Source organism: Podarcis cretensis (genome assembly GCF_951804945.1).
Source record: "Podarcis cretensis genome assembly, chromosome: 2".
NCBI lineage: Eukaryota > Metazoa > Chordata > Lepidosauria > Squamata > Lacertidae > Podarcis > Podarcis cretensis.
In genome coordinates this window covers 64158870-64230812 of record NC_137171.1, presented here as the reverse complement: position 1 = coordinate 64230812, position 71943 = coordinate 64158870, and the positions used below count along the sequence as shown (strand labels likewise).

General features: G+C 44.9%; 2 protein-coding genes across 6 annotated transcripts in view; one reads left to right on the top strand and one right to left on the bottom strand.

Moving 5' to 3' along the window:
* The window catches only part of LOC307211577 (melatonin receptor type 1A-like), a 10224-nt gene extending 4848 nt beyond the window's left edge, over positions 1–5376 (top strand). For all 3 annotated transcript variants that reach the window (XM_079968311.1, XM_079968310.1, XM_079968309.1), the window contains one exon: positions 2664–5376. In XM_079968311.1, the coding sequence (XP_079824437.1) occupies positions 2664–3442 (779 nt within the window). In that variant the 3' untranslated portion in view covers positions 3443–5376. The remainder of the gene's footprint in view (positions 1–2663) is intronic.
* A 12880-nt stretch (positions 5377–18256) lies between these two features.
* Positions 18257–69234, bottom strand: LOC307211563 (proton-coupled amino acid transporter 1-like). Of its 3 annotated transcripts, none has more exons than XM_079968263.1 (11): positions 69091–69234; positions 59673–59820; positions 57700–57790; positions 54298–54386; positions 53293–53388; positions 52116–52200; positions 47544–47762; positions 46278–46376; positions 43655–43821; positions 33615–33784; positions 18257–20097 (listed from the first exon to the last, which is right to left on the bottom strand). In XM_079968263.1, exons 2-11 carry the CDS (start codon positions 59813–59815, stop codon positions 19835–19837), a joined length of 1422 nt encoding a protein of 473 aa, XP_079824389.1. In that variant the 5' UTR covers positions 59816–59820; positions 69091–69234; the 3' UTR covers positions 18257–19834. The 3 variants fall into 3 exon arrangements, with proteins under 3 accessions (XP_079824389.1, XP_079824390.1, XP_079824391.1); XM_079968264.1 differs by lacking the exon at positions 69091–69234 and adding an exon at positions 68456–68555; XM_079968265.1 differs by lacking the exon at positions 69091–69234 and adding an exon at positions 67180–67239.
* Between the last annotated feature and the right edge of the window lie 2709 nt (positions 69235–71943).

The following is a 71943-nucleotide window of genomic DNA, read 5'->3' as shown; positions in this document are numbered from 1 at the left end:
CCTCCTGCGGAGGCTTGGGAAGGAAGCTGCATGCCAGTCAGCCATATGGTTGACGGGGCGCAGCTGGCGGGCGTGCAGGGAAAGAGGAGGCCGCCGGCAAAGCCGTGCAGTTCCCCCACTTGCTGGGGCGCCCCTGAGAGGCCGGCGCCCTGGCACAATGCACCACTAAGCCCTATGGGAAAGACGGCTCTGATCCTGGCTCGGGGTATCCAACAATATCTGGCCATAGGCTTCCCTGTCCCTGATTCAAAATTATCTGAAGTTGCCTCCAAAACACAGAGACTCGGAATCAGCTACATGAAGGTGGGTAAAGTGCAGGGTGTTTTAGTACAGCTTTGCATAATTTAATTTTACTCAATAATGTATATACCGCTTAACTGCACACATCTCTAAGCAGTATACAAGGGATACAATACAGAAAAGATTAAAACTATAAAACCAGACTTCAATTAACATGTCTGCTGGAATTTTTAAAAGACCATAGTAGGTGCTAGACGTTCAACAGGAAGGTGTCCTGTCTGACCTCAGTGGGAAGGGAGGTTGACAGAATTCCCATAATACTGAATTTGTGGTTGTGGGGCATGGTGGACTCAGTGGTGCATGAAGCAAGCACTGAAGGAATTTAAGGAGATAAGCTACGAGCAGTACCAGAGTAAGCCTCTCGGGCACCTGGGGCGGTTTGCGTTGCGCAGCATGGCACCCATAGGGACAGAGCCCGCCACGCGGTGCTCGTAGGGATGGGCAGAGGCGGAGCTAGCGACGGCAGCACGGAGCGTCCCGGGGGGGTGCCGCCTGTGGCGATGTCACACCCCCGCTCAGAGATGACACCTGGGATGGGCCGCACCCACCTTGCTCCATAGTTTACTTGATAATTTCTGGGCAGCTTCACCTATGTAGCTGTTGCCTGATATATAAACATCACTAATCCCTGTTAATGCAAGATAACAGACCAGCCTGGTGTCCCTCCCCCCTCCTCAGATGCTGTGGACTACAACTCCCATCATTCCTGATCACTGACTATTCTGAATGGGGCTGTTGCAAATCCAAAACATCTAGAGGTCATCAGTTTGGAGAAGGCTGAACTAGATAAAATGGGACGGCCGCTGGTCTCACCACCTGGCTCGGAATGGCTGTCCTTTTTGTGCTTACATGAAAACCCCGTTGAGCAATAATATCTCAAGCACACTTCTGCACAAGTAGTTTGAATTCATTGCATGTTATCTTCAAGTAGAAAAGACGGCTGAAGCATTTGAGCCTGAGGATATGGCTGGCTCTGCCGTGTCCACTTGCATTCTCTGCTTAGTTTTGCTTGTGCCTGACCCAGGGTGTCTGGAACAAACAGCCTTTCAGTCTATTGAAATTTTGCTGTGAGCAGCTTCAGCAAACAGCAGCTGCACTTCTGTTTGGGGATAAACATGTAGGGCTCTCTTGCTGGTTTTGTCCATCTGTAGACACTGCAAACAGCTTGCGTGCTTGCAGTGTTTCTAATATAAAGTAGCAAAAATAATGACACACTTCTTATAAATGCTTTGTAGACAAGGGGTGGTGGGAAAAACACAGAATTATAAGCTCTGGGGTTACTGCTGAGATCCATATCTGGAATAATAAATACACCGCTGTCCTTGGGTCAATTAAACAGCAGGGGCTTTCTAGCCATAAACAATAGTGAAACAGAACCAGGCGCTCACAATTATTAGCATGGGTGACCACACTTCTGTTTCACTTTCCACTTATACCAGAGGCCCATGATCTCCGTATTCAAAGTAAGTTGTGAAATGGCAGGAACTCAAGTATACATCATCTAAAAAAATTGATTAAGGGCTATTTCATTTAACCTGTAATTAAAATAAAACAGGCAAACCTGTTTAGGGAAGTTTTTAATGTGTGATGTTTTATTGTGTTTTTAATATTCTGTTGGGAGCCGCCCAGAGTGGCTGGGGAAACCCAGCCAGATGGGCGGGATATAAATTTAAAAAGTATTATTATTATAAATAAAATTCGAGAACATCAAGTGCACAAATGCCTTCCTCTTGTTTTTGTGCTGAGTGACAAGGACACAGGTGAAAGCAGGCCATTTTTTACTGAGTGGGTGGGCTGTTTACCCTCTGAGAGTCTGTAGAGCATGAGACTCTAATCTCACGGCCGTGGGTTCGAGCCTAACATTGGGCAAAATATTCCTGCATCGCAACAGCTTGGACTAGATGATCCTCGTGATCCCTTCCAACTCTACAATCCTAGGAGCCAGCTTTCTGTTCATGCATGACTCCTGCTGTCATGAAATTTAGTCCCTTTTTCTGTAGCGGAATGAAAACTCAAGCTACAGTCGTGACTTGGATCTCAAACACCTTGGCTCCTGAACAAATCGGCTCCCGAACAATCAAAACCCGGAAGTGAGTGTTCCAGTTTTCAAACATTCTTTTGGAAGCCGAATGTCCAATCAGAAGCCATGCTTTGGTTTCCAAACATTTTGGAAGTCAAACAGACTTACGGAACGGATTCCGTTCGACTTCCACGGTACGACTGTATTTCAAATATAGACAAGAAGCTTAAGGGTACAAGTATGCAGGCACCGGTAGTTTTGATTTTAAAAAGGACATTGCTAATTGTTTATTAACAATGGTTACTTTTCAAGTGCCTTTAACTGTTCAACTTTTGAATTCTAGGGAATGCCTTTGTGGTCAGCCTGGCTTTTGCAGACTTGCTGGTGGCTCTGTACCCCTACCCGCTGGCCCTAATCGCCATTTTCCACGACGAGTGGGTCATGGGCTACCTCCACTGCCAGGTCAGCGGGTTCCTGATGGGGATGAGTGTCATTGGCTCCATCTTCAACATCACCGGCATCGCCCTGAACCGCTACTGCTACATTTGCCACAGCCTGAAGTACGACAAGGTCTTCTCCCTCGGCAACACACTGGGCTACGTGGGGGTCGTCTGGGCCCTCACCTTGCTGGCCATTATGCCAAATCTCTTTGTGGACTCCCTCAGGTACGACCCGCGGGTGTACTCTTGCACTTTTGCCCAGTCCGTCAGCTCCCTTTACACCATTGCGGTGGTGGTGGTCCATTTCTTCCTGCCCATCGCCATCGTCAGCTTCTGCTACCTGAGAATCTGGGCCTTGGTGCTCCAGGTGCGGCGGCGAGTCAAGCCTGATGTCCGGCCCAAAATGAAGCCACACGACTTCCGGAACTTCCTCACCATGTTTATGGTCTTTGTGCTTTTTGCCATTTGTTGGGCGCCGTTGAACTTCATTGGTTTTGTTGTGGCTCTGAAGCCAGCACTGGAGCCTTCCATCCCTAAATGGCTCTTCACGGGCAGTTACTTCATGGCATACTTTAACAGCTGCTTAAACGCCGTGATTTATGGAGCCCTGAATCACAATTTCCGAAAGGAGTACAAGAAAATCATACTAACCCTTTGCCAGCTGGTTTGCAGAACTGACTGAAATAAATCCACTGAAGCTCAAATGGGTTGGAGAGGTTGGGTCTCGGATAGCAAAGTAATCTGCAAAAGAGTTGTTTGTTACTTGCCTGCAACAGGATACTCGATGGCGGCTTACCGTGGCTTGTTCAATGAGGTTTGAGAGTAGCACTTGAGACCTGTGTTGGCATAGCAAACATCAACTTCCTTAGATCCTTCTCCCACCCACAACCTGCCCTGTTTTTCTTATCAGTAAAATCACTGTGGTGGCTGATAAGAGCTGAGCCAAATAATTCTTAGCAAATAATGCTTGTAATAATTTTGACCTGCTCTCCATACGGAACACCTCGCTGGTTTCTCTACTTGATTCTTAAAATCCCACAGCATTTGAGATGGTTTTTGAGAAGCTATCCAATATCTCCAAAATGGGCTTTGTTGAACAAAGTTAAAGGACCTTGACTAGGAAAGAATTATGACTGGTGCTTTCTTTCTTGGTAGATTTCTTTCTTCGGTAGATTCTGAGAATGCAATCTGCAAAGAGCTGTAGGTTTTTGTACATGGGTCATCAACTGTGCTGAGTACACAAAAATGGCTTGGGGTTGAGAGAGAGAAATGGACTGCTGAAATTGAAACAATCCTGGTATGAACAATTTTTTATCACAGTTCAAAAATCTATGCTCAGGCAAGCATTGAGGACCCCAAAAAGTGTGCTCAGATTTTTCTCTTGTAGTTTCTTTGATGAAAGGTGAGATGATTTGGAAAATATCTGCGTAATTCACTTTGGCTACCATCTTTTTTTGGTGGAGGAATGCAAAACTGAGTGCAAGCTAGGAAAAAGGGACAGGAGAAGGCTAGCTTTCAGGAAGACCGCTGCAAAACCTCAGGCTGAACTTTTGGAAAGTCCCATATTGTGAGCTAGAGGAGTCAGTGTGCCTGCTCCAAAATGCTGTGGTTTTTTCCCCAAAATGAAAAATAAGCAATTACAGGGATCTAATCCCTGAGGCTATTCCTTGACTACCTGAAGAAGTGTCTCCCTTGGCTCTTCTTGTTTGGAGTGAAGGTGAGAATGAGGCCATGTCCTTCCAGGCAATGCAGAAATCGGCTTTCCATCCTTCCATTGTTCATACTTGTCCCAGAGCAGATTTGAACTCAGCAAGGCAGGGGATGGAGTCAAGTAGGGGTAGGATAGTCAGGCCTTACCAGGTCAGTGCACAGTCCAGCAGGATAATCTTTCCAGTTTTCTACTGCCCACATTTTGCTCATTTGTGCCAAGCACAACCAAGCATATGGAAGAAGGCCAGGTCCCTGTCTTTCTATCTGCCTGGTACAAAGACACCCAGCACATCTCCAGGAAGGGTAAGAGAACCAGAGAGGTCTATGTAGGGCCTTAGCTTGGTGGTAGAGCATTTGCTGTGAATGCTGAAGATCCCATTTTCAGTCTCCAGCATCTCTGGGTAAAGCTGAGGGTCTAAAATGCTAGAGAGCTGCTGCCAATCAGTGTAGACCCTACTGAGCTAGAGAGGCCAATGGTCTGATTCAGCAGAAGACGTATTTCTGCAAACTTTCAAAAGAAGTTGATGGTCAAATGTGAATACTAATGAGATGGATGCTCAAGGATAATGGAAAGCCCTTTTATGAACAATGAAGGTAGTCACTCTGCAACGCAGCCCATCATTACGACTCATTTGGGTTAGATGAAATTCCACAGAAAACAATCACCAACCTTTCCAGGTTGATAGAAGAGCAGCAGGCCCCAAAAATCGAGTCAAGTTTCTGTGTGGAATCTTCAGCAATCCTGGTGCAACAGGCTTTAAGAACATTTGCTGCTGAAACAACTCACATGGATATGGATCAGAATGCAAGAAATCATTTAAAAATAAATAAATAGAGGGTGACCTATCCAACAAGCTGAAAGACTGATGGTGAGAGGAGATGGTTATGGAACTGTTTGAAGCCTTCTCTTGCAGCCTGCACTGGGCATTTCTATAAACACAAGAAATTTTGCTCTGAATGCTTTGAGTAGCCACACCTCTGATGTCGCAGGTGCAAACTAGTCCCAGCTCCCTGGTGTTCACACTTACAACACAAACATCTGCAAGGATGAAGCCTTGGTGTGCATAGCTACATGTAGTCCCCAGGGGGTGGGGCTAATTGACACATGTGACATGGAGACTGTGGAGGCTCTGGTCCCATCTCTGTACATTGGAAAAATGGGAGAGTAAGACTTGGATTGGGTTAAGTCTTCTTGTGAATCTGCTTCCTCTTCTGGAAAAGCAAACAGCTGCATTTCCTCCCACCGTACAAGGGGCTTTGTCATTTTTCAAAGAGTGTCAGTGTTCTGTGGAAATAGGGTTCGATTCAGTCCAGGGCTTACATAATTCACACTTTATGGAACAATACAGAAACCAAAACACTGCCATCTTTCAAAATTCACATTCTCTGAATTTTGCAGTGCAGTTCTCCTGCCAAGCAATGTGCACAAAACTGCATATACTAGGGTAAAGTGTGCACAGAAATGCACAGATTAGTGAATATAACATACAAAAATGTGTTTTATTAGGGAAAATTGCACAGAAATAGATTACATTAGGGAATATTGCATTCAAACATTCATATTAGGAGAAATGCGGGTGAAGGATTCTTAAGGGAAAAAATCACAAAGGGATGCAAAAATATGGATAATTTAAAATTGGAAAAATTAGAAACTGAAACTGTCCTTCTGTGTGTGGAGAGAGCACTGCCTTCCCTTCCAGTACTAAGAGCCTGGAAGTTTCGCTGCCTTTATCTGTTACACATATCCCCATACGTCACTAAAGAATAACAGAGAAAAGCTTCTCTTGGCCCCCGTCTTCCCTGCCTTCTCTTTAACTTGGTTTCCTGGGACGCTTGCACTATTTTTTAAAATGTAACATTTTCATCCCACCTTTTTATAAAAAACAAAACACCCTCAATGTGGCCAGCAGCAAGTTAGAAACTGTTAGCTGGCATGCAGGGTCCCTGCAACAACTGAAACTTTAAAAAGTGATGACACATGGGACAGGGTCTGGGGATGGGTCCTGGGTTAGGAATGAGAGCCCAGCCAATCACAATTCTAAAGAAACATGCAGGATGAAACTGTCTTAAACGTTGAGAGGTGGCACATCTTGCAGGAGCATTGAAACAGGTATGGATTTAACACACCTGCAAACAAACATGTGTCATACAGATTCCCTGTCAAAAGGGGTGTGTGGGTGTGGGTGGGTGGATGGATGGAGACAGATAGAGATGATGGAGAGGGAGATAGTAGCAGCTATGGAAGTCACAGTATACAACATGTTTTCCATGATTAAAACTGGAAAATTTGGGTTCTCCCCATTAAAGCAAGAGTGGGTAACCTGTGGCTTTCCAGATGATGTATGACAGCTTCTATCATCCCTGGTTATTGACTACACTGGGGAAAGGGCTGCTGATGGAAATCAGAGCCCAGCAACATCTGGGGGGGGGCATGGGTTGCTTATCCCTACAGGAAAGTGGCCAGATGAAGATGGAGAGAACTTCTGTGCATTTAACCGTAATGCAAAAGATGGCACTTGGGAAGCTACAGGACCCGTGCGTAGGGGGGAGGAAAACGTAACCTCTCCACCTTCAAATGAAACACATCTCATTACTATGTCAGCCAAGTTTTTTCTCACTGTTTAAAAATACAAACCAAGCCCCTCTATTCTCACAGCCACCTCAAAACCGCAGAATAGAATTCGGCAATACAAATATTTTCAGTACAAGGACATGAGGAGAAATTTGGCACTGGAACATGGAAGCTTTGATCAGCAGTGATGTAGAAAATTGCTCTCTAAATATCTGGTGAAGTCCAAAAGAATTGGGGGGAGGGTGTGCTTATCAGGATTTGAAAACCATGGCACTAATTTACATTTCCCAGAATCTACAAGTAATGTTCAACTTATGTTGAGTTTCAGGGCATGAAGAGTTCAAATCTTTATGAAAAGCCAGGGACTTAAATCATCCCATTAAAAATCGGAAGCAGCCAATCAATGGCTTTAGATTTTTAATGGAATAATTTATGGATTGACTAAGACTGCAATCTTTTGTGCACTTATATGTGAGTAAACTCCATTGAACTCAATGGGTCTTATGCCTCCCTGTTCTTAGGACTCTATGTTTGCTGGAGGGAAGGATTCTGTTTGCAGTTTGGCTGCTGGGAAAACAACCAAAATAGAAGAAATTATGGGAAGATGCTTCAAGTCCCCTTCAACAAATGATTGACAGATTGTGTATTTTCACACTGTACACTGATTGCCTGGGGAGACCAACTTGGACGGCTGTGTTATTTCTGGCACAGTTGTCAATTGTAAAGGTGCCAATGGCACATTCAAAACCAAGTGAAGTGCCCTCTGGTGGACAGAAAGCACACAGATTATTGCTAATGGCACAAGATTTTTCCAGAGGCCAATGTGAGAACATCATACTTCTGATGCTTCTTCCTTAGGATGCCAAGATCAGCTTCCCGCTTCCCAGGCATACAATAACTGGACAATGGAATCTGGCTCAGACTTCAGCTGAACTCATTTCAGCTGAACCCTATTAAAAATTCCAACCAAAAATCAATTTGAGGTTCTCAGGCCCTAGGAGTGATTTAACAATAACAATAAAAATCTACCACAAACTCCAGTTTTTCTGCTTCCCTGCTCCTATCACATTTGTGTCCTAAGTCTGCTTTCCCCCCTAAAATGAGTTTTGACTTCTGTCCTGAAGTCCTGCCTTGGTAGCACCACAGGGAGGGAGGGAGGTGAGGATTTGCAGTTTTGCCTGCAGCCACCACTGCCCACCCTGTTCCAGAAGTTTGCCCAGAGAAGAACATGGACTGCAGAGGAGGAAAGAGGAATTGGTGAGAACAAGCCTCCCCATGACCCATTCCTCCTCCAGGAGTGTCCCCTCTTAACAGAGCAAAATTCCATCCTCCAGGAACTCTAGCTTCAAATTTCAATCCAATACTATGCTATAGTATACAGAAGAGGTGAAGAACCTCCTTCCTGCCCTATCAGGTGTGTAAAGTCACAGCTGGGGCAAAAAAGAGGTTGCACCCTCAGAACCCTTTGAAAGGCACTTTGAAGCCCCAACTATCAGCTGATTGTTGGGGCTTCAAAGTGCAGCACAGGGGTCTCTGCAAGCATCAAGGATCAGCTGGTTGTTAGGGCTTGCCAAAGCTTCAACAATCCAGTGGAATAGCTGCAATACTTTATCATAACCTCTCTCTATTGGCTGCAATACTTTATATCATAATATCTCTCTCTCTCTCTCTCTCTCTATCACACACACACACACACACACACACAAAGATGCCAAACATATGTTGCCAACAAATGTTCCTAAAGTAATGTTATGAGTTGTGAGTGCCAGATTCCCCTAAATTCCTGGGACTGGTAGGTGCTAGAACTTAATTGATGCCTGGAGTGTTAAAATTGGCTGCCAGACACTGGATTTGGCAAAGCGTTAAAATAACAGGCCATACCAACTTCCTGTGTGCAGGAAATGACCTGGGAGATCAGCCATTAACCAAAAGCATAGGGAAGGTAATAGGCCACCAGGAAAGCCAGAGAGAGGGGACTCTGTGGCAGATGGAACTTGGGACAGGCCCCTCCCTCAGCTCTGAGTTAGTTTGAAGACAAGATCAGAATTTTAGAGTTGATGGGCTTTTGGCAGTGATGTTGCAGGCAGCAAGCTGAGAAGAAAGTCAGAGCCACATGTTTGATTTCTGTTTGAATCCAAGGTTGGAGCTATGGGAGAAGCAAGACCCTTTTGGGGTATCAATGCTGCGAGCACCTTCTTCTTCTTCTTCTTCTTCTTCTTCTTCTTCTTCTTCTTCTTCTTCTTCGGTGATCTGGTGATCACTCATAGCCGAGTAGGATTGTCTTCCATGAACACGGTCATAACAGTGAGTCCGTAAGTGACTGTGGAGGCCAATTCTGGATCCACACGTCCTTCCACAGTGGGGACATTGGTTTCCAGGCGGGAGTTGTTCACGGTAAGGGTTTGCCAAGTGTGCCTTCCTCTTAGCACGTTTCTCCCTTGCGTCCTGAGTTCGAGTGTCTTCAAAGCCCATGACACATTTGGTAAAGGCTGTTCTCCAACTGGAGAGCTCATAGGCCAGTGTTTCCCACTTGCCATGTTTATGCCGCATTTTTTTAGATTTGCCATGCAAGAGTCTTTAAACCTCTTTTGTGTAAATAAACGTTATATCACAAGGACACCATAGTCTTTGCTGTGCCTCAAAAGGAAACATAGACCTCTGGTAAATGCCTAGAAGCTCTAGATTATTGCATCACTCGGAGAGTGCGGTGACGTGCAACAATAGTCTTTTGAAATGATAGACTAAGATGTCGTTATGCCTCATACTTGGAGTATATGAAAGAATCTTGCAACTGGGTCACAGAGAAGGACATGTGGTCCAGTCCAGTCCCGTCCTGCCCCCCGCCCCAAACTGGTCCCCAACATCTGAGGACAAGACTAGGCATTCCTGTGTAAATAATCAACCCATGGAAAGTATGATGTGATGATTGCTAATTCCTCGGGGATGTTTTTGAAGTCATTTTGGGAACTGTAGAAACATAACCAAAAAAATACATTTTGTCAGAAGAGTAAGCCACACATTTGACATACAGAACTGGCAAAGTCCCATGTGTCAGACTCGTTTCTTGTTTGCCATTGCAAAAGGCCACTTGACACATTCATGGACACCACTCAGTTATCCGGCATTTTGTGACTTGCAGCAATGTGAACTGCCTCCACTAAGGTTTCCCATGTAGGGAGCTCCAGTTTTTTGATGCATAACATTTACATACTGGTTTATCTGAGGTTTGATACTTGGTATGGGTATTTTTACTTAGGTTCACAGTTTTATAGGATTGGGGTTGGGTATCCTCACAGTCCCCCTCTAGGATTCTAGATCCTAAAAGTGCCAAACTGGAGATAGTTTTAGGATACAGTCACTATTTTGCAGGTGGGATGAATGCACATGTCAGAAAAATAGTTTTGCATAATGAAAGTGGGTTAAACAATTGTTGTCTTAGCTCAAAAAATCCATTATAAAAAAAAACCCATTTAGTAAAGAGGCTGTAAAATGTATTGAAAAGTTTCAGATGAACAATTAATCAGAAGATGTATTAACAACCCACTAGCAAAGTGGGATGAATACTCCTTGTCATCTAAACCCTCTACAAACAAGTTGGGATGCATGCTTAGAAAGACTAGCCTAACCTTCACATATGCTTTATGCAAGCAAATCAGGATGCTCAGTAAACAGGCTGCTGGAGTCATTAACAGAATAGTCAGGTATGTTTCCTTTGCTAGGGAGATTGCTCACCACCCACTGGACTCTTTTGCAAGGAGAACTTTTGGAATCAGGGCTTCATCTCCTCCCTCACAGCAACGGCCCATGCAAACCAGTGTCTGCATAAAGGCAAGCAGCTTGTAGCTGCAGCTGAAATCTGTGAGTTGCTTCAGACTAAGTCACACCCAGAGCACAATCACTGTAATCAATGGACACGAGTAATGTTAAATCCATTTATTTCAGTGGCTATATTCTGAGGATAGGTAAAGGTAAAGTAAAGGTAAAGGATCCCTGGACGATTAAGTACAGTCAAAGGCAACTCATCTCACTTTCAGGCCGAGGGAGCTGGCGTTTGTCCACAGCCAGCTTTCCAGCTCTTGTGGCCAGCATGACTAAACTGCTTCTGGCGCAACAGGTCACCATACAGAAACCAAAGCGCACGGAAACACCATTTACCTTCCCGATGCAGCAGTACCTATTTATCTACTTGCATTAGTTTGCTTTTGAACTGCTGGGTTGGCAGAAGCTGGGACAGATCAACAGGAGCTCAACCCGTTGCACAGATCTGAACCACCGACCTTCCAATCGGCAAGTCCCAGAGGCTCAGTGGTTTAGACCACAGCGCCACCAGCGTCCCTACATTCTGAATATAGTTTTATACAGCCCACTATAAGGCAAGGTCAGTGCTGGGTATTTCTTTGGCACTCTGAAGGGGTCCCCAATCCCCAAAATATGATAGGGAACAGTGTTTTGTGGTGTGATTTGAGCACAAGTGGCAGTTCACAGCTTAAAACTGCATATTTGTAAATAAAAGCAAATCTTTGAGAATGCCGTAAGCCTTGTGTGGTCCTTTTAAAAATGAAGTGAAGCTGCATACATACAGGAATCCTTGGAATTTTTCACCTCTCAGATCATTGGTGCAAGCATAATGACGTTTTAGTTGTTGCCCATCATCTACTCAGTCCCCAGGAGGGAAAAAAATCACTTGTTTGAATGTCTGACATGGCCAAGATGTACAGAGACACAGAAACCCTGTTTGCTGATTTCTCTTCCCACACCTCCGAAGTACGATTTCCATTTTTCACTTCAGAGCTTAAATGTGCCAATCTCAAAATTGGGTTTCCAATTTTCAGTACTAAAACATTCTAATTTCACAGACTATTAGCCAGTGGTGCCATGTTCTGAATTCTAAATGAGAGATCATAATGAAAAATGAGAGAGATCAATGGCAGCCTTAAGTTGTTGCAGTCCTACTCTCCAGAGTTTGTGAAGTGCATAAGAAAAAAACAATTAAGAGACACTGGATCGTGGCAATTATGCTATGATATAACTTACATTATATTTCACAGAGCTAAATTTTGTGATAAAGCACTGCTTTTATAGGTGATGTCACATTTTAGAAAATAAACTGAAATCAGGGATCAAAGTTAGCCTCATGAGTAATTCTCTAGTTGCACTTTAAATGTATATTATTCTTCTGATGCAAATGCACCCTAATAATTAAAAAAAAAAAACCAAGCTGGGATAAAACCAACTTTAAAAGCTTTAATTCTGCTGCCACCTTCAATTTACTTCACACAAACAAATCACCAATGTGTTGGGAGACTGTGAAGACTCCCTTTGCACACAGGATCCACACACTGGGAAGAAGCACTTGCAAAGAATCAAGAGTGACATTGGGATCAGTAATCAGGGCATCAGTAATCAGGGATGCATGAAAGCAAGCTGGTGAAGGAAGAGAAATATTGGATGTACTCTGGTCATCTCTGGACATTGATTCAAAAAGCACAGGAGATGAACAGGAGATGCTTCTTCAAGCTACCAATTGCAGACTTGTTTTAAACTCAAACAGAATCTTGCCTCGTTTCATTGGGCAGAAGAGAGCCAGTGTGGTGTAGTGGTTAAGAGCGGTAGACTCGTAATCTGGGGAACCGGGTTCGCGTCCCCATTCTTCCACATGCAGCTGCTGGGTGACCTTGGGCTAGTCACACTTCTCTGAAGTCTCTCAGCCCCACTCACCTCACAGAGTGTTTGTTGTGGGGGAGGAAGGGAAAGGAGAATGTTAGCCACTTCGAGACTCCTTCGGGTAGTGATAAAGCGGGATATCAAATCCAAACTCTTCTTCTCTTCTTCTCCAGAAGAAACACATATAGTCATGCATTGAAACATCATGTTCATGAGTAGTTTAAAAGGCAACAACTATGCTGTCTGGGCAAACAGAGCCTCAAAGAACACACAGATGCTCAGATGTTGGAGTGTTTCCAAAAACTTCAGATTGACGCTCAAGTGTCAACATTCCCAAGTCCTCCCAAGCTATCCCAGTCTGGGAATCTAGGACTTCAAGAGCCCAGGTGTTGGGATTTTGTTTTATATATTGAAGTGTCATTCACTGGGAAGACTAGTTTACAACCACTGATGTCATTTCCAATTTCATATTGATTGGCAAGCCAGACAGATGGGTGTTATAGTCTGTTAACTATTAAGTCTGGGCTTAAAAGGTTTGTCCTGAAGAGGACACAGTAGTTGAGAAGAGAGATGAGAGGAGGTGGAGGGGAAATGACTGGGTGTTATGAATAATAAAGATCTCATTAGAAATTAGTCAAATCTATTTCTTATGGATAACAGGGAAGATATAAAAATGAGTTTTTATGATTATTATTTTTATTTCACTCTCAGTAAACCAACACCTGCAGTGCACCAGGAAGTCATTATTCAGACTCAAACAAATAGACACATTGGTTTCCCTGTCACACTACAGGGGTTGGTTTACTCAACCATTCTAAGATTGCATTATCACCAACTCCTGCAGTTGTGAAAAGCACTGTGCTTATTTTGCATGAATTGAAGTCCCAATTGCATTGCCACTAGAATAATAATATAATAATTTATTATTTATATCCACTCTGGGCGGCTCCCAATCAAATATTAAAAACACAATACAGTATTAAACATTAAAAACTTCCCTAAATGGCATTAATAAAATGCTGTCCCATACAAAGAAAACAAAAAAACAAAACCCAACCCAAAAAGTAAGATAAGGAGAAAGTTCCCAGCTTAGTTTTCTTCTTGAGAAGCTAGGTTACCATGTATCTAAATTTTCCTTCCTTCAAAGTGGGCAATATCCCATCACGAGCTCCCAACTTGCAGTCAGGTTCAATCCAGATACAGTACAGCTCTTAACCACATTGTCTGTGGGAACAAGGCCTCAGAGCAGGGAGGAAGTTAGGGTTAGCCACAGCCAATATGGCCAATGGTCAAGGATGATGGGACTTGTAGTTCAACAACATCAGGGCCAAGGGATTGTACAGGTTGTCCGTTCCTGCAACAGTGGGTTACCTTGGGATGGCTTTAGGACAGCCCATAGAAATACGGTGTCTAAAGTACTTCTGTAAATTGATCAGCAAAAGAAACCTACATTCTGAGAGAGGAAAACCAATATATTTTTTCGAATCTGAGAACTGTTTGCCTGAAAACAGTGCTCTCACAAAACAGTGCATCAAAGGTTGATGGTAAACATATCATTAAGGCATAATAAAGGAGGACTAAACAGTTTTGAGTTTATTTTTCTTCATTAGAACCATGTTTCTTATCAAGATCTCATATTCAGAAATCATCATATCATTATTATTGTTGTTATTATTATTATGTTATACACAAAATTTCCAGGGCTATTTACATAAAGAAAAACACAGTGACAATTAACATCCAGGTAAAACAAATCAGAACATACAATACTCTGTGCGACATCTCACCAAGTTTCCGGTTAAAAAAGCAACCCAGTTCTTTGTGTGGCTACCCAGTCCTCACCCACAGAGGCTTAAAAACTAAAATTAGTAATCTGCTGAAGTTAGATATTAGGAGACGTATACAAACAATCCAAAAACATTCCAAACAAAGTCATTGTTGAATACTTATAAAGTAAAAAACAGACTTTATTGAATAATATATCCAGTAAAGAACATGATTCAGGTACAGCACCATTATACACACATACACAACTGAGCATTTCCATTTGATATGCACAGTAGCAGCAAACAAAATATTTGCTTGCAACAGACAAATTTAGGCACAAATAAATACATAATGAATGACTCGATACACACACACACACACACACACACACCCCTTTGCCCATCTTCAAAGCTACCTCTTCTTTCACAGCCATTTTGCGGATAAGCCTATATATTTCTTTCTGTTTGGTGATTTTTGAGAAACATCAACATATTCCCCAATTTAACTTGCCCTAAAAACTGGTTTGTTTGAATCTGCCCTATATTATATATAAAAAAAATATGAGACAACATAGGAAGGTCCTTCAAAGGAGCACAAACATTCCCATATTCTCCTCTAGGCAAACGCAGAATAACCTCATGGGATTTCAAAGTAATCCCGGAGGCTGGATCTGCACAGGCAACAAGGCCCTCCCATAGTGTTCTATAACGAGGTAGATAAATGTTGTGCTTCAATCTGGCAACCATGTTGTCTGTGTCATTGTGCAGATCGAAACATTACCAGTTTGGAGCTTCTGCTGTGAGTTTATGAAGGTCACAGCCAGCAATTCTCCTCCCATAGAAATTTAATGGAAGACCTGAGTTGCGTTTGGATCTTGTAAGCATCTTTCCCACAACTCTGATCACCATGGTACTATTAAAACAACAACAATAATAAAAATAAATGAAGCATACATTTGGTTTGAGACTGAAATGCCCTTTCTATCCTTTTTCAAAGTCAACATAGAAATAACAATACAGATGACTTTCATGGACAGAGTATGTGAAAGGTCAGATTATTGTCTCAACTAGACCAAGAGACTATTTTGAAACTTCACTAGATATCAACTGTCCATAAACTGGGACATGGAAACCCTTCTCTGGATTCAATTGCAAGGTGCTGGAAATGTTTAACAGGGCAAAAATATTCAGTTCAGTGCCTCTGGAAAATCTCCTATTGTCTGCGTTCTGTACAAAGCACAACTAGGCCTCGGTTCACCTGCATGGTACTTTGAACAGCAAGTAAAATGGGTACTTCATAAACCATAGATCTCCAAAGACCACCATATACCTGGTAACAGTAACAAGGCTTCACAGATAAGAGCCAAACAATGCATGTTATATTTAGCAATAATCCAGATATCAATCTGTGGTGTCCCCCCACAATCTCCAGTTAAAGATTCATGGCTGTTAAAGCAGTTTATTTATCTAGGACAGTGTTTCCCAACCTTGGGCCTCCAGCTGTTTTTGGACTACAACTCCCATCATCCCTAGCTAGCAAGACCAGTGGTCAAGGATGATGGGAATTGTAGTTCAAAAACAGCTGGAGGCCCAAGGTTGGGAAACACTTATCTAGGAGTCAGGTATCTAGGAGTCAGGAGTTAGTGTATTTTTGGTTTTTATGGAAGCCGCCCAGAGTGGCTGGGGAAACCCAGCCAGATGGGCGGAGTACAAATAATAAATTATTATAAATTATTATTATAGAACCATTATTCCCACTGAAAGGAGCACTTCAACTAATATTTAAATAGACTAGAAATTATTATGGTACCATTACAGTAACAGATTAAGACAGATTAAAATGTTTCTAAATGCAGTGGTATTGAATGTTTAATTCAATGTTTATCCATGCTGGACATTATGGGAGTGATGAAAGTCAAGGAGGACACCTCATAATACAAAGAGAAAGGAAGAGGGCAGCATTCTGACCCGGAGAATGCAAAAACCATCTTCTTCCAGCAAGCTATTTTAAGAGGACATGCAAAATAGTTTAAATGGCACTCAACTGAGAAGCTGGATGAGCTCCAAGGCTAAACGAAGGCAACTCAGGTTCTTGGATGATTGCTTCATTGCCCCTTTAAAGTTCCCTTGTTCTCTTTACCCTACAACAAACAGCTGCTAGTCTTTAGACACTAATCAGACACTAAAATTTAAGATACAACAGTAGAAGTGAAAGTCCTTACGAGTTGTAAGCCTAATGATTCTAGTAAACTAATACACAACAATCAGAAACAGTCTTGAAGGAATGGACTGCCTAAATGCCAGCTCATAAAAAAGGAGCCCCTACTGTGAAATTACTGCTTAAAGCCATTTTAATTTTATCTCTTGTAATTCTTACTTAAAGCTGTGTGAGTGTTCTGTAAAATATAATCTAAAAATATTGTGACCTAATTTCTACCTACCGACACAGTGGGGTTCTGCACTGCTAAGTGCCCACACTGAGGTTCTGGATGCAGTGGGCAAAACGTACCAGTAAGTACCGGTAATTTCAATTAATGTCTCAGCATTAAGTAACAATACATTACAGTGGTACCTCAGTTTACGAACTTAATCCGTTCCAGAAGTCCATTCTTAAACCGGCAAAGTTCACAAACCGGGACACTACTTCCGGTTTTGCAGAGTTCTTAAACCGAACAGTTCATAAACAAGACTGTTCCTAAACTGAGGTACCACTGTATAGTGAATCTGTCCAGTTTTTAATTCTATTTCTCTAAACTCCTGCCTTCCTTACCATGTAAGGAAGAGAAATGCTTTTCCAGTGTAAACTTAAAGTTTACCTCAAAGGAAAGGAGACATTTGTAGTAGTGTTATGAGAATTAAAAGGGGGCATAGAAAGCCATTCTGCATTTCTCTGAGAGTGGTAGTAGGATTTATATTGGAGACTAGTAAATAAAGCGTCATGATTACATATTTAAAGCAAGAATATATAAATAGAGAGAGAGAATGAGTTAAAGGAACGTTTTTAAAAAGGAAGTATGAATAAGTACTTCCTTACACTTACACTTGGGCAAAGCTATCTCAGAAACTTATTTTATGAACAGTAAAGTACAATGTCTGAAGTGTAATCTCTGGCACTCATGAAATCTCCCACTTCTAACCCCCTGGCCTGAAATTTGGGGTTTTATAGTTCTGTAAAGGCAGTCATATTGCTTAGCTACTCTAAGTTTCTAGCTGCCATGCGCATCATATCTTTGTTTCTTTAGCTGAGAAACTAACAGTACAATTCTGCACAAATTTACCCACAAGCAAATCCCATTAGACTCAATAGGGCTTACACCCAGAGAAATAAATACAGGAATCTTCGGAAGCCTTGACGAATCAAGACAGAAGTGCAAGACACTGCAATGTAAGCTGTACGTATGTGCAAGGACTTTAGCAGTTGGTATATTACATACTCAATAAATTAATGCCGTAACAAACAATTAAAATATACTTCTGAGCAATTTTTTTAAAAAAGGAAGTTGGTCTGCTTCCACTATAAAGTTTAAAATGTGTAAGTGTACAATACCATGCAACATACACTGGAAGTTAAGTTGAACTCCGTAAGAGTTACTTCTGAGTAGACATATTTAGGACTGCACTCCAAGTTATGGTTAGCTAATGTGCAAAATTTGGATTTTAGACAAAATAACTTCATCAAATCAAGCTGGCACATTAAGTTTTGCTTTTTCTGTAAAACCTGTATCAACAGAAGAGGAAATAATATAATAGAAGACAAAAAATGTAAAGTTTTTTTTTTTAAAAAAAAGTAAGACTTTTCATGTACATATTTAACACCTTTATTTTTTTGGTGGGGGGGGCTTTGATTGGTTAATTTTTCAGGGCCTTTTAACATAGGACATTTTACTCAGCAGGTGTAGTAAAAAATATACACATGTGAAGACCGCACAGATGAGAATAAATGAAAGTCATGTTCAACAGCAAGCTCCCAATAGTGCACATAGGAGTCACAAGAGGGGCAGCCGAAATCATCCCACATCTCTCTCTCTAGATGGGTGTGCTTATTTTCCTCTCTCATGTAAAATGGCTCTTGTTTGTAGGCAAAGTTAGATTCCATTGAATTATGACCCAGTGCATGGGCACAGCATCAACAGTTTTGATTTCTGTACATTTTGTATGGTCACTGCTTCCTTTTCTTCAAAACCGTATGTTTAGTAACTGCTTGTTGCAACTTCCCTTGCAAAACAGGAGAGGATGGCTTGTATCCTACAGTTGACCATGTCCTGCCGTGAATTATAATCAGTATTACCTCCCTATTTGAAATTATTACCGTATCCTATGCCCAATTCATACACGCACCTTTCTCCCAGTATGCTTGAAACCACAGAGTCTCAAGTATACCCTGCCATGGAGTACTGCTGAGAAGCAACAGAAACTGCCATCTTTTGCATACAGCCCAATTAGAGTGGTTCAAGTACTGTGAATTGTATTTTATTGTGCTTGAGTCTACCTACAACTCCGCCGTTCCTGCTGATATGTACCCAAAGGTGGAGAAGGGGGCAGGGCAGAAAGCAAGAAGGGAACATAACCAACAGGCTCTTCAATCTGTGCAATCCACTTTAAAAAACTGCTAACAGACTTCTGCTGGTTTCTCTCCTGTTCTGTGATTGCTGCCACTTCCAAGTTATACGTCATTTCCCCCAAAATGCAGATACACATTTAAAGCTCAATGCAATTGGTAAGCTGTCAGACAGAAGCATTTCAGAACAGCAGCAAAGAGATTCAAGGGTTTTTGTTTGTTTGTTTCAATCAATCCCATCATACTTCTGTCATGGAATCCAAGGTGGCATTCAAGTGGTTTCCAGCCTGCCTCCCATCCAGGCACCGACCAGACCTGACCCTGCTTAGCATCAGCCAAGTGGTGGCATCTTGTGCCTCCAGCCCATACACTTGGTCTTGGGTTCTCTTCCCAAGCAATGGTAACATGATGTTTTGACAGTATTGGAATTATGAATTCTCTAGATTCCAGAGGAGACTGTATAAACCAAGATCCCTGCAGACCATTCAGCATCATTCTATCAGAGAGACTCACACTGGAGCAGACAACAATATTCCACTCTTATCAAAGACTAATAACCGTGCTGTGCAGGTTCTTAAAACAACCGCCCCTGACTTGTACATAAAGAAGCATAGACGCGGATCGGAGTCCTGCCTTTTCCACTGTCCGCTTGCATTTAAATCAGCAAAATAAATACAGTTGGGAAGCAAAGAAGTGGCAACAAGTCACTGCAGTTGCTACAATGGAAACCAGGATCCAGCCAGGCTGACGAAATACTCTATAGCAAAGAAAAATAGAAAGGTGTGCACAGGTTTAGTGTGTCATTTATAAGGCACGGGTGGCGTTGACGGCGGTGGGAGTTGGTACGATGAGTTCAAAGAGAGACTCATAGGTTCCCACCACAAACCCAGCAAAACCAATGAAACTGATCAGGATATCTTTGGCAATGGTCAAGGGATGCATGCCGTCGGAGTAGTAGGTGGCAATGTGCAGGAGGGGCGGGATGATCAGGGCGAGGGCACTGCTGCTGATTGAGCCCACCAGAGAGATGACAATGCCCAGTCGAGGAATCAGGATTGCTAGCAGACCTGAGACACAAAGAAACAAGAGGAAATAAAAACTTGGTTAGGAATGCATCTGATTGAAAACATTTACAGTGGTACCTCAGGTTACATACACTTCAGGTTACAGACTCCGCTAACCCAGAAATAGTGCTTCAGGTTAAGAACTTTGCTTCAGGATGAGAACAGAAATTGTGCTCTGGCGCTGCGGCGGCAGCGGGAGGCCCCATTAGCTAAAGTGGTGCTTCAGGTTAAGAACAGTTTCAGATTAAGAACGGACCTCCGGAACGAATTAAGTACTTAACCCGAGGTACCACTGTATTGTTAGCCAAAGTAGATGCTACAACAGGTTGCCATCGACTTTAAATGTATAAGAGAAAACAGAGCACTGTGGCTGATTTTTTAAAAAACTGTGGATTTATCCAGCACTGTAGAGCATAGGAGCCAACTCCTAGGAGCCAAGGTCTATTTTGCCCCCCCCAAAAAAAATATTTGAGGGGCCTAGCCCCCCTAAATAGGCATTGTCATTCAAATGGTGTGCCACCTCATGTTTTTAATTATGTGGGCAGGGCTTACCTGCCCCCTCCCCAATTTTTTATTCAAGTTGGTACCCTTGCTGTAGAGCGAGGCTGTAGTGGAAGAGATCAAAACTCAGCAGCAGAATGTTTCGCATGCATAAGATCCTGGGTTTAATCCTCAACATCTCCTAATTAAAACTATCTCAAGTAGCAAGCAATGCAAAATATTCCTTCCTAAGACCTTGAAGACCTGCTGCCACTCTGGGGCACACAACAGGGCACGCCCCAGAGGCCACTGGGTCCCAACTCTGGTAGGGCACATGATGAAAGCTATAGTCCAATAACGCTGGCTACGCCTGGAACAGACAGTATTGGACTAGATGGGCAAATGGTCCAATTCAGTGAACAACAGCTACAAAATTTCCAAAGAACCAGTCTAGAGGTTCCTTCTAGCAGCAGAGATGGTACAGTGGTGGGAAAGAGGCTGCGCAATTTGGAAATTCAATCCCCAGATCTATCATGCCACTGAACTTTAGAAATACAGTGGTACCTCTGGTTATGCACTTAATTCGTTCCGGATGTCTGTTCTTAACCTGAAACCGTTCTTAACCTGAGGTACCACTTTAGCTAATGGGGCCTCCCGCTGCCACTGCGCCGCCGCCACATGATTTCTGTTCTCATCCTGAGGTAAAGTTCTTAACCCGAGGTACTACTTCCGGGTTAGAGGAGTCTGTAACCCGGTGTTTGTAACCCGAGGTACCACTGTACATTCCATATGTTAGACTCTTAAGTTAACTTAGGAGTACTACAGAAATCCATGGTCCACTTGGAAAGAGAACCATATGATGCTATTCCACACTGCTACCATTACTTTAGATGTTGAAGACCATCACAACTTTTATGCATGGATAGGGTAAAGGTCACATTTCAAATAAATGAGCTTTGGATTGAAGCACAAGTTTGCTTGCTTCAGTTTAGCTCATTTGGGAGCAGCATAGCATCTGTGTTCTTTGAGGAAGTTTTGAGTCTAGGTTGAAAGGACCCACACACCAACAACCTCCCCTTCTATTATCCATAGATGAACAGGGATGTTGTTTCAGATCCATAGCACAGCAAACCCCAAGACTTCCCTGACAGAGCTAGAAATTCCCAAAGATTGAGCAACGGCTGGGTGAGTGGACCTCCAGAGACTTGTAAGAGCAGCTGCTTCCTACTCAAGGGGGATACATGCCTGGGAAGGACATGGCTAGAGACTAACAGGGCCCTTTCCCACTAAAGAACCACCAATGAAGTCAGCTTGGCTCGTTCCCCAGCTCCAACCAGCCCCCTGGGTCTCAGCCCCAGCCAGCTGCTCATACCACTCTATCCTAACTTCAGAGGCTAGGCTCATAACCCCTAAATAAAACCCTTGCAGCCTTAACATCTGGAACTCCCAATCGCAGATCCCTGGGGCCCCAGCCAAGTGCAACTCATCACCTTCTGTTTGAGAAAGCCACTTGAGGATCTTAAGGTATTACTTGTGCTACTGGCTTCTGGGCAACAAGGTATGAACAAGCAGGACATAATATTCATAATAATAATTTATTATTTATACCCCGCCCATCTGGCTGGGTTTCCCCAGCCACTCTGGGCGGCTTCCAACAAAACACTAAAATACAATAACCTATTAAACATTAAAAGCTTCCCTAAACAGGGCTGCCTTCAGATGTCTTCTAAAAGTTTGGTAGTTATTTCTCTCTTTGACATCTGGTGGGAGGGCGTTCCACAGGGCGGTTGCCACTACCAAGAAGGCCCTCTGCCTGGTTCCCTGTAACTTGGCTTCTCATAGCGAGGGAATCGCCAGAAGGCCCTCGGAGCTGGACCTCAGTGTCTGGGCTGAACGATGGGGGTGGAGACGCCCCTTCAGGTATACTGGACCGAGGCTGTTTAGGGCTTTAAAGGTCAGCACCAACACTTTGAATTGTGCTCGGAAACGTACTGGGAGCCAGTGTAGATCTTTCAAGACCGCTGTTATGTGGTCTCGGTGGCCGCTCCCAGTCACCAGTCTAGCTGCCACATTCTGGATTAGTTGTAGTTTCTGGGTCACCTTCAAAGGTAGCCCCACGTAGAGCGCATTGCAGTTCTATCTCATCTCATCTCATTCTATCTCATCCTCAGCACAAGAATTTGAGCAGGTAATATTGTAAGGGAGTGACAGTCTTTGGAATTTATTCATGTAGGATTCTGACATATTCTATAGCTTCATTTATCTATTATTACATATGCATCCTGCCTTTCTTCCAAGAAACTCAAGCAGCCACACACCATTCTCCTCTTTCCCACTTTATCCTCACAACAAACCTGTGAGATAGGTTAGGTTGAGAAGCTATGACTTCTCTTTTAAAAATGCGACAAGAAGTTCATTTGCACCTTAAGACAAACAATACTGGACTTCAAGAAGAAGAAGAAGAAGAAGAAGAAGAAGAAGAAGAAGAAGAAGAAGAAGAAGAAGAAGATATTGTATTGAAGGAAATGAGAAAATAAAACAACAACTAGGCACTCAGGTTAGACGAAAACAAACAGATATTGAGCTAAACATAAGCCAGACCATTTTTATATTGGGGAATTTGATAAAATGATACACAAATTTGCTCCAGCAAAGGCAAAGCTTATCAAAAACATGTATACCATTAGCTTCCATAAACCTCTGCCATCTTGCTCTCGCCTCTCTCTTCTCCTCTCAGCAGTAACAGTTTTGGAGGAATGTAAAAGCCCGTCTAGAGAGAGACAACCCTGCTTGAAAAATCTAAGATAAAACAAGTCCCATCCTGACAAATGTTTAAATGGGCTCATCTGTTCTCTGCTGCTTTTATGGATTGAATCTAATTGGACTGTGGAACAGTGGGGCTGTTTTTCTGTTTTATGATAATGCCAGGCTGATTGCGATTTATGCTCCGACCGTTGTTTTTCAGGATCTTGGGCCTCTTAATAAGCTTTAAGCAGTGTTTTTGTATTGCATATTCGTTGTTCTTTTGTTTTACTACTCCTTTTGCGAGGACACACTCCTTAAAATAAAATAAAAATGCCTGTAAACAAGTCTATTAAATAATACAGGGATAGGGAAACTGGGGCCCTCCAGCTGTTGTTGGGCTACAACTCTCATCAGCCCTAGCCAGCATGACCAAGTGCCACAAACAAGGAGAATATGATGCAGATAATTTGTTCTGTTGGGCTTGCAGTATATTAGCAGGAGGCCTGGGTTGTGCATGCTGACCCACAGCAAAAACGCATTTAATACTAAACGAAAATCCCTGGCTTATTAACTTCTTCCTTGCTCCTCTGTTGTATCCTATGCATGAGGTGTAATACAAGCCAGGGCGCAGCATGTTGTAAACATAGCCACGGTTTGCGGGTTTGGATGTTATGGGAAGCTATAGGTAATGGTTTCAAAACAAGCACAGGCATGAAGCCATGGTTGAAAGTTGGCCAAAACAACACACAGTACACAATGTTAATTGTCCAGATGTTGCATCCAGAAATTAAGCCCTGAAACTGATGCTCTGAAGGCACAGTGCGTCAGAGAATTAAGACACAGGTAAACCTTTAAGTGGGATGCTGGTGGTGCTGTGGTCTAAACCACTGAGCCTCTTGGGCTTGCCGATTGGAAGGTCAGCAGTTCGAATCCCCACAACGGGGTGAGCTCCCGTTGTTTGGTCCCAGCGCCTGCCAACCTAGCAGTTCGAAAGCACGCCAAAGTGTGAGTAGATCAATAGGTACCGCTCTGGTGGGAAGGTAAACGACGTTTTTGTGCGCTGCTCTGGTTTCACCAGAAGCGGCTTAGTCAAGCTGGCCACAAGACCTGGAAAAACTGTCTGCGGACAAACGTCGGCTCCCTCGGCCAGTAAAGTGAGATGAGTGCCGCAACCCCAGGGTCGTCCGCGACTGGACTTAACTGTCAGGGGTCCTTTACCTTTTTTTAACCCTTTAAGTAGCATTAGCACACATTTTAGGGCACTCATATTTCCCTCTTCCAGCTCCTTCCTTTTCTACCTTTTTTTTTGTCAGAGGCCAAAGAAACCTCAAATTCTACCAAAGACACATGCGTAAAGTATGCAGCAATGCACAGGTTTGTTTATTTGTTTGTTTGTTTAAAGATGCATTTCACCTTTTCATGTCATTGCCCCCTAATCCCCTTTCTGGACACTCCATATACTCAATGCCGAGTTGGTGTTGAGTCGTGGCAGGGATTTTTTGGTGGCAGTTCCCCATATATGAATGCCCCCCCCCCCCGGTGAGTTGTTTCTATCCCCCTCTTTATTTTCTTTCAAGAGGAATTTTACAACATTCCTGTTTACCCATACATTTGAATACTGAAAGTTTCTGTGCATGGCAACCTTGAAAATATCTCTGAATATACATGATTGTCTTCACTATGCTTTTAATAGCATTGTTTTAACACATGAGTTTGCCACCCTGGCCTTCTTTTGGGGGGGTATAAATTTAATTCATAAAGTAATATGAGCCCAGCCAGATGGGCAGACTATATTATTATTATTATTATTATTATTATTATTATTAGTTGTTGTAACCTGGGGGTGATTCTGCTGCCTGATGCTTTTGTGGTACTTTAAGGCATAGACAACTCCAGCTAAAATGAAGCAGTAAAAAAGGAGAATTATCCATAATAAAGCTGGCTTTTGTTGGCAAAGAAAGTAGGGCACTTCAAAGAGAAGAATCACCATGACCAGAGAAAAGGAGGAATTGGTTGATTTCCTGAAAAAAATCTGGTGTGTTTCCAAAGTAGGATGTTGCTTTTCCAGTTCCTATAGGCTTCATATTATCAGTGGGAAGAACGCTCTCAATAAGCCTGGGGGACTAGGACAAAACAAACTGAGAGAGGGAGGCAAGCAACAATGCAGTATTTTAAAATGAAAAACTCAGCTGCTTTATGGGTGACACGGGGGTGCGGTATTGGGGTGGGGTGAGAACTTATTTGTACTGCAAAGCAAGACAATGGATGCTTTGTTTAGATGAGGGATGGGGAGCCTGTGGCTCTCTTTAGATGTTACTGAGTTCCAACTCCCATAATATCCCCATTAGCCATCCTGGTAAGGCTTGATGAGAAGTGGTGCCCAACAACCTCTGCTGTGCCACGGATTCCCCATGACTGACAAGGGAGAAGCTAACAAGGGATGCAGCAGCTCCAGCTTCACTGTGAAACTGAGGAAAGTGAATGAAGCTATTTCACAGTGACGGAGTTCGATTTTAAAGCAGCAGGCAAACAAGTCACGGCCCTTATCTAACCCAAACAGCTAGGATGTGCCTGAACAAGCTGCTGAGGCTTTGAGTTTGGGAATCACATTTTGCTGTTTATGTATCCCTTGGCAAAGGGAAGCTAACTTGTTCAGATTACACAACATTGTCCCGAAGGAGCCAATTCGCAATTCAGTAGCAGTGGATTTAAGCTTATGCAAAGGCAGATCCCATTTATGGATTTATTTGCTGTGTTTACAGACTGTCCTCCAGCCTTAGGGATGCTTACAACAGCAAATCAAAAATGCATACAGTGGTATCTCGGGTTACATACACTTCAGGTTACAGACTCTGCTAACCCAGAAATAGTGCTTCAGGTTAAGAACTTTGCTTCAGGATGAGAACAGAAATTGCGCTCCAGCGGCGCGGCGGCAGCAGGAGGCCCCATTAGCTAAAGTGGTGCTTCAGGTTAAGAACAGTTTCAGGTTAAGAACGGACCTCCAGAACAAATTAAGTACTTAACCTGAGGTACCACTGTACATTCTATGTTTAGTGTATGCAAGGACGATACATCACTTCACCTACAGTGGTACCTCGGGTTAAGAACTTAATTCGTTCTGGAGGTCCGTTCTTAACCTGAAACTGTTCTTAACCTGAAGCACCACTTTAGCTAATGGGGGCTCCTGCTGCCACTGCGCTGCCACCACACGATTTCAGTTCTCATCCTGAAGCAAAGTTCTTAACCCGAGGTACTATTTCTAGGTTAGTGGGGTCTGTAACCTGAAGCGTCTGTAACCTGAGGTACCACTGTACTTCAACATGTGGCAAGCCAACTCTGCTCTGTTTGGGGGCCCTCTTCCTCATTAAGCTGAGTGAAGTTTTGGTCTTCTACTCCAAAGTCCTGCCCTACCAGATCCGCAGCTGGACACTGACCAAAGCCCAGTGTTCTAAGGGATGTCTTACAATCATGGTGCCAGAACACAAACGCCGGGTACGGGGGTTGAGGGCAAGCAACTTCCATTGAACTCTGCTGTCTTGGGGCCAGAGCACAATATTGTCTGGCCGTTTCTCAACATTATCCACACAGGTATCTACCAAAGAAACGTCCAGCTAAAAAACAAAAACAACGTGGGGACTCATTTTGAAGATAATCTTGTTTTCATTTTATATGAAAGCAGTGCAGTGTGTGTGGTGTGACATCGAAGGGACAACCCGACCTGGAAGCACCTGAGGAGGAGTTTGTGTGAAACTTTGACAATTGCCTTCCCCATCCACAGCACACCTCTCAGATTCTGCCTTACAAAGCAAAAGCTTGTTGTGACTTAAGGAAACAGGTTTTGAGGAGGACTGAAATGTGGGCTCCCCATTTTTCATGATTAAGGGCCTAACTTTTTTAATAAGCGTGCACAGGAGGGTCAGGCTGCACAAACAGCTTTTGAAGGTGCCCTCCAAAGGGGAGAGTCTATGGCTATGGGTTAAGAGGAGGAAGATGCTGATCGCAAGGGGAAATAAGTGGAAGCAGATTCATGTTCTCCCTTTCATCTCTACCTTCCCTCCATCCTCTCAAGACACAGCCCCCACCAGAGAGTGCTCAGCAGGACCAGCGGATTAGCTGCCTGTCCAAACACAGCGTCATGAGCCCCTTTATGACTCAGCCAATTGTCTCATCTCACAGGAAACAGGATTTTAAACGCCCACTTAAAAAAATAAAAACAGATAAGCAGCAAAACTAAATTACCCAGCTGCCGCTCTTCAGCCCTCAGGAGACAACGGTTATGCTTTCCATAGATATCAATTGAAAGGGCTTTTAAACTAGACCTCTCTTTCCTTTTGCTTACCACTTCAAAACCCAAAATTACATCCTCTCTTCAGACACCCAAGCAGTGACGCAGACGTGCTTTGAGGCCAGGAGATCATTTCAATTAATATTCATGCAACCCACTTAATTGCTTTTATCCTTGCTGAGAGCCCAATAAACTTTTACTTCCTTGCCTCCGACGGCACAAAACCGAACAAGGATATCTTCTAGAACGGAAACATGCTTGCCCTGAGCACCTTTCCAGCACAGGTCTACTTCTTCCCCATCACCACATCTGGAGGAATCACTTGCAGCCACATGGCATCGGCTACCTAAATCCATTGCCTTAAATCTTTGCCCTTCACTTCTGTTTGGCCCTGGATTCACTGAAGCCCATCTTTCTCAGTTACATGAACCTCTACCCACCATCCTGTTGGCTTTCCAACCAAGGCTGACAAAAATGTATGAAGAGACTTGCTGGATCAGGCCAATGGCCCATCTAGTCCAGTATCCTGCTCTCTCAGTGTCCAACCAGATGCATACGAGAAGCTCAAAAGCAGGACGTGAGCCCAAAAGCGCTCCATCCACTTGTGGTATTCAGGGGCACAGCAGTATTCCACTGTAATAGGAGTGACTGACAGTGTAATCCTACACGGTTCCTTGAGTTTAATTTAGTGGGAATTTGCTCTCAGGTAAGTGAGGACTGTAGACAAAGAGATTACTTTCTAAATCAGAGGATTCTATTTCAGAATTGGAAATCTCCAGTCCACCTGGCAAAACCAAGTGTGAAAAAAAAAATAAGTCATCCAAACCAGAGCTACATTTAGGAGATTTTCTCTTTTTTTGCTAGAAATAGAGGGTCCATGGTAGGAGAAGATGAACGCATAAGGCACCATGGACCCTTGGATTCTAGTCCTAGGGTCTCTGGACTAGAATGCTGAGCCCAATTATCTGTACCACTCTTGTCATCATCCTGCCACCAACACAACTCAGGACAAAACTTGAATTGCAGCCTACTCACTGCTCAAGTCTGGTCTTACATTCTTAGCAGGTGCTGGTTATCTCTCAAGTTATTATTATTCATTTCATTTCTGTACCGCTTTAGGCAATGGGTATCTTACCAGATCTGTTCCATCAGTGCAAAAAAATGATTTTCAACCTCCCTCTAGTTTGGGCCAGAAACTGCTCTTGTTTTTTTAGAGCTCTCCACGGTGATGAGGACTAAGAAGCATTTTCTTAAAGAGAATGGTTTACTTTTCATGAAGTCAAACCTTGCATATGAGGCGAAGTCTACACCAGCAGAAAGTATGTGTAAGGTTTTCTTCACATGCAGCAAGAAACAATTGTGCAAGCACTCCCGTTGTACAGCACATACAGGTTTCTAGCATGCCAAACTGTTAAAAACCCATCTCCCCAGTTGAATACAGCGGTACCTCAGGTTACATATGCTTCAGGTTACATACACTTCAGGTTACAGACTCCACTAACCCAGAAATAGTACCTCGGGTTAAGGACTTTGCTTTAAAAGAGAGCTCTACCTCTCTTTTAAATCAGAACCAGTGAAGGCGGTGAAGGTCCTGTGTGAGTGTCTGGAGGCGATTGGAGGATGGATGGCGGCCAACAGATTGAGGTTGAATCCTGACAAGACAGAAGTACTGTTTTTGGGGGACAGGGGGCGGGCAGGTGTGGAGGATTCCCTGGTCCTGAATGGGGTAACTGTGCCCCTGAAGGACCAGGTGCGCAGCCTGGGAGTCATTTTGGACTCACAGCTGTCCATGGAGGCACAGGTCAAATCTGTATCCAGGGCAGCTGTTTACCAGCTCCATCTGGTACGCAGGCTGAGACCCTATCTGCCTGCAGACTGTCTCGCCAGAGTGGTGCATGCTCTGGTTATCTCCCGCTTGGACTACTGCAATGCGCTTTACGTGGGGCTACCTTTGAAGGTGACCCGGAAACTACAACTAATCCAGAATGCGGCAGCTAGACTGGTGACTGGGAGCGGCCGCCGAGACCATATAACACCGGTCTTGAAAGACCTACATTGGCTCCCAGTACGTTTCCGAGCACAATTCAAAGTGTTGGTGCTGACCTTTAAAGCCCTAAATGGCCTCGGTCCAGTATATCTGAAGGCGCGTCTCCTCCCCCATCGTTCTGCCTGGACACTGAGGTCCAGCTCCGAGGGCCTTCTGGCGGTTCCCTCACTGCAAGAGGCCAAGTTACAGGGAACCAGGCAGAGGGCCTTCTCAGTAGTGGCGCCCGCCCTGTGGAACGCCCTCCCATCAGATGTCAAAGCGATAAACAACTACCTGACATTCAGAAGACATCTGAAGGCAGCCCTGTTCAGGGAAGTTTTTAATATGTGACATTTTAGTGTATTTTTCATCTTTGTTGGAAGCCGCCCAGAGTGGCTGGGGAAACCCAGCCAGATGGGCGGGATACAAATAATAAATTATTATTATTATTATTATTATTATTATTATTATTATTATTATCAGGATGAGAACAGAAATCGTGCTCCGGCGGTGTGGCAGCAGCAGGAGGCCCCATTAGCTAAAGTGGTGCTTCAGGTTAAGAACAGTTTCCGGTTAAGAACGGACCTCCGTAACGAATTAAGTACTTAACCCGAGGTACCACTGTAGTCTTATAAAATACAACTGTCCGCATTCTAAGATTACACTTAATTCAAAGGAGATAAAAAAGAAAACAAGGCAAGTAGTTCTAACACCCCTTTTTGCTAACCACATCTTTTCTGGGCTCAGTTTCAAAGGTGGAACAGTAAGCCATTCAAGAATAAACATGGAGAGGAAGAAATTAATATAGCTGAAAAATAAACTTGGAGATGGGATAAATCTTTATGAAGACAGCTATACTTAAACATTTTTAAATCTAAGTGCATTGTAAGGGGCAAAAACATGAACTCCTGAACTTGCAGTATGAATGCAAAAAGTTCTGAGAGGACTGAAGCCTCTCTGCTACAGCCATCTGTGCCACAGAAGGAGAGCAATTTGATAAATAAACTGACAGCAAGATCTGCAGAATCAGCTTCAGTTCTTCTTCTTATGCTTCAGTTCAACACCAGAACACCAAATTGAGAAGTGTGGAGACATGGCATGGGTGCCAGTCCTAACTCATCCTCCTCAAAAGGAATTTTGTTTTGGTGAAATTTCTTTTCAGTGGGTTAGATAGTCTCATTGTAATATATAATACAATACCTAAGCCTGCAAACCAGCTGCTTCGTTAGATCAAAAATGAAACCTCTTTGAGCACTCTATGCAATCTGTGATGTAATGGCAGCTTCAGTTATAGCACAAATGCTCAAACTCTTGCACATCTGTGATCTCCAATGGTGCTGTGAAGCACCCTTGGACTGATGCATCAGTTTCTGTTGCAGAATTTTGCTTCTGGTTCTAATTGTGCCTATTAGAATAAAACAGCATTTATTGGATTAGTCTAGACCAGGGATGTGCAACTCCCAAGAAACTGCGATCTACTCACAGAATAAAAAACTGGCAATGATCTACCCATGGGGGGCGGGTGCAGGTCAAAGTTGTTGGGGTTTTTTTAGGGAGCCAAGTCTGAATTGTCAACCATTTTATAGGGGTGCAGGTCAAGGTTGTTGAGCATTTTTAGGGGGGGGCAGCAAATACTTCTGCCGCTTTTGGGGGAGGGGCCTGCGACATAAATCGATAAACAATAAGTCATCCCGCCAGCGGAAACTCCGTTTTCCGTTCTTGAAATCATGCATGGATAAAGGAAAGAGGGAGGGGGAGGGGTGAATGCTCCCTTCCCCCCACGGACGAAAAAGAGACCGCAATCCACTTCTAACAACCACGGGTTGATTTGTCGATTGAAGCTGACCTGTTGGACATCCCTGGTCTAGACTATAGACCATCTTGGCCGTGACTCCTGGAAGAGCTGCTCCCGGCCATGCAGGTCTTTTCCCACCTGGCCTGGAAGGGAGGGGCCCTGACTGACTCCAGCTGCAAAAGCTGAGGCTGCTGAAGAGGCCAGGGGCCATCTTGGCTGTCTCTTAGTGCAGACCCAGGTCATGGAGCCTGAGCTTCCACAGCCACCGCCCACCACTGGCAGCAACAGCAGCAGATACGTTCAATGCTTAGGATACTATTTTATTCTCTTGTTAATTATTCTCTTTTAAACGTGCATTTCATATTTGAATTAGTTTGTTTTCTTTTGAAACATTAATTTTCAATACTTTATTTATTGATTGATTGATTGCATTTGTATACCACTCTTCATCTACTTATCTGTAGACAAGGATCCTTTCTAGATTCCTCCTTTCTCCCTGCCGCAGTTAGGCAAACACTTTGCATCTGTGTGCACATGCATGAATAAGTGCATGTTGGCTAGGAGAAAATGAATATATTCTATGGCAGCAATGAACTCTGCCTGAAGCCTTTACGACAAGCCTCTTCTGGGTTGTATCCAGCAGCAATTACATTGACGGTATGTGGTGTCAAGTGATACTGGCTGGGAGATAAAATTATATTGGATCTCAAATAGCATATGCAAGGCTTCCACCATTCTGACACTTGGCACCAGTGATGATCAACATTTGCCAGACTAGTTTTATCTACCAACACTTCTTCTCAAGCTCGGGAACAGAGAAGTCAAAGCAAAACTTGCCTGGCTATTTGTTACTTGCTCTTTTACAGTATTTTAATTTACATACCATTATGAACATCCAGGGGACGCAGGTGGCGCTGTGGGTAAAAGCTCAGCGCCTAGGACTTGCCGATCGTCAGGTCAGCGGTTTGAATCCCTGCGGCGGGGTGCGCTCCCGCTGCTCGGTCCCAGCGCCTGCCAACCTAGCAGTTCGAAAGCACCCCCGGGTGCAAGTAGATAAATAGGGACCGCTTACTAGCGGGAAGGTAAACGGCGTTTCCGTGTGCTGCGCTGGCTCGCCAGATGCAGCTTGTCACGCTGGCCACGTGACCCGCAAGTGTCTTTGGACAGCACTGGACCCCGGCCTCTTAAGCGAGATGGGCGCACAACCCCAGAGTCGGACACGACTGGCCCGTACGGGCAGGGGTACCTTTACCTTTTACTATGAACATCCAGATTTTAATAAACCATTCTGACATCAATGGAACATTTCCCCCTCAATTCTTTTTTTTTTTTTGGGGGGGGGTAATTTCAAAACACCCAGATTATGGGGCTTTCCAAATATGTATGTAAAATTTGCTCATGTAGCTTTGCATCTTCTGTTTTGCTCAATACATCCAGCATAGTCTATGTCAGGCACAGGCAAACTTGGCCCTCCAAATGTTTTGGGACTACAACTCCCATCATCCCTAGCTAACAGGACCAGTGGTCAGGGATGATGGGAGTTGTAGTTCCAAAACATCTGGAGGGCCGAGTTTGCCTATGCCTGGTCTATGTAGTGTCAGATACTAGAGATACTGCGTTTTAAGGAAGTTCTCTTTTATATCTGTGAAAATCAATCTTGGTAGGATTTTGGCCTATCTCCATCTCCATGCTTTGATGTTCAATTCCTGTCATATAAGCCCTTTTTATTTTCCCATAAAGATGCCTGATTTGTCCTCTGGTTCTAAAATTATGCTATACACAATTTTTGTCAATGGCTTTTAGAATAAATTCACCCTTCCCACATTGGTCTGGAGGGTCCCCCAAACCTCCGGAGTCAATTTTCATGGGGTCACAGAAGGACCCCATGGAGATTCAAAACTGCCTTGACCCTTTGCCACCTGACAGGAGCTCTATATACTAGACTCCATCTGTGGGCTTCAACTCAAAATAAGTTATAGAAATGATTTTTATCACGGAAACCCATGCTAGCAACTTTCCCTTCACCAAGTAACTTCTTGTCAGCAGCAATCATTATTACTTGCTTCAGACACCTCAGTAAAGCCATCTCACTAAGTGGAATAAGTAGTCATAATTTTGCAATTCCCCTGTTCAGGACACTGTGCCAAAATGGAATGGAAAATATACAACCACTCTGATCTCTTACTCACATGTTACGCTGACCAAGGATGCCCTCAGCAGCAGATTGGCCCATAATGCCCAGCGCTCAGGAACCTGAGCGATGGCCGTAGGAATGATTATTTCTGCAGGGACGTAGAACTGTAGTGCGTACGTGAAGAAGATCCCAATGGAGTACAGCAGCTTGACAGACTGATATAACCTGCATAAATAATACAAGAACCGAGAGTTACATTGACTCATCCTCCCAGGTGAAGCATTCATGTCAAAACCAAAAATGAACACAACCCAGAGACAAAGCATATTTGGAATGTTTCTGCTCCCCAATCCCGCGAGTACCAAGGGACTATGGCATGCAATTTCCATTTGCAGGGGAGAGAGAGAGAGAATATGAACACTGTTCCAATCCCGGGCTTTGCAGAGACCAAGCTTAACACGGAAAGGTACTTGCCCTGATTAATGACTTTGCTACTGTATGATGAGGCATGGACTTCCTTGGGCAAGTAATGTCTTTTTCAGAGTCAAGAGGACGGATGCTGAAAAGCTATCTGTCCTTAAGCGATCTCAGAATCACTTCTTTCATAAATAATCACAAATTCACGGGTTGTAAAAGTCAAGGGATTGTATCTAATCAAGTCATGGTAGGAGAAGACCTACAGCAAAATCATTGGGCTTAGGTTACATGTGTACACCTACAGTGGGTCTACATAAGGGTATAACTTGGTGGGAGACAACTTAAGGATCCTTCTTTGAAATGGACACTGGGAAGTCTCCCCATTATGTACAGATGTTTGTCCAAAGGGTTAATTTCTTTCATAGACTCTTCCGTTTGGATTTTACTTTCATTAACAGAGCCTGTGAAGTGTCAGAAACCACTCTCCTAAAGTCCATCTCCGAGCAAAACAAGTAGATACAGCAAAGATAACAGCAGGCCATCCCACAACATGTGATGAAATCCATCAACGCCGAAAAATTAGATGGCCTTGCTAAAAGACAAGAAATAGATATGAAGGGTGAATGGGGTGTTTTGTTCTTCAGAACAAAAATAGAAATAAACAGAATCCTTGGAAGGAACTGAAGTTCTGCATGTACTTATGCATTTTCATTACTGGCTGGCTCAACAGCTGAAAACAAACGAGCAGGAAAGATTTCCAGATACTCTGCAACTGCAGTGTGTGTGAATGGGGGATGAATTAAAACTTGCCAATATTGTAAGGTGCCTGTGTAACTCAACAGCACACTGAAATTTGGAATACTGTGCACGGCTCAGGGTAACTGTATCTTAGTTATGTATAGTGATCGCAGGGAAAGTGGACAGAGGGGTTTTCCTTCTTCTCTCATAATACTACAGCACCCAGGGCCATCCAATGAAACTGAAGGATAAAAGGTTCAAGAAAGGCAGAAGGAAGCACTTTTTCCACACTATGGAGCTCACAAGATGTGGCAACCACCACCAACTAAGATGGCTTCTAAAAAGTCAGCAGAAAAACCCATAGAAGATGAAGTTTAGGATTAGAAGTGCTGGGGAACAAAAGCAGGAGACGACTATTGCTCATGTTGCTTATTTATTTTATTTTATTTTATTTACTGTACGTACAGTAAGGTTGCAACTTAGGCACATTAAGCGCATGGCAATTCTTATTATTTTTGATTTTTTTTAAAAGGGAGCTGAAAGGGGGCAATCCCACCTGCCAATGCACCCAATGGATTTTGACAATATGCGGTTTGGGCTTTAGGCACGATCCCTGGAACATAAGTTGAGGGCTTACTGTATATAAAGCTGCCCACAAATGTACAGTGGTACCTCGAGTTACAGACGCTTCAGGTTACAGATGCTTCAGGTTACAGACTTCGCTAACCCAGAAACAGTACCTCAGGTTAAGAACTTTGCTTCAGGATGAGAACAGAATTCATGCTCCAGCGGCACGGCGGCAGCGGAAGGCCCTATTAGCTAAAGTGGTGCTTCAGGTTAAGGACAGTTTCAGGTTAAGAATGGACCTCCAGAACGAATTAAGTTCTTAACCTGAGGTGTTGTTGTTGTTTAGTCGTTTAGTCGTGTCCGACTCTTCGTGACCCCATGGACCAGAGCACGCCAGGCACTCCTGTCTTCCACTGCCTCCTGCAGTTTGGTCAGACTCATGTTTGTAGCTTCGAGAACACTGTCCAACCTGAGGTACCACTGTATATAAAAGCTGCCCACTGTTCTCTGGGTGGTTTATGGAATGTTTTTTAACCACAGCATCATGAAACAAAGCTTTGCGGTATATAAAAAAACCCCATTCTGGCAGCAGACTATAAACAGTGGTTCAGAATGCCCAAGAGGCATGTGGTTAGCCACTGTGGGAAACAGGATGCGGCCCTAGCAGGCCTTTGGTCTGACCCAGCAGGGTTCTTTTTCTCTTTTAATAAAACAGGAAGTACTGATGAAAGGCACTGGGTGAGGCCAGTCAATGCTACATCCTATTTGGTTCATCTGCTTACAACAGGGATGGGGAAACCTCATGCCTGGGGATGGGGGGCAAATGTTGCCTTCCAGGTCACACTCTCTTCACACACCTAATTGATTCACAACCTTCACCCAGCCTACTCTGCCCCCTCTTGGAGGGCTTTTTGGCTGGACTTGAACTCCAATAGAGCTTCTTGCTAGCCTGGAGGAGAGAGAGGCATGTGTGTGTAGGAGTGTGAAGAAACTGGCCTAATGTACAAAGGTAAACTTTACATTTAACGCGCTGCACATTTCTGCCTTGCCCGCCACAGGATGAGGCCCTTGGAAGGGGAGGATGTGATCTCCAGGATGAAAAAGATTCTCCCTCCCCGATTTAAAAGAGGAGCAGGTGGAAAGAGGAGTGACCAAGATGGTTATAAGATTAGCTGGACTGCAATAATCACAATTTCTGTTTTTCAAAAAAATAAAGTTCTGCCCAAGAACAGCTGTAACATTCTGTAAGTCTGCTTTCACATTGTCAAAAGAGGGAGCCAGCTATCAGCCGCATTCACAAGCCAACACTGGGTTTTGAACCTATAATTTGGAGCCATATGCCAAGGGTTCTACATACTGTAAACAATCCCTCCGAAAACTCAACGATTACGTCAAGGAAGCCAAATTTACATGCCCACAATTACGCAGATTAAAACCCAATTTGCATATACTTATTTTTTTCTCTATAGAGCATCCAAATGCGTTAACATTGTTTTGGCAAGTGAATGAAGAAAGACGGGCATGAAGATTAGGCGGGGGAAGGGAAGAGAAAATTTGAAAGAGCACCAAAAAATTGATCAGGCCACTAGCTCAACAACAGCACCATTCACTCAAATGTTTGAGCTGTGCCAGATGCTGTAACTACACACCCGACTACTTCTATGATCAGTAACCTAAAACCTTTGCATTGCATCTTTCTGAGGAATTTCTATGTGCAGTTGAAAAGACATTCGTCCCATCCTGCAGCAGCAAGCATGATTTTACCCTGACTTTATTCTTTTTTAACTGAAAAGCTGAAGCATACCTTCAAAGTGCTTTTTATCAGTTTCAGTCATGAATATTTCACAGTTTTTGATTATTCCCTTTCTCCCGCAGCCAAGCACTTGCCAGCTTTAGCGCGGGTGTAAGTCCTATGCAATACAGACGTCATCGCTGCTTGCACTTTCACCAGCTCGGCTCACAGGCAAGCTATTTCAGGAGCTACCCATAGAGCATGTTTACGTGGAAGACAGCGTGTTACGTAAAAATGGCAACGATCAAAAGTCAGGAAAAGAACAAACAAGTGAAAAGAAGGGAAGCTAGCCATCAGTGTGAGAGGAGCTGGATCTCAGTGTCCAGGCTAAATGAGACACTCCTTCAGGTATATAGGGCCAAAGCTGCTTAGGACTTTAAAGGTGAGCACCAACACTTTGAACTGAGCTCAGGGAACCAGTGTAGGTCTTTTAGGACCGGTGTTATATGGTCCCGGCAGCAGTTCCCAGTCACAAGTCTGGCAGTCACATTCCGAATTATTTGCAGTTTCCGAGCGTATGCTGCACTGAGCTTGCTTCTCAGCCACTACAGCTGGTCAGAACAGGCATCTCAAGAGAGAGGAGGGTTCAGTAGCAACACGTTGACACCTTTCATGAGGATCCAACAGGGGCCTATAAAGAGCAAGGCAGCCACTGGGGTGCAGCACTCCAAGAGGGACTTGCTACTTTGGCAGGCAGCTTTGGCAAAAAGTGAAGTGGCAAGGCAGAATGCCGTGCAGCTAAAGAAATACTTCGCAGCCGTAAGAAGAAGAAAAAAAAGGTAGCTGGACATTGAACTACAGGAGCGAAGAAAGAAATAAGATCAAAGTTAAACTAGGACTTGGTGAAAGGAACAAGGAATGTACAGAAGCTGAAGATATAAATTAACTAATGATAAACTGATAAGGAAATAGTGGATCAAAGATTTCATACACAAGTGATAGGCATATAAGGAACGGAATTACTAAGCCAAGTCAAACAAATGAACTTCGAACTGAAATAATAAAGCAATAAACTGGATTACAAAGTGATTATTTAATGAATAATTGAATTACTAACTAACTCTAAAGTGGTAACTTAATGAATTGGATTACAAATTAATTAACCCCTTGATTATTGAATTACGAAGTTAAGACAAACTGAAATTAATTACGAATTGACTATCCACAGCAACAGCTGAAATGTCAGATTACAATAAGTAAATATATCAACTGCTTTACTGAAAATCAAACGCATAATTTACTGGAACTAAGATGAATAATTCAGAAGGCACATAATGAGTTATGTGTATTATCAATGAACTAAGCAAGAAAGCGAATGAATTGAAATTCTCATTTGATTAGCATCCTAGTGAAAACAGAAATAAAGCTAATACAAATAGAAACTATTAAAGTGAATGGAAAGTCAAGGTAACCAAACAAAGGGAAGTGAATATCTAGAAAACATGGGCCCCAGACAAGTGAAAGAAAAAGAGGATGGAGTCTCATATATTATTGAAATGGGGTGAGGGGAATCCAACAGATGTTTAACAAGGATATAAAATCTATGGAGGGAAGACTTCAGGAAGGGCTAAGTAACGAAGAAGTAAAAGTTGACCCGTGGATTATATAACAAGACAAACCTCTGAAACTCAAAGAATAACTTCAGCATAGATCAGGCATGCATTTGTGCATGTAGAGCTCTCTCTGTCCTCTGTGCCTTGCAGCTTGCAATGCATGCCAAAGCTCTAGGCCAGTGGTTCCCAATTAGGGGTCTGGGGACTCCTGGGGGTCCGCAGAACGCATCCAAGGGTCTGCAGCCCCATCCATTGCCTCCCCCACAACTAAACTTTTGTCATTTTTGATGTTGAGCTGCTGATATATCACAATGTTGAAAACTAGATATTGCTCAGTCCTAGTCTGTTTTTTAGTATACCTAAAATCCTTTGCTATTAAAGGCTAAACCACATTTTCTTCAAAAAATTGTTTTGCAGAGGTAACTACCACAGAGTTATCAAAAATTTCAAAAGTAGGGAGTGTGGCTTGGCTTTTGAAAAATAGGGGTTCCTCAGTAATTAGCTCAGTACTGGATTTATGTATAAGATAAACAAGCTATAGCTTAGGGCCCTGCTCTCTTGGGGGCGCCAAAAAAATCTAAAGGGAAAAAAACTGGAAGTACATTTCCAAAATATAAGATAAAAAAAAATTAAATCTACATACAGCAACAGTGTTTTGTGTTGTGTAGGCTCCTATGATGTAAGTAATGGACCCCGCTTGCTAGCCTACTCCCTAAAATATTACTGGTTTCAGTTAAACAATTACTTTGATCAAATACATAGTTTGTTATGTGCATAAATTACCATACAGCATATATTCAACACAAAAAACAGAGACAATTTGTTGTTGACAAAGCACAGCAAGACATTGTTACCTTCAGTAGCTGAGGGCCTCATCAAACCGCAATCCGGCCCTGAATTAGCTAATGGGGAACCACTGCTCTAGGCTATTTTCTCCAGAAAGAGGGTCAATAGGAGATCCATATAAGGTCTGACTGATGGGAAAGATGTGGACCCAGAGAACTAGGCCTTCTGGTGATCTGAACAAATGCAATGAACAGTAGACAAGAGGAGAAAGTGTTCCTGCCTTGCAAGGAACAGAAATAATATGCCATGCAGCTGCTTGCCACAGGACAGGAGCAGAAATTTGCAAAATCCTCGGTGGCTTCAAAGTCCATGTTTGGCACAATCCCCACCCCTTGGCCTGACTGAACAGTCGGTTCCCTGTCTTGCAAAAAAGGTCTTTAAGCTCTGGCAACGCAATGGAACACTTCCCTAAGGTGTGTTCTGCAGCACAGCACAGCTTCCCAGTCCTAATTAGAAGTGCTGATTTTGCACATCCCATGCCTGGAAGTCATGTGACATGCCCACTCTGCCTACAAAGTTGTTCCCTGCCCATCTGTGCGGCAGGCTGGTAGCAGCGGCTACGCGGTGCAAAATGAGCTCAGAGCAAGCACCGAAATCCACATACACAAGCAGTGCCGCTGGCAGAGAAAAAGCTTATATTATATCATACCTCTCCACCCCCAACACCCAGCAATGATTTTTCCCAGCACTTCTCGATTTAGATCGGGGGGGGGGGGGGGGGCGAGTGTTGCCAGACTCCAACTCCCATTAGCCCCAGTCCATGTGACCAATGGTCAGGGAGCAGTAGACCAGCAACATTTTGTGTGCCGCAGGTACGCCTAAAATATATCTTCTTTGAGCACCCTCAGGCACCTTTATAACATGAAACAGCCCAAACCAATGAAAATGCAGTGATGGGGGGCATGAATTGACCTTAACTTAGTGCTATTTTCCAAATCTCTCCAGCCAGCATCACAGCCAAAGGAAGTTGCTGGGGGGCATGTATTTTTGTCTCCAGGTATAGCCAGTTTGGGGGCCATTTCACACACTACAAGGCACTTTTTGCAACCTCATGCAACCTCCTACGACTGATGCTCCCCATAATAAATGATGACAAACCGTGTGTCCGAATACACACATTATGATGGTGAATCAGCGTCCCCTTTTACCCGAGATCTGAAATCACAGTCTAAAGTAAAAGTCAGATCCAGGAGAAATCTGATCAGTGTTGATACTGTCATACTATTTAGCTACTATGGACAGAATTTGTAAACATGCCTGATGCCGGTGTTCAGTTTGTTAAAATGTAGTTAAGAGAGATCCAGCTTTGTATCTGCAGTTTCCTCAGATGCTTCATGTTAGGTGACTTCTTGGCCACAAAAGCAGTGAGCTCACGCAGACCTGAGTTCGCCTAGAAGCATCTGAAGCTGACCGACTGGCATCAGCCAGGAGGAGGCCCTCAGTTCAGGCTAGTAGTTGCGGAAGAAACATACCCCTTTTCTTTGACCTCGATCGCCGACACTTTAAAGTATGCCGACAAAACGACTGATCAATTAACATGGCCTTTAAATTTCAATAAAAAAAAATTTAAAAAATGAACAAGCAACCAAGACTGTCAGCAAAAGCAGCCACCACTAGGCATTTAATTATATAATTTTTCATCTGACGCAAACCTCAGCTCTGCTTAGTCCCTAGAAATGGGCTTTGCACAAAAGATAAAGCAGCTATGCAGACATTGAGGGCTTATAAATCACTGCAACCAGCAAAAGCTTTGTCTGGGGCCTCCTATGGAAAGGCAATTCCAATTTTAATGTTATTCTCTCCGAAATGGCAACTCCAGACGTCATCCTTTTAGCCAGTATGTTTAAAGATCTGATTGTGACATATATATTTTAAAAACCAAGACACAGACTTGGTCTGTGTGCTACATACAAGTGGCACAGCTTGGACCCATTTGGCTTTGAACAGTATCTTCATGAGTTGCCTTTGATTACTAAGAGAAGTGTGTCACACTGCAACGCACAAGGCTGACCTAATGTGGTATTTTGCACTTCCCGATTTCAAAGCGCTGTGGAAACTATAGCCCTTCATTTTCAGAAAGATTCAGGTTGAAGCAGCAGGTTGTAGAGCAAGGAATCCGCTAGAGAGCACCACAATCCCTGTCTTTCAACCCTTCCTTCATTCTGATTTGGTAACGGACAAGTTTGCAAAGTGTTAGCTGGTAAAAACTCAGATGACAAACAGAAACTGAAAGAGTTCTGGTTTAAGTATCACTGGCAATGATGAAAGATTATTTCAACATCCTTTGAAATACAAGAACGGACTACTGCTTTAAAAAATCAAGTCCATCTGAAAACCAACGTTTGATGCAAAACTTCTCATAGATGCACAAAGAACTGCACAGCTAATGTCTGAATAAGTATGGGAGTCTCTTTTCTCGTTATATTCTATTAAGAAATCCTGACCTGGCATGAATACATCTCTCCCTTTCCTGCTGAGACAAAGTAGTGACTGAAACTCCCCATGTTGTGTTTACTTCAATGCAGTATTCCCTTAACCAGCTGAAACCTTTCCATGCTTTCCTGGAGAATATTAGGTTGTCAGGAAGATCTTGCATCCAATAATATGGCACATACCAGTTCCTTTATCACTTTGTTTCAAAGGGAGAGAAGGGCTCAAGAGCCCAAGAATCACACTAGGTTAAAATATCTCTCTAGAATGTAACATGCAAATGTGTCCCCTTAGGGGTTTCTGGATTTAAAGATGCCCCATGTTGCATTGCGCCTTCAGGTTCAAAGTAGCCTGTAAAGTATATATCACAGGAACATGGAGAATAACCACCCCCAAAAAAGCTTCCAGCATGAATTGGGCCGTGCATCAGAGAAACAAGGATTTAAGTTAAGTTAGTGCTTGCAGACTGGGTCATAGCCACTGTTTCATAACCAGCAATGAACCAGCAAAGAAGAGGCAGTGTCCAATATGTGGCAACACGGGGAGTCAAATTACTTGAATAGTAAACAGATTTTCAGGGACATGAATAAGGAAGGAGGAAATTTTTCAGGTACCGGATCCTAAGAAAGTCAAATAAGAAGTAGGCAGGTCACTTGCAAAAGCAAGATGACGTATTGCAATTACAGGTGTTGGCTGCTCTGTTTAATGTTTCCATGGCAGCAACCCATTAAATATGTTTCCCCAGAGCGATACTAGCCTCCTGTATGGCTACACCCAGTGCAACCCAGAAGTGTTTGTCTTTATCATCAGTTTTTGACAGGAAGTATCTGCTTGGTTATAGCACCACAACCGGTCTCTGGATCATCTCAGTCAAAACACAGAGATGAGTGGAAGAAAAGTGGACTGTTGAGAGTGATTATGAGCACAGGGCAGAAGGATGACTCTTGAGGAGCCTGAACCCGGAAGACACAAGACCTACCCACCTTGGAAGAATGGCAGATGCAAGTAATGGACTATATGGAATTGGCGGAAATGACTGGCAGAATCCGAGACCAGGGAGAAGAGTCGGTGGAAGAAGATTGGAAAAAATTTAAAGATTATTTACAGAAATATTGTAAAATTAATGAGCTATAGAAAAATGGTGGAATGAAGTTATATGGCTTTGGCAGAAATGTTATAAGGAACTAGGTACAGATAGATTGTTAATGTATTAAAGGGAAAAAACAAGGTTAGAATATGTTAAGATTAATTACAGGACAGAAAATAGATGAAGATGGAAAGGAATTGCTGAAACAGTTAATTGAAGTGGAATACAAAAAGGGAGGCGGGAGGAAGTCAATGAAACAAGTGAATGAAAGTTAAGATTGAAAATATTGGAAGTGTTTTTAATTGTTTTTGTTTTGTTTTCTTAATTCAATGTTTTATGTAGTGTTTTTGTTTCTGTTTTTGTATTTTATTATGTTGATTTGTTTAATTCTTTTTCTTTCTTTTTGTAATCTTTAAACCCTTAATAAATATTATTTTTTGAGGAGCCTGAACCCATGAAGGCTTGACCACAAACACAAACAAACACACACAGTGCACTCCACTTGAACATCTTCTGGCCACAGAGTGAGTGCCTTAGGTCTCTTGCAAATTGTTTCCTACACCTCAGCATCTATCTGCGTATTTCCATTCTAAACCAACCAAGAGTAACCTGTCATTCAAAATCTTATTTGCACCGGGAGAGAGACTTCCCTTGCCTCAACTTACCAACAGTTAGGCAGATTGAGAGTGATGCTGGCCTGGATGTTTTCTCCAAAGCGCAAATATCCCAGGGTTCCAAGGCTGAGGTAGAGGGTGCTGACAATTGCCATTCCCACATAGAGGATGATGGGGAAATGGTGAGGGGTCTTCATCTTGTTTTCCAGAGGGAGCACCTTGGTGGGGAAAGAGAAAAATCTTTTAAGTCACCTTACTCTTCACTCGAATGACGCTTCAGCCCGTGAACTCTGCCACAGAACCTCAAAAAACATAACACAATGCACCAGGGCAGACCAATTTCATCAATCCAGTCTCCTCAGGATTCAGCCAGATGCCAAAAATGTATTTTCAGTATCAACCCGCTGTTAATCCCCAGCATCTGGTAACAAAATACACCATCTCTTGAACACTGAAGATGTCTAGATCTTGATAACTTATAGCCACCAATAAATCTACTGAACAGTTAGCTGTCTAATCCAGTCACTAGGGAAAGACCTCTGGAGTACCACTGAGCCCCCAGGCAACCCCCAATGTAGTTTTTTTAATATAAAGTTTATTTTGGTGGCATACAAGATGCATCTTATGTTCCACTAATTATGTTGCATCTTATTTTTAATGGGCTTCTATTTGTGGAAGAAAGGATTGCAAAAACTAAAAGTTTTAATTTCTTCACACTGCTCATTTAAGGAACATGTATTACTGCCATTGTTGTACAGGATGTTCTGTAACAATGAAGAAATCTTAATCGACTTTGGGCTTTGATGTTTACACAGTGACCCAATAACGATAAAGGACATGAAGCACAGTTGCTAAGTAACATTCCATCCAAAGGTTTAAATTCCTCCCCCTTATTCAGTGGGTCATGTTCAGATGTTCTGGACAGCTAAAGCTACCTTTCCTGATGTACCAATAATGAAAAGCTCAAAGTCCATTGGGAAATTTCAACCGTTTAAGAATACTGAGCCTCAGTCCATCTCTAAAAGCTGTCTGAAAATCATTTTCTGCCATTCTTTATTGTTGTTTAGTCATTTAGTCGTGTCCGACTCTTCATGACCCCATGGACCAGAGCACGCCAGGCACTCCTGTCTTCCACTGCCTCCCACAGTTTGGTCAGGCTCATGTTTGTAGCTTCGAGAACACCGTCCATTCTAGCCGTCTGCCATTCTAGCCCTTGCCAAATAAATGTAAGACACTTTTACTGTGTTACAGGATTCAAAAAGACACACACACAAGAAGCAATCTGCAGGGACTCAAATACAACTGCTGCTTCCAGAGAATACAAGCGTACATAGGTCAGAGGGGGAAACGACTCTTCAACATTGTGTATATTGTACTGTATACACGATACAGCCCTGCCCCTTGCTGAAATCATAGACCAATGAGCCAATCTGCACTTTACAAAGAAAAACAGAAACAAGCAGAGATGCTTTATATAGAAGGGATTTAGAGATTTCAAAACTAAACACAAGTAATCGTGGATGAAACCTACAAGTCATAACGTTACATGACTTAAATTGCATTTCCGCCATATATGCATGTATATATGTTAAATATCCTGCTTTCTTAAAGAAAGAAAGAAAGAAAGCAAACTGCGGACCAATCAACAAAGATCAAAACAGCAAAGATGCAGGTCAGTTTTCCAACAGAATTTTTAGTTATTGAATTTAGATATTTGACAGTGTGTACACAGACCAACCCAAACATTGCAGTCTTTTTCACTCAAATCTACAAACGTGCAAGTCAACCAGAACAAGAGATTCTATAAATGTGCAAATCAACTACCTTTTCCAGTTAAGAACATTCCTTGCTGTTCTGATTAGATGTACTCAGCATAACCTCTTTGCCTCTCAACCTCCCTACAGCGATCGTACAAACCCATTTCATACCTTCCCTTTCAACTAAACAAATATCTACTTCCTTCAGAGTCTCATAATACACCTTGCACTTTAAGCCTTTTACCACCTTTCCTGCTCTGAACCCTGGCCAATTTGTTGACATACTTCTCAATGAGAGAACTGAAAACTGAACTCAGTTGCTTCAGCTGTGACCTAACCAGTGCTGATTAGAAGTGTACTGTTGTGAACGCAATGCTTCTTCAGCTAATGCATCTCAGAATGGCACCAGGAGCTCAGAAACAAGATCGCCACTGAACTAAATTGAAGCTAAAACCACTGCTCCATAAAAAGAGACAATTACCTGAGGAATAAAGGGAAGGATGGGAGAGATCAAACATTTCCCATTTTACCCCACTTTCCTCCAGCAAGTCAGCTCTGAAGACCACAAAAATAAAGCTATGCAGGCAAGTCCTCACATACATCGGTTATGCGTCACAACTGCAAATACAAATTTTAAGCTAGAAAAAATAATAATCTAAAAGTGCTTGATCCCAGTACCCCAGACCATTTTTCTGCAAGCTTATCAATAGCCTGCAAAGGGAAACATGGACTCTCTCCAAAAACTGAGGCAACAAGAAAATATCTATGACTAGAATGCATAGATTGCCATCCCATATGTTCAGCAACTGATGCCTAAGTGCTCCAGGATTCACAGCACGCCAGGGAGCTGCTGCATCCAAACCCCTAATTAAATGTTTATGCAAAGCAAGCCAAGCACACACAAGGGAAAGACTTACCACTCCAATGCCTTCGAAAGCAAAGATGGCTGTGCCAAAAAACAGAGGATAGGTCTTCCACTGGGACACCAGAGGCAGATGGGAAGGATCTGGGATGCCCTGGCAAAGGGCAAAAGAAAAGGTCATTTATATTTGAGATAAAAGGTCCCAAAGACTTCCTTGGGGGAGTTCCAATAGGAACATAGGAGCTGTTTCATCCCAACTGAGACCACTGATCCATCTAGCCCAGTGCCCACAAAGACTTTCACTGGTGCCCCCAAGCAGTTGCCCCCAGACTCTGAACTTTAATTTTTAAAGAGTGTTGTTGACCCTCCTAGGAAACTCATAGGAAGCAATTTCTGTGAAAGGTCAGTTAGTGTGGTGTGGCCACCTCGTATGTTTTTCCTGGTACCGAGGAATGTTCCCTGTTGTTATTAGACAGCAACTCTGTGTGTGTGTGTGTGTGTGTGGTGTGTGAGTTTGTGTAATCAGAAGTGGAAGAGCTTGATATCAAATTCTACCCTTTGCTTGCAAAGCATCAGCTGTACCACATAGCTACTTTGTTTTTTATCTCACCCGCTCTGAGAGGAAATGTAGAATATCTAATATCTATCTACCACTCCTACACCCTACTCACAACAGAAATAATGCAAGGAAAAGCCAACCAACATTAGAGAACTTGCCCATGTAATACTATGCTTATTCCTAAACTTGCCTAACACATTACTAATATCAATTCTGCTACACTAGCGGTGGCTAATCTTTTGGGATGTATTGTAGCCTAACAAAGTGTTCTCTCTCTCTCTCTCTCCCCCGCCCCTTGTGTTCAACCCATAGCAAAAGCATTCTGCTTCTTCCTATACATCAGGAAAGGTGAGCTTCCAGCCTTCTAGATGTTGTTGAACTTAAAAAAATAATCTAACTCTTTGCCCTTTTTCCTAGGCCAGAATTCTCCTCAAAATACAAAAAGGCTTGGTTTTTAACCTCTTCATCTTCACCTTTCAACTGAAGCGAAACACATTTTGCTTGCCATTCTCTGTTGAAATTTAAATCATAAGCCAGTTAAGGCAGAAACCTGTCTTGTTGTTTACTTATTCTATATAGCACCATGTACATTGAGGGTGCTATATTAAAATGGAAACACTCCATCCAAGGGGCTGTGCTGACCTTGGAGCTGCAGGAACCTCCTCTGATGGCTCACCTACAATTGCAGGAGGCCCTGCAAAATGGCACCACCATTGCTACAGGGAAATTCTGAAGAGATTCCACACTGATCTTTGTACATACCCTCACAATGTACTGGTATATCATTATCAGGCTGCTCAGCATGAGAAGATTGGCCAGCATGGAGAAAATGGAAAGGAACTTGAGATTCTGGATAAAGACGAGCAATATCACAAATGGCAACAAGGACAGAATGTATAACTGGGAGCTCATAGTTGGAGCCAATAGCGAAGTTTCATTGGCACTGCAGTCGTTGGTTGTGCCATTGGCCGCAGATATCACCTAAAGATCAAGAGAATAATAATAATAATAATAATAATAATAATAATAATAATAATAATAATAATAATAATAAAATTTATTTATATCCCGCCCTCCCCAGCCGAAGCCGGGCTCAGGGCGGCTAACAACAATCAAACAATCAAACAATCAGATAATCGCACTAAAAATATTTCATTATAAAAATCAATTAAAATCAAATTAATGGCAACTGATTAAGCAAGATTCTGTGCAGGTTGCCAGAGGAGGGAGTCAGGCTGCGCCCTGACCAAAGGCCTGGTGGAACAACTCTGTCTTGCAGGCCCTGCGGAAGGATGTCAGGTCCCGCAGGGCCCTAGTCTAGACAGAGCGTTCCACCAGATTGGAGCCGCAGCCGAGAAGTCCCTGGCTCTAGTTGAGGCCAGCCTAACCTCTCTGAGGCCTGGGACCTTGAGGATGTTATTATTTGCAGACCGTAGGTTTCTCTGTGGGGCATACCAGGAGAGGCGGTCCCGTAGGTACGAGGGTCCTAGGCCGTATAGGGCTTTAAAGGTTAAAACCAGCACCTTAAACCTGATCCTGTACTCCACCGGGAGCCAGTGCAGCTGGTATAGTACCGGATGAATGTGATCTCGCAGCGAAGACCCCATAAGGAGTCTCGCCGCGGCATTCTGCACCCGCTGGAGTTTCTGGGTCAGTCTCAAGGGCAGCCCCACGTAGAGCGAGTTACAATAATCCAGTCTGGAGGTGACCGTCGCATGGATCACAGTGGCTAGGTCAGGGCGAGAGAGATAAGGGGCCAACTGCTTAGCTTGGCGGAGATGAAAAAATGCCGCCTTTGTTATAGCTGTAATCTGCGCCTCCATAGAGAGGGAGGTATCGAAGATTACACCCAAACTCTTAACGGACGGTGCTGGCACTAATTGCACCCCCGCAAGAGATGGGAGTTGCCCCCTCAATCCCATATCGTCCCGCCCCAGCCAGAGGACCTCTGTCTTCGAAGGATTTAACTTCAACCGGCTCCCACGTAACCATCCAGCCACAGCTTCCAGACATCTCGCCAGTGTGTCTGGGGCCGAGTCAGGATGGCCATCCATCAACAGATAGAGTTGGGTGTCATCAGCATACTGATGGCAGCCCAGCCCAAAACTCCGGACAAGCTGGGCGAGGGGGCGCATAAAGATGTTAAAAAGCATCGGGGAGAGAATCGCACCCTGAGGCACTCCACACACCAAGGAGTGGCGCGATGACAATTTCCCCCCCCCCGAGCGCCACCCTCTGTCCCCGACCAGAGAGAAACGAGTGCAGCCATTGAAGGACTGTGCCCTGGATCCCCACGTTGGCAAGGCGGTGGTCCAGGAGTTCGTGATCGACCATGTCGAAGGCTGCTGACAGGTCTAGAAGAATCAGCAGCCCTGACCCGCCTCGATCCAGCTGCCTGCGGAGATCATCTGTTAGGGCGACCAGAGCCGTCTCGGTCCCATGACCAGCACGGAAGCCAGACTGGAATGGATCCAGAGCAGATGTTTCATCCAGAAACCTACCAAGCTGTTCAGCAACCGCTCTCTCAATCACCTTACCCAGGAATGGAAGATTCGAGACCGGGCGGTAATTGGATAGATCTAAGGGATCTAACGATGTTTTCTTTAAGAGCGGATGCACCACTGCCTCCTTCAGTTCCCCTGGGAATATCCCGGTGCCAAGGGACAAATTGATGATATCCCCCAGGGGGGCCCGCACCTCATCTGGACACGCTCTAATCAGCCATGACGGGCACGGGTCAAGAGGACAGGTGGTGGGCTTTCCAGCTCGGAGGAGTCTGTCCACATCGGCTGGAGATATCCGGTCAAAATGGTCCAGTCGAGGGGCCTCCAGTTCCTTTATTGTATCCAAATTGGCAGGGAGGTCATGGCGGAGCAACAGGACCTTCTCCGCAAAAAAGCTCGCAAATGCCTCACAGCTATGTGTCAGATTGTTATTTAAATTTGGCTGTCCTTCAAGGGACGTTAAAGACCGAATTATACTAAATAATTGCGCCGGGCGAGAGCTAGCGGATGCAATGGAGGCCGAGAAGTAAGACTTCTTAGCGGCCTTCACTGCCATCTCATAGGTTTTCATAAAAACCCTATAAGATGTTCTTGAGGCTCCGTCACGGGCACCCTGCCATACTCGCTCTAGCCGTCTGAGGTCCCGCTTCATTTTCCGAAGCTCCTCGGTAAACCAGGGAGCCCGGTTTCAGCGGGGTCGCAGAGGGCGCTTAGGTGCGATCTCATCGATGGCTGCCAGGAGCTGGGTATTCCAGCCCTCAACAAGCTCAGTCAATGAGTCGCCAGGGGGAGCAAGGTCCCGCAAGGCTTGACGGAATCTATCAGGGTCCATCAGCCTCTGCGGGCGAGCCCAAATCGGCTCGCCACCTAAGCAGGGTGGGGGTGGAAAGTCAATCCTGGCTTTCAGAGCGTAGTGATCAGACCATGGCACCTTCATCGAAGGAGACATGATCACATCTATACCGGCACCAAAGATCAAATCCAGCGTGTGGCCTGCTTGATGTGTGGGGCCCGAAACAAACTGGGAGAGCCCTAGTGTCGCCATGGAAGACACCAGGTCCAGAGCCTGTGAGGAGGGAGCGGCATCAGCATGGAAGTTGAAGTCTCCCAATACCAATAGGTTAGGGAACTCCAAGGCCCAGCCGGCCACCGCCTCCAGCAGGCCTGACAGGGTGGCTGCTGGTGCGCTAGGTGGCCGGTACACCAGCCAGACAGCCAAGCTCTCCTCGGAGCCCCACACTAGGCCAACACATTCAATGCCGGGGATCGATGGCGATGGTAGAGCCCTGAAAGAACAATCTTCGCGGATTAATAATGCCACCGCTCCCCCCCGGCCCACAGTCCGTGACTGGTGGAGGACGGAGAAACCCGGGGGCGCCATCTCTCGTAAGGTAACAGCTACCCCTTCGCGCACCCAGGTCTCCGTCACACAAGCCAGGTCGACCACCTGCGAGGTAAAGAAATCTCGCAGGGTGGCGGTTTTGTTGCCTATAGACCTGGCATTGCACAACACCAGTGAAGGAGGTGAGTAATCCTTGCTCACCCTACCCTCGTCTCTCGGGATGGGGCGCAGATTGGAAGGAGTACGAGCATATCCGTATCTCGATCCCCTTCGCCTATAACATCTGCCCCCACCGCCAGAAGAAGAAGAAGAAGAAGAAGAAGAAGAAGAAGAAGAAGAAGAAGAAGAAGAAGAAAGTTGAATGGGTGGTTTTTGCTTGATTTGTAATACGATTCTGACTGTGTGATTGTCAGTAAGTTAATCTGCGACTATCTAATTCTAACTAGGGGACTATAAGGAGCTAGGACTAAAAGCAGGAGTAGCCAATGAGGTTTTGGTTGGCCATGTTGGCTGGGGTTGATAAGCACTGTAGTTCACAATATCTCAGGACACCACTATTTCTGAGTTTTAAAGGTAAAGGTAAAGGACCCCTGACCATTAGGCCCAGTCGCGGATGACTCTGGGGTTGCAGCGCTCATCTCACTTTATTGGCCGAGGGAGCTGGCGTACAGCTTCTGGGTCATGTGGCCAGCATGACTAAGCCACTTCTGGCGAACCAGAGCAGCGCACGGAAATGCCATTTATCTTCCCGCCGGAGCGGTACCTATTTATCTACTTGCACTTTGACGTGCTTTTGAACTGCTAGGTTGGCAGGAGCAGGGACCAAGCAACAGCAGCTCACCCCGTCGCAGGGATTCGAACCGCCAACCTTCTGATCGGCAAACCCTAGGCTCTGTGGTTTAACCCACAGCGCCACCCGTGTTTTACCAGTATGAAAAGGGCTTTTAAGCACCCTGACTTGCTTGGGAGCCAGGACCTCTCCATGTGATGGCTCCAGTTGCTCTCACGGGATCTTGCAGGGTCGTCTGAGCTCCCACAAGATCTCATGCGAGCATCCCAGACCCAGGGTGCAGAGAAGGCCCTGCTTCCCAAGCAAGGCAGAGAACTTGTGTTTATATAATTTGTATCTGCAGGTACACAGCCACAGGGTGCCTGTTGGGTACATCATCCTATTCCAGGCCAAATACAGGGGCAACATATTATCCAACAGGTCTAAGGCAAGACCAAGCCTGATACGTAAGAGGGTCCTGAGTTTCGTATATCATAGCCAAGCCATGCATTTGTCACAAGTTAAAAGGAGAATAAGAAGGGGTGGGGTTTTTTACCAGCTAAGACAGCTCTAGTCGTAGAAACAAGTCCCTTCTCTGCCAGTCTTAGCATTTTCTACTAATTACAGCAGTAATGAAGATGCTTAGATCTCTTAAATCCCTGAATTCTCAACTATGCTGCCTGCAGACAAAAGAACCAGTAAATTATCCATAGACTTACCTGTCTCAGATTGTCAGCTAAGAATACAAAATATACGCAGCAGAACCCCAGTTGAGTGATAATCAAGAAAAAACCAATCAGGTACCTGAAAAAATAATAAATTGTAGCAATTCAGTCTAAATCAGTGGTTGCCAACCTTTTTTGGCCATGCCCCACCTAAGCATTTTTAAAATCCAGATCCCCCTCCGTGGCATATAATTCTTATTATTCAAAAAGTGAACTCCTACTCACTTGGAGAAAGCTTAAAAGGCCATTAACTGTTAATAACTCCTTGAATTGCTCCTCCTTAAAAATCAAATTGCCCCCTGCTGGGCATGTGCCCCGTGTTGAGAACCACAGGTCTAAATAGATAAATTCAGCATTCAGCACTAGTGTCAGAACTCCAACTTCCAGTTTTTAAAAAGCCCTCATGGTTTCAGAAATTTGAAAGCTTATTTGCCAAAAGGGACCTCAATGGCACTAGAAGATTTGTTTTTTATATTTTCTATTATAATGATTATAATTATAATTATAATTATAATTATAATTATAATACCAAGTTAATATATAAATGTTTTCTGAAGACCCAGTCAAGTTTTTCATATTTAGAAAGCTGATTTCATAGCAAGAACTTTGCAGAATAAATGCAACATACCTGATCAATCATCCACCATCTGCCAAATATATGAGATCTACACATTCTGTGCCAAACAGGCCGGTTTTTACTTAAGCATGCATTTATAGGCCATATTTGTTTGAGCAGCCCCCGGGTGGGTTACATACAGCTTAATGCAACCCAGTCACATAACGCTTATAATCATTAAGCCAACAATAAAAACCATGGGGTGGGGGGGACAACCATGAACTTTTGCAATGAATGAGCACCTCCCCGCTCCATGAAGGAAATATTTTAAAAGCATTGTTAAACAGAACATTTGTCTCTCCCGCCATAGTCACTACCCCCCCCCACACACACATTTAAGATGCTAAAGAGATTGAGGGGGGTCAAATCTGTGTCCTTTCAGATGTTGTCAGACTCTACCTCCCATCAGCCCAAGTGGCATAGCCAATGCTCAGGAATGATGAGAGTTGCATCCTTCCAGACGTCGCTGTAATGGTTCCCTAGCCTCTTCCACATGCAGAAGCTGCTTACACCCAGACTCACACCTCCAGCAATGCAACTAAGGTGAGCAAGTACCTTCCCCAGATGGAGTGAGCCCTAAGCCACGCAACGGGGCTGGCTTCCAGTCCATGCATCACAGCATCGCCATAATCCACAAATCGTTTCTGATGCCTATTTGAAAAGAAAGGGGACAAAAGGACACGTGAGCAAGGAGCAAGAAGGGAGAAAATGAAAAACAATTTGGAAGCCTTTCAGACTGTTTGCTGCCTGACGCTAGGCCTCAAGTCTTAATAATAAAAGTAATTTATTATTTATACCCCACCCATCTGGCTGAGTTTCCCCAGCCACTCTGGGCGGCTCCCAATCGAGTGTTAAAAACAATAAAGCATTAAGTATTAAAAACATCCCTAAACAGGGCTGCCTTCAGATGTCTTTTAAAGATAGGATAGCTGCTTATCTCCTTCACATCTGAAGGGATGGCGTTCCACAGGGTGGGCGCCACTACCGAGAAGGCCCTCTGTCTAGTTCCCTGTAACCTCACTTCTCGCAATGAGGGAACCACCAGAAGGCCCTCGGCGCTGGATCTCAGTCTAGGGTGGGCTTGAGTGAGACTCAAAGAAAACTTGCCTCTCACACACTTTCATCAACTTGGTTCATGTTGTGTGTGTGTGTGTGTGTGTGTGTGTGTGTGTGTGTGTAAGTGGGCCTTGACAGAGAAAGGCAAGCTACCTTGGGCTCTGGAGAGAGAGAGAGAGAGAGAGAGAGAGAAGCAAAAGCTGGATGCTCTTTTTGCTTCCCCTCCTAAGTATTTGTCTTGGACCCCCCTGAAAGCACTGTCCCATCCAGGGATAGAAGGATCCTAAGAAGAGTTTGGTGGGAGCCTACCTGAATGCCTCTGGTACAACTAGTCTACCCAGACTGGCAGTCATGGAAGGAAGGGAATGGAAGCCAGCATCCCCCATCCCCCCCAAGTTCCATTAAGTTCAAAGAATGGGAACGGACTATAAAGAGGGATGTCACTGACAGGCAAGGCAAATTCATGTTCTTTGAGGAATAATAGTAGTCAGAGTTTCTTCTTACTTGTTGCAGAAGTGGTGAGCACACTTAACCAGCATCTGCATGCAGTGCACCGCAATTATTCCAATCCCAAGCAAGCTGAGAGGACCCATCTAAACAGTGCAAGAAAGAGAAGAGCATTAGGAGTACACTCTTGTGGCTGAAGAGAGAAATGCAAGTTCTCATTTCAGTAAACCCAACCGTAGCCACTCGTCAGAAAGAGAAGCTCACGCTCTCCAAGAGGTTTGTTTCCAAGGGACTTACCATCACTGAGTTAAGAGTGATAGAATATAGCATGTGCGTGTGTTCTTGTATCTTTTAATTCTTACAACAGGAATGGCAAAGTCATGGCCCAGGAGATGTTGCTACGACTACCATCAGCCTCAGCCACCACGGCCAATGGCCAGGGATGATGGCGTTGTAGTCCAACGCCATATGGAGGACCTTTGGTTTCCCATTCCTGGCTTACACACCACCTTGTGTGGCAACTTAACATTGCAGGTGGGAGGCTACCAGATCTGGCTTGCCTGGATGGCTATGTTACGGCTCCACCATTGGAGACAGTCTGCCTATGAAGAGCACAAATGGGGAGAGTGTTTTTGTTCACTAGTCCTACTTATGGGCTTCCCACAGGCAGCTGGTTGGCCAACGTGGGAAGAGGAGGCTGGATTAGTCTGATCTGGCAAGGCTCTTCTTCTTCAATACTAGTTGATGACCTAAATCACATTTGAACTGGTACTTCCTGATTGACAACTTAGTCACTCAGCCACTATGTTGCACCAACTCGAATGGAGCATAGAGGTCTGTGTAAATGAGAGGAGCTCTGAAGATGGGCATCAAGTGGTCCAGTTACCACAGTAATCAAGAAAGGCACGGAAAGGGCCTGGTGTCTTGGCAAAGGCCATTTCCCTTCATTATGGCACTGCTAGGTTTCACCTTTTAGGAAGACACACAGCTCAGCCTTCCACTTGCAGGAGGAAAGTCCATTTTCTGCCAGCAGTGCTGAAGGAGGACAGCCACCTCCTGCTCACTGCTGGCTAGGAAGGACCCTTTGTTAGAGGCTCTTCCTACACTTCACGGGCAAACCAAGAGTAGCAGAACATCAGCAGCTCAGAAGGAGAAGGAGGCCACTTGATAGATCAAGGGCTAAGGAGGAGGACTAGAACAAGGATAAGGAAGGGGGAAACGGAATCTCTTCTTAATGCGCAGGCTCTTTGCCTCACACGGTTGGGGTGGAAGGTGCATGCGCCAAACGCAATCACAGAGGTGCTGGTGCTTCAAAATGGAAGCGTCTGAGGTTCCACTGTTAAGTAGAGAGGGCACTAGTTGTTTGTGCATGCCTATTGCTTTATTTAAACACAACTATACCCTGAAGAAACTCTTTTCAGCCCTATTTCACTTTTTTCACCTGAAAAGGTTCCAGGCTCTCGGTTTCTTCTATGACTTCTCTGTTGGCTCCTTTTGGTTCTTGTTTTCTGATCTGACCATTCCTCCTTGGAAACACGACGTGTGCAAAAGGCAGCTCATGATCCAGCCACGCTTAAGTGCCACTCTCAGCCAATTGTACTGGGAGAGTTATGTACCTGCCCAGGTCCTTTCCACTCCCTTTTCCAAATTGCCTTGTTTGCTGGTAAGCCCATGGGTAGAGTTTGTTCTTTTTAACTCAAGTTATTTACGGTATCAAGCACTTAGGATTTAAAAACAATAAATATTACAGATTAACTTGTTTGTGGCTAAAATATTGCTAATAGCTTGTGTGTAGCTAACATAAATTCTTTTGTATACAGTATCTCGTAAGATGAAATTAGAACTATTTTGATGCAACATAGCTTAATTGCAGTTTTCATCATCTTGATTATGTGTCCCTGAAGAACCTTGTTGTGTTGGAAGAATCACAGAACTGCAGGGTTGGAAGGGACCCTGAGGGTCATCTAGTCAGGTCCCCTGCAATGCAGGAATCTCAGCTAAAGCATCCATGACAGATGGGCATCCAACCTCTACTGAAGAAACCTTCCAGGAACCTCTCATGGGAATCTGTTCTACTGTCTAGCAGCTCTCACTGCCAGATAGTTTCTCCTGATGTTTCGTCAGAATCTAATGTTTAGCTGGAATGCTTATGCCCACATTGTGTATCCTAGAAGAAAGTCAGGGAGCATAATTTCAACACGCTTGAGGATTATTTTTTTTAGGTTATGGCCTAGGTAAAGGTAAAGGTACCCCTGCCCATACGGGCCAGTCTTGACAGACTCTGGGGTTGTGCGCCCATCTCACTCAAGAGGCCAGGGGCCAGTGCTGTCCGGAGACACTTCCAGGTCACGTGGCCAGCGTGACATCGCTGCTCTGGCGAGCCAGAGCCGCACACGGAAACGCCGTTTACCTTCCCGCTGGTAAGCGGTCCCTATTTATCTACTTGCACCCGGAGGTGCTTTCGAACTGCTAGGTTGGCAGGCGCTGGGACCGAGCAGCGGGAGCGCACCCCGCCGCAGGGATTCGAACCGCCGACCTTTCGATCGGCAAGTCCTAGGCGCTGAGGCTTTAACCCACAGCGCCACCTGCGTCCCCCAGGTTATGGCCTACATACATCTAATACCTAAGCAATGTTACAAAACAGAGAGTAGATCTGTTGTTCAGGCTGGGCTGGGTTGCTGTTGCATAATGTACAAACAGGCACTTCCCTGCTGCTGTGGGGACTTACTAGTAGAACAGGAAGGAGAGAACCCCGATAATGTTTTTGGCTTAGATGTTTTGGATGGCTCCTTTGAAATTGCTAGAAATCAGCTCTGTAGCTGAAGGCTTCCATTTATTTAAAAGGGCGGGTACTCTTAGTACATGCTTTCTCTGTTCTGCTTGCAGCCTGAATTGAAGTCGGATGCTGGAGCTTGCTAAAAGCAGTCAAGGACTACTTCCCATGCTACAACTCTAATTAATGAAGAAATTGCTCCCCTGATTTCTTCCATTCTTTCCTTTGATTCTCCCTCCCACAGCGAGTGAATCAGTAACCAGATACAGGTACACAGAAATGGATCAGCATCTCAATATACACAGTCTGATGTAGATGAAAGGAAGAAAAGAAAAAAAGAAATGGGGAGAAGTTACCCACAGATTTCATTTCACCTTTGCTGTCTTGGTGATTCTTCCATGCCCACCAGAAAATGAACATGCAGCTTACCAACTGCTAGTGATTAGATTATTTTGTGACTGTGGTAGCCTAACTAAGATTAGAACCGAGAGTTCAGATCTTAGGGATGATGGGAGTTGTAGTCCAAAAATATATGGAACCCCACAGGTTCCCTCTTCTGTCCTAAGCCATCAGCACAAACGTCATTTGTCAAACAATGAAACCTGCAAGGTCATCTTGCCTTGTACAAAAGCTGGCTGAGAGTAACCACAGAATCTGAGCAACTGGAACAAATGCAAAAGTCTTACCACAATGCCAGCATTTTTGATGGCCAGTGGGAGCCCCAGCAGGCCGGTACCAATGTTGCCTTTCAAAAGGTGTATTAAGGTTTGAAACCATCTGAGGAGAAAACAGATGGAGAGAAGGCCATCAATAACATTCAAGGGAGCATCCCTATTTCTCCCCAGTGGAGACAGTGAATTGTACATAATCTGAGAAACTAATTTCAACTGTGGTTTAAACTCCGTGCAAAATTTAAGATACAATTAAGGATTAGGATGCACTAATGGACAAGCTGAAAAACTGATTCTGTTATTAACTTATATTTGAACTTATTTGTTTATTTCCACTCAGAAGATGCTCTAAGTGGTTAATAAGAATAAAAGGCCAACTAACATCTTTTTTATTTTTTACTTTTACTAACATATTTTATAAACTTCGTAGTAACAAAGAACCATCATGATTAAGATAATGTGGACAAAATAAAAAAGGGAAAGAAGTAGGAAAGATGGAGGTGGATTAAGTTCATTTGAAAGAAGGCAAAACAGATGAATCTTCACTAGACATAAGGTTTTTATGCATCAGACAAGCCTCTCTAGAGAGACAGCTGCATAAACCACCAAGAGAATTGAATTTTGGGGCATACAATCTTATTTCAGGTCTTACATTTACAGCAGAATAATTCCCATTAGTCTTCTCTCACAAGGTAGAACAGAATATATGGGAGAAGACACTCTTTAAGGGTAACCCAGGCCCAAGCTTTAAGCAGTCAAACACATTTAGTGTAATCTGGAAACAAATCAGTAGGATGTAGCCAATGAGCAACTGCTCTCACATGCTCCTAGCAGCTGGCAGCATTCTAGACCAGCTGAGATTTCTAGAGTACAGAGAGCATGCTATAATGACATATCACAGCCTTCAGAACAACGGTCAGATCTTTCGTCTACAGCAGGGATAGTCAGCATGGTGTCTTCCAGATGCTGTTGGACTACAACTTCTATCAGTGCCAGCCGGCATGGACAGTGTACACGGATTATAGATGCTGTAGTCCAACATCACTTGCAGGCCATCATGTTGTCTATCTCTAGTCTGCAGGAAAGGTGAATCAATAGGTGAATCAACTGAAGCTGTAAAAACAAACTCCAGGCTGCAGGTAGGACCCAGCTCTGAAGCTTGCTCTAAGTTCTTCAACAGATTAACCAGCTGCACCTGAAACTCCTTTTGTATGGGAAAAGGGTGATAAGAACAATAGCCAGGGCAAAGAGCAAAATAACATACGATATACGTTAGAGATGTTTCAGTCATTTTAATGAAGAACTATGAAATCAAATACTTTTTGAGGCTGGGAAGCGTTGCATTTTCTCCTGGAAACTAACACAAATTTATTGCATTTCTCTACAGCAAAGTCTTGGTTTGCTCCTGCACATAACTGTTACTGATCAGGGACACCAAGCCTGGGACTTCAAGGAACCCAATACATAAACAGAGAGCAAAGCAAAGTAGGGCTCATTATTTTAATTGGTTTCAGTACACAGAACGTGGGCAGAGGGCAGGTTTTCCAAGTTCAGAGTAGCCCAGAGGAAGTAATGTAGATGTGCAATGCCTCTTGGAAAAAAGGTGTGCTTGCAAATCATGGAGTCCTGCGGAAATAAAGGGGCCAGAAAATTTATAGAGCCCTGGTCTTAAATAATCTGAAACTTCACAATAACCTTGGTGGACTGAATTCATGCACCCAAGGGTCTAAGAAGTGCCCCAACAAGTGACATAACTGCTAGATGAAAGAAGAATTTGGGTTCAAGTCTGAATGCTTACTCCCAACAAACTTAGAAACTTAGCCATGCATAAGTGGTGCATATGATTACTCTCTGAGGGGTTTTTTTGTATTTATGTCCTGGATAACGCCTTGCAATGTCCACTAATTTTATCTCTCTCGCCTCATTGAAAGCAATTTGTCTGTGCAACAGCAAGCAAACAGATTCCAATGAAGAGCACAATCACTTACGTTGTCCCGTTTGCCTCTCCAAACCGCTGATAGGACGAGGGGCTGGAAAAGTTGCTCAAGCCCTCGGGAGGGCTACCATCCGGAGACGCTTCTGTGGAGCTGTAGTCATTGTAGTCTTCACTGCGCAACCGCCTGGTGGACATTGTGGCTGCGGGAGAAGAAGCATTAGAAACCACAGCCCCTGCCAGCTCAATGCTTCCTCCCGGGGCTGCATCCATCGCATGAGGTTTCTCCGGATGGGACATTGCTGCAGCACAAGTGCCCTGCTCTGATCCCGTGGAGCAGGTGCTGCCAGGGAGAGTTATTATATAGTGGCACACCTCCTGACCTACGCAGGAGGAGTTGCAACAGGAGCAACCTCAGAGGAGAACTCCAGATCAGAGGAGTGCTTTAGCACCAGCACTTAGCTATAATTATCACTGGAGTCAAAGAGTAACATTGTCAAAGTCCGGGACACCCACACTTTCCCCCTGAAGGCAAAACTGAGATAGCCACTCTTGATTTCTTCGGCCATCGCTGCTACTTTGAACGTTATCAGTATAGGCATCCAAATTTAGCTGCTGAATTTGTGTCGGTTCCCCATCCCCCACAGTCAGAATAAGAGGCACATTAGAAGTCAGCACCTATTTCCTGAATCCTGCAATTTGCCCCGAGTGATACTGATGAAAAACCAAAAAAGGGGGCGGGGGCTTTTTCTATCACCCAGGTTAAAGAGGTGGGCTTAGATCTCAGGGAAAAGAAAGCGTTCATGCAAAGAACTGAAAGTTTTGCTTCCTCTTCCATGCACACTGATCAACTTGGGTACAGAAGAGTTTACCCCTACCTTTTTAAAACATTGCAGTGATTAACATCAGATACAGGCTCCCACATGTTTCTAGGTTAAGCAGGTAAATCCTACAGTACTTTCACCTACGAAGACTGTGATCTATCTCAACCTCTGCCAAGGTGATGTCCTTCAGTTGTTTCACACTACAACTCCCATCAGCCTCAGCCAGCAAGGCCGATGGGAGCTGTTGTCCCTAAACAGAGAGGCTGATGGGAGCTGTAGTATGAAACACCTGGAAGGCACCAGATTGGCAAAGGTCAATTCAGCTATTCCTGTTCTTCCTAAACACCTCCTGTTGCTAAAATATACCTTTCCACTGGGAAATAAAATGCAAGAAAACATAAACAGATGCTACTCAACACCTTTCTTTTTCTTTCTTGGAAATGATAACCATAGCTGTCAACTTTTCCCTTTTCTTGCGAGGAATCCTATTCGGAATAAGGGAATTTCCCTTTAAAAAAGGAAAACGTTGACAGCTATGATGATAACTGATACTCAGTCTGCAGAAGACTGGATGAAATGAAGTTCACTGTGGAGATTGAGAACTTCTTTCTTGGCTTCCCTCCCCCTCCAAGCTTTTATGGTTTTTGATTTCCAAGAAAACAGTTTTAGCAAGTCTGATGGTTCCTTGTGATTTTAGGAGCAACAAACTACAAATATGTCAGTAGGCTTGATGCATATAAGTGGCATGACTAACAAGGACTAACTAAGAGGGAGGCACACCCATTGAATCTGTGGGCCATGCATTGCCTTGTCGCACAGGGTGGGGGAGCGAGACCAAAATTTGACACACACATGCCCTCATGCTGCCTTCCCAAAAGCAGCTAAGCAAGGTGCAGGGATTTGGGAAGGAGGTGCAAGGCTCTGGCAGGGTCCTAAACCCCTCCCACCTTCTTCCCAAAAAGAAAATTGCTTACCAGGCTTTGGGAAGGAAGTGGGAGGACTCTAGGACCTTGTCAGAGCTCTCATGCCTCTTTCCCAAAGCCCAGCACCTCCTTACCTGACTTTGGGAAGGGAGCATGAGGGCTGCCAGGGGCGTCAAATGTTCCAAGGGCTGCCAAAAAAAGCCTAGAGGGCCACATGTCGGACAGCCTTGCTTCAGACCTACTATTCCCAGTGCTTCAAACCAGTTTAGAGGTTTTATAAGTTCTAATGTGACTTGAAATGTGCCAAGATTTTGGACTGCCAGGTGCAAGTTTTTTGATATTTTGGTGCTTTTCTGCTGGAATTTGTCTGGCACCTATTCTGCTTTATATTAATATGTTTCTTTCACTCTTCGGCATAGGGCAATCTTTTGTTGTTGTTTAGTCGTTTAGTCGTGTCCGACTCTTCGTGACCCCATGGACCAGAGAACGCCAGGCACTCCTGTCCTCCACTGCCCCCCGCAGCTTGGTCAGACTCATGCTGGTAACCTCGAAAACACTATCCAACCATCTCGTCCTCTGTCGCCCCCTTCTCCTTGTGCCCTCCATCTTTCCCAACATCAGGGTCTTCTCCAGGGAGTCTTCTCTGCCGTGGCGAAGGGGCTTGAAGAACTCAGAGAAGCTATGAACTATGCCGAGCAGGGCAATCTTACTGTAATGCAAATGCAGTGCCAGTAGTAATTATCTAATTTATTTATCTGAATTCTATTTCAACAGCTCATATCTTGAACCTGCAATAGAAATGCAGTACAGAACACACCTCAGAAATACGCAAGCTATGCAAATATGCATAGTATAGAGATAAGTTTTCCGTTTCATTCACATATGCACACTGTACACAGAATGGAATGGAAGTTTCAGTTTCATCATTGAATTCTCCCCAAAACAATTGTTGCACCATCTTAGCTGAATTTAACATACCATATTTTTCGTCCCATAGGACGCTCCGTCCCATAGGACGCACCTACTTTTTTGGGGGGGGAAATAAAGGAAAAAAATTTTTCCTTTATTTCCCCCCCCAAAAAAAAACCAGGTCGGGGAACAGTGGGATGGTGGCGCTGCGCCTCCCCGCTGTCCCCCGAGCTTGTGGGGCTGGCCGATGTCTGTCCGGCGCGCGGGGCGCTCTGCTTCAGGGCGCCCCGTCCGCCGGGCGGCAGGCTGTGGACACCTGCGCGAAGCACGGGGCGTCCTCCAAAGGGTGCCCCGTGCTCCGCGCTGCCGGCTGCCGCCCGCAAGCCCTGCGCACCGGGGGGAGTTCCCCCGGGCACGCAAGGCTTGCGGATAGCTTCCTGGAGCCTGGAGAGCAAGAGGTGTCGGTGCGCACCGACGCCTCTCGCTCTCCAGGCTTCAGCGAAAGCCTGCATTCGCCCCATAGGACGCACACACATTTCCCCATCATTTTTGGAGGGGAAAAAGTGCGTCCTATAGGGCGGAAAATACGGTACATTCAGAATATTCCAATAACCTGCCACTGCCAAAAGATACTAAACATGGAACAATCTCAGCCTTTTCACCAAAAATGGACCCTAAACTCTATCCTTTTTTGCAATTGTAAAAGGCTACAATTTCCAACCTTTATATAACAAAGCAAACCCTAGCTACGCAGAGCCTAACCACTTAAGCTGCAAGCTGTTGTGCACAGAGAAAACTCTTGCACAAAGTAGTCCGAGTACAGATAATTACACAGCAATAATAATAATAATAATAATTTATTATTTATATCCCACCCATCTGGCTGGGCCTTCCCAGCCACTCTGGGTGGCTTCCATAAAAACCAAAAATACAGTAAAATCACACGTTAAAAACTTCCCTGAACAGGGCTGCCTTAAGATGTCTTCTGAATGTCAGGTAGTTGTTTATCGCTTTGACATCTGCTGGAAGGGCGTTCCACAGGGTGGGCGCCACTACCGAGAAGGCCCTCTGCCTGGTTCCCTGTAGCTTTGCTTCTCGCAATGAGGGAACCGCCAGAAGGCCCTCGGTGCTGGACCTCAGCGTCCGGGCAGAATGATGGGGGTGGAGACGCTCCTTCAGGTATACTGGACCGAGGCCGTTTAGGGCTTTAAAGGTCAGCACCAACACTTTGAATTGTGCTCGGAAACATACTGGGAGCCAATGTAGGTCTTTCAAGACCGGTGTTATATGGTCTTGGCGGCCGCTCCCAGTCACCAGTCTAGCTGCCGCATTCTGGATTAGTTGTAGTTTCCGAGTCACCTTCAAAGGTAGCCCCACGTAGAGTGCATTGCAGTAGTCCAAGCGGGAGATAACCAGAGCATGCACCACTCTGGCGAGACAGTCCGCAGGCAGATAGGGTCTCAGCCTACGTACCAGATGGAGCTGGTAAACAGCTGCCCTGGACACAGATTTGACCTGTGCCTCCATGGATAGCTGTGAGTCCAAAATGACTCCCAGGCTGCGCACCTGGTCCTTCAGGGGCACAGTTACCCCATTCAGGACCAGGGAATCCTCTACACCTGCCCGCCTCCTGTCCCCCAGAAACAGTACTTCTGTCTTGTCAGGATTCAACCTCAATCTGTTAGCCACCATCCATCCTCCAACCGCCTCCAGACACTCACACAGGACCTTCACTGCCCTCACTGGTTCTGATTTAAAAGAGAGGTAGAGCTGGGTATCATCTGCATACTGATGAACACCCAGCCCAAACCTCCTGATGATCTCTCCCAGCGGCTGCATGTAGATGTTGAAAAGCATGGGGGAGAGGACAGAACCCTGAGGCACCCCACAAATGAGAGCCCAGGGGTCTGAACACTCATCCCCCACCACCACTTTCTGAACACGGCCCAGGAGGAAGGAGCGGAACCACTGTAGGACAGTGCCCCCAGCTCCCAGCCCCTCAAGACGGTCCAGAAGGATGTTATGGTCGATGGTATCAAACGCCGCTGAGAGATCCAGCAGAACTAGGAAACAGCTCTCACCTTTGTCCCTAGCCCGCCAGAGATCATCAACCAGTGCGACCAAGGCAGTTTCAGTCCCATGATGAGGCCTGAATCCCGACTGGAAGGGATCCAAATGGTCCGCTTCTTCCAGGCGTGCCTGGAGTTGTTCGGCAACCGCTCGCTCTATCACCTTGCCCAAGAATGGAAGATTTGAGACTGGGCGATAGTTGGCCATTGTGGCCGCATCTAAAGATGGTTTTTTAAGAAGCGGTTTAATAACTGCCTCTTTCAGCGGGTCTGGGAAGGCTCCCTCACGGAGGGAAGCATTCACCACCCCACGAAGCCCATCGCCCAGTCCTTCCCGGCTAGCTTTTATAAGCCAGGATGGGCATTGATCCAGGAGACAGGTGGTTGGTTTCACTCGTCCAAGCAGCCCGTCCACATCCTCGGAGGCAACAGATTGGAATTGATCCCACTCAACTTGACTAGACAGAACTCTAGCACTCTCCCGCCCTGGTCCTGCTCCCACGGTGGAGTCTACTTCTTCCCGAATCTGAGCGATTTTATCTGCAAAAAACTTTGCAAAATCATTGCAGGAGAACATGTGGCCCGTACTGGGCCCCGATGTTACAGGTGGTTCCGCTAAATTGTGAACCACCTGAAAAAGTCTCCTGCTGCTGTTTTCTGCAGATGCAATAGAGGCGGTGAAGAAATTCTTCTTCGCCATCGCTATCGCCACTTGGTAGGCTCGACGTTGAGTTCTAACCTGTGTCCGATCAGATTCGGAATGAGTTATCCGCCACCGGCGCTCTAGCCGTCTCAAAGATTGTTTCATTGCCCTCAGATCCGTGGAAAACCACGGGGCTCTCCGGGCTCCATGCAATCGGAGAGGGCCCTTCGGAGCCAAACAGTCAATAGCCCTGGTTAACTCCGCATTCCAGTGGGCCACCAGGGAATCAGCTGAAAGGCCATCAACATGGGATAAAGCATCCCCTACCACTCTCTGGAAACCATTTGGATCCATTAAGTGGCGGGGGCGGACCATCCGAATTGGTCCCACCTCCCTGCAGAGGGGATGGGTCGCAGAGAAGTCCAGTTGCACCAGGAAGTGATCTGACCATGGCACTTCTTTTGTTTCACTTTTACTTAGTGTCAGATCACCAACATCCATAGAGGTAAACACCAGGTCCAAGGCATGTCCGCGGCTATGGGTTGGGCCAGACTTATTCAGGGACAGCCCCATGGAGGCCATGCTTTCCACGAAGTCCCGAGCTGCCCCTTGTAAGGTCGTGTCGGCATGGATGTTAAAATCCCCTAGGACGACCAAGCTAGGTGTCTCCAGGAGAACATCCGCCACGACCTGAAGCAGCTCGGGCAGGGAATCCTTGGTGCAGCGGGGAGGTCGGTACACCAAAAGGATCCTGTACTGCCCCTATTGCCCAACTTCCAGAACATGCACTCAGAAAACTGGGTCTTCCCAATAGGACGCCTGGTGCAAACTAATGACTTTCTAAAAATCACTGCAACCCCCCCTCCCCGCCCACATGACCTGGGTTGCTGTGCGTAAGAGAAACCTGGTGGACAAGCAGCGGCAAGGACAGGCCCATCTGCTTCATCCAACCAAGTCTCTGTTACACATGCCAGGTCAAGTCCTCCATCCATGATCAAGTCATGGATGGCAGTGGTCTTATGAATCATTGACCTGGCATTGCACAGCAGCACCTTCAGGTCATGTGGGTATCCCTTGCTGATTCTAGTATCCATCCGGTCAGGACCAGACCCGGAGGCAGGAATAGTCCTCAGACAACAACTAAACCTGCCTCCTCTGTAATGACATGGTCTGGTCTTAGCGTAACTCCTCCTCCTACCCGTGATCACTGAGATCGGTTGTCCCAGTGCATCCCCCCCTGTGGAACATGCCCCAGCCATTTTGTGGGCTGGGGCCCACTCCCCGGCAGCCCTGACCCCTCCCCCAAAGAACAAAATAACAACTTATACAAACAAACAAAACCAATAAAACAATACAAACAAAAACATCAAAATAAAAAAAATAATTCCCCAAACCCAACCAAACATCCATCCCACCCCCACCCCCCACATACAAAAAATCCAAAAGCATTTTTTAAAAAACATTTTAAAAACACTCTGTGCCCCTCCTGCAGTAACACTGTCCTAGTGAGGCCTGGCAGGCCCTGCCCTGGGCCAGATGGTAAGTGGCAGGAAGGAGCAGGACCCTCAGGCACTCACTCAGGGGAGTCCTCCTGGGCAGCAGGCAGCAAGCACCACGCAGTCCTTATGAGGCTTCAGGCCCCGCCCCAGGCCAGATGGTAAGTGGCAAGAGCAGGGCCCTCAAGCACTCACTCAGGGGAGTCCTCCTGGGCAATAGCTGTGTACTCCCTCCTATCCCACTAGATATATCATAGCTGAAGCAGAACACTCAGCAACTAGGTATTAGAGTCTGAGTACTGCAAGGCACAGATAATCACTCTCTTATTCTCCTATCCACCCCTGGCCTATAACGCCATCCTATAATTACCCCATCAATAGGTAGTGGGGTTCCTCTCTTTTGAAAACTAGCCAGGGAAACTAGCCAGGGAAAAGTCTCCTCCCCACTGATGGCATGGGTTAGATTAGAGACTATGAAGTAGCAGGAAGCACAAGAGGCCAATTCCACTACAATCAGCAAGAACAGCTAGAGGAGGTGAGACCTGGAAAAGTACTGGAGGAAGGGTTACAACCTCAGATACAAGAAGAAAAAATCACAGAACAGAGAGATCCTGAGAAGATATTGACATCATAACTGGTCATATACCTTAGTGAAAAATCAATCGTGACAACAGTACTGTAAAAAGAAAAAAGTTTACATAGCTTTGTTGTCTCCTAGGTGACTGCCTCCTAAGTACTGCAAAACAGCTGCATTATTGGTCCCAGTGCTTTTTATCTAAAAAAATGTTTAAGGGTACTCTCATTTTCCCACTCATATTGAAATACTGCCCCACAATGAGGCCAAACATAGATTCACAAAATGTTTAGGGGTATGCATCCCCCTGCATTCCCCCCAGAAAATAAGCACTGATTGGTCCATTTAGCTTAGCATAGAACTGAAAGCAGTTCTCCAAGGTTTGGGACATTTATTTTTCCCAGTCCTACCTGGATACCAACTGAAGCTGGGATCTTCCACATACAAATGTTGGATTTGCCAGTGAGTTACGACCCCTCGCCAATTCTTTGATAATGCTGTCACTCACAGGGGCCTTCACTGAAGTGAATGCAAATATCTACTTGCCACGGAAAATCACAAGTTTGTGAATTGCTCCAGGTTCTGCACTGCTTTTAATCATGACTTGGACTCTCCCTCCCCCCCCCAACCCCTGTCCTTCCTTTAGTTTTTCCCCAATTGTGTTTACTTTGATATCGCACTACAAATTGCTATGATCCATTGCAGAGATTTCTTTTTCCTTTTCTTGTTTTTCTTCATTGGTTGTATTGTTAAGGAAAAACCAAAACCAGCACCAGTAATAATACTTTGTAAGGAGTAAAGTAAAGAAAAAGAAAAAGAAAGACTTGGAGGAGAAATGCCCATAACATACTTACATGACCACCCTTGTGTACACACAGTGCTCAAGTAGCTCCTAGAAGACAGCAGTTCAATGACAGCCGCAGTCCCTGAGGCATGTTCCCTTCCTCGCATCCTCACCTAAATTTAATTAACCTAGCAGTGTCTTTCTACTGAGCACTGTATCCCAAGCACTTACTGCTGAGAGATATTGTCTATGAGATTTAGTTGGCACTTCAAATCCACCATATATTTTCCGCCCGATCCAACCTCTCTGCTCGACTACATTTCTTCACAGCTTTCCCAATCTACACTGGCTCCTAAACAAGAAAACCTTCTTTTAGCAGATACTTCCACCTAACTTGCGTAACTACTGCAAAGTACCGGTAACTGGATTCCAGTTCTGCTATGCAACTTCCTCCACTTGGGCCCTCGCTTTCCCAAACAGAAATAACCTCTGTTTAGAACATGAAAAGGACATCTCCGTGTGCAGTCATTTGCTGCGGCTACTAATTTGGATGTTGCCGCGTACAGCAGCGTCCAAGCACATAAAACAAAGAATAATAAAATAAAATGACACCTACCCGATTCGCAAGTGCAACCTTCTCTCCTTTGTTAAGCAGCTCGTTTCCCTCCTTCATGATTCCTGAACTGACACTCCAATGACTGCTACCCACCCAGCCCAGCCCTGCAGGGCAAGCCAAACGTTATCCTTGGCAAAGAACAAAGTCACCCATGACCTCTGCATGCTTAACGTTAAATACAACAACATAATTCGTCCTCGCCAAGCATGCATCTCATGATCTAGCCTCTGACATGCCCTTTTCTGGGGTACGTTGTCTCGTGACCCATTCCAGATCTGTACGTTATTCAAGATCATAACAATAAACAAAAACAAAAACACGGTCAATCAATCCCTCCCACACTGATGCGCAAGCACATATGCAGCTGCACCTGACAGGCTCCTGAGCCCACCCCTTGGGCTGCGCACCTATCCTTGGAGCCGAGTCACTACACCACTTAACCTTGCTGCCTGGAGACATCTACCGACTTAGCATCTCCCGTCGTGCAGCAGGGAACGCTCGTGGCCCCCTTTGCCAGGCTAAGTCCGCGCCCACTTAGGCTGGCAGCCGCCCCAGCGCCCGTCCCCCCCACCCCCCCGTGCCAGCTTCCCCGCAAGCCTTGCAAACATCCCCGCTCCATCGCCCCCATCACTCACCAGTCCCACCCCGGCAGGCAGGATCCTTGTTCCGCCTTTCCTCTTTCACCGCCTTTCCATCTTGGCCTCTTCCTGCGGCAGGTCATCTGATCGAACCGGCTTTGTATGCTCACGTGGCTCAGCCGGAGGAGCGGACGTCACGCCGAACTCTTCCAGCCCAGGGTGGGGATTTCTCCGAAGCTGCCGGTTTCCACTTCCGCCCGGACAAGGAGCGCTGCTGGGGATAACGCGCATGCGCAGCGGCGAAGCCGGAGCATCGCCTGGGTGGGTTAGGCGCGCCTCCTAGAGGGCAGCGCCAGAAAGGAACTCTTCCAGGGTCGTTCAAACTTGGATTCCCCCCCCTCCCCAGCCGTTGTTGGACTACCACTCCCATCACCCCTGACCACTGGGTCCTGCTAGCTAGGGCTGATGGGAGTTGTAGTCCCACAACAGCTGGGGACCCCAAGCTGGCTAGCCAGCCCCAGAGTGGGAAGGAGCGCCTCTCGAGAGCAGGGGCGTTTGAGGTGACCTGCAATTGCAGGAGCCCCACCTGGTCGTCGCCTTCGCCTTCTTTGCATCTGGTCGTGGAGTTGGGACCACGAGGGTCATCTAGCCCAACCCTCACAAAGTTCATCTTTTGCCCAACGTGGGGCTCGAACTCACAACCCTGAGATTAAGAGTCTAATGCTCTACCATCTGAGCTATGTTTCAGAGTTTTGCAACAAATGCTGCAGACATAAAAGTACACTCTTTCCCCCTCAGAGATTTCTGGGTACTTATTGATTACCCCTTACAGGGTGACTTCTTGTTGTTATATATTTATTTACACCCTGCTCCCCCCCACTCGAGACGCAGGTGGCGCTGTGGGTTAAAGCCTCAGCACCTAGGACTTGCCGATCGAAAGGTCGGCGGTTCGAATCCCTGCGGCGGGGTGCGCTCCCGCTGCTCGGTCCCAGCGCCTGCCAACCTAGCAGTTCGAAAGCACCTCCGGGTGCAAGTAGATAAATAGGGACCGCTTACCGGCGGGAAGGTAAACGGCGTTTCCGTGTGCGGCTCTGGCTCGCCAGAGCTGCGATGTCACGCTGGCCACGTGACCCGGAAGTGTCTCCGGACAGCGCTGGCCCCTGGCCTCTTAAGTGAGATGGGCGCACAACCCCAGAGTCTGTCAAGACTGGCCCGTACGGGCAGGGGTACCTTTACCTTTACCCCCACACACACACCATGGGACTCAAGGTGGCTTGCAGATAAAAAGAAGAACCACCAAAGACCGTCCTTAAAAACAATTGAACATGGCTAAAAAATTAAAACATATTAAATTAAATTGAAAAGAATATATATATTCTATCGAAATTATATGTGCTTTAAAGGTGTGGTGTGTGTAAACAGCAATCTTGACTCTCACGACAGAGGGCTTCCACAACAGAGGCAAGAAGCTGAAGATTGCAACTTGCTTTAATGACAAGAACAGAACCACACCCTGATTGCTCAAAGGAAGGAAGCCAAAGCTTAGGCTGGGTGGAGGGCCGGGCTCTGGCCATTTCCACGCAGTGCTGTCATCTTCCCTTATCTACAAGAACTGGTGCAGTTCGCCTCAGGCCAGGCTTGCGCTAGGCTCTGCCTCATTCTATAGCTGACCACCAGAACAAATTGCACAATGCACATCGCTCCCATTCCACAGTGAGAGAGGGTGATGGGGCATAGGAGCTTACCTGCGTTTTCTCCAGGACACTTCCTGAGCTTCCAGGTTGGGACTACAGCACCAAACCAGACTGGTGCAGCTCAGTGGTAGAGGACTTGTTTTGCATGCAGAAGGTGCTGGGTGCAAGCTCCAGCTATTGGGGGGGAAAGGGGCTTCTGTCTGACACCCTGGAAAACCAGCTAGTGTTGAATGAGATGGGTGGATGTTTGGCTCTCCAGATCAGCTCTCATAATTCCTGATCATTGGCTATGCAGGTTGGGATGGATGGAAGTTGGGAGTCATACACATCTTGAGGGCTACAAGTTTCCCATCCCAGGTATAGACCAAGGGTCTAACTTGGTAGAAGGCAGCTTCCTGCATTCCACGGTCACAAAAAACTGCTTTCCAGGTAAGTTCCCAAATTCAGAATTGATGATTCCTCAGATGCCACCACCAAGCAGCATTCATCTCAAGGTCTGAGACTCAACTGAGCTTGTGTACGCATTGCATATTCACTTATAATGGGATTTCCATAGCGTTGTATGCACTGCTACATATAAACAAGAATATCCTGCTTGAGGCTAAATGGACTACATAATCTGTGTAACTATCAGCCACTCTATCCAGATGTAGTTATGTAGAGTAATGGTAAAAACCCAACGCAAGGCTCAGTAATACTCCAATCCTCAACCTTCAGCATATCTCTCCTATCTACTTTAGCATAATAATCAGAGGAAATAGTGGGGGGGGGGGGGAAAGATGCATCATTGCAGCGTGGGTGCATTTTGTACTACGCCTAGGCAACACCAGTTAGGTGAGTCTTAAAATGAGCCTTGCATTTGAAGACGTGAAGAGAAATGCAAAACTTACATAAAATGGAGGTGTACACAACTGCCGAAAAGTGTAAGTTAGAAAGGATCCTATAGGGACGATTGATAAATTTTTGGCTCCATGTTGATAGAGAGTGTTTTTTCTATTCTTGCATTTTTACCATTAGGTGGATTCACATGTTGAAAAGATGTGGCAGCAGCTTGTGGTAAGAAACTATAAATACAACTGCCTGCACAACAAATTGCCAGTTCGACAAGCTCCAATAACCCAGGACCAGACAACAATGTCTTCTGAATTTGCAGTGGGCTCCTTCTGTATGTGATCATTGTAACCTTTGTTCTTTGTCAATGAAATTCAGTGTTGTA

Excerpts from the sequence above, each read along its gene's own strand:
- LOC307211563 (XM_079968263.1), bottom strand. The coding sequence starts at position 59,815 with ATGTCCACCAGGCGGTTGCGCAGTGAAGACTACAATGACTACAGCTCC. Across the intron at positions 57,791-59,672 it reads GGAGAGGCAAACGGGACAAC|ATGGTTTCAAACCTTAATAC; the intron begins GTAAGTGATTGT and ends TTTTCTCCTCAG. Across the intron at positions 43,822-46,277 it reads CTTTCGAAGGCATTGGAGTG|GTGCTCCCTCTGGAAAACAA; the intron begins GTAAGTCTTTCC and ends TTCCCCACCAAG.